General features: G+C 45.5%; 2 protein-coding genes across 5 annotated transcripts in view; one reads left to right on the top strand and one right to left on the bottom strand.

Annotated features, from left to right (window-relative positions):
* Window positions 1–18,301: 18,301 nt before the first annotated feature.
* Map3k8 (mitogen-activated protein kinase kinase kinase 8) lies at window positions 18,302–40,890 on the bottom strand. Of its 4 annotated transcripts, none has more exons than XM_016009040.3 (8): window positions 40,861–40,890; window positions 35,169–35,527; window positions 30,255–30,422; window positions 27,680–27,941; window positions 26,369–26,475; window positions 21,619–21,771; window positions 20,762–21,008; window positions 18,302–19,427 (listed from the first exon to the last, which is right to left on the bottom strand). In XM_016009040.3, the coding sequence occupies exons 2-8, from the start codon at window positions 35,502–35,504 to the stop codon at window positions 19,297–19,299; spliced, it is 1,404 nt and encodes a 467-aa protein (XP_015864526.2). In that variant the 5' UTR covers window positions 35,505–35,527; window positions 40,861–40,890; the 3' UTR covers window positions 18,302–19,296. The 4 variants fall into 4 exon arrangements, with proteins under 4 accessions (XP_015864526.2, XP_076428633.1, XP_015864525.2 ...); XM_076572518.1 differs by lacking the exon at window positions 40,861–40,890 and adding an exon at window positions 40,198–40,605; XM_016009039.3 differs by lacking the exon at window positions 40,861–40,890 and adding an exon at window positions 39,279–39,633.
* A 25,489-nt stretch (window positions 40,891–66,379) lies between these two features.
* The window catches only part of Mtpap (mitochondrial poly(A) polymerase), a 20,813-nt gene continuing 15,683 nt past the window's right edge, over window positions 66,380–71,509 (top strand). Inside the window, exons 1-3 of the mRNA XM_042277964.2 lie at window positions 66,380–66,571; window positions 70,139–70,311; window positions 71,070–71,303. Coding sequence (XP_042133898.2) covers window positions 66,415–66,571; window positions 70,139–70,311; window positions 71,070–71,303 — 564 coding nt within the window. The 5' untranslated portion in view covers window positions 66,380–66,414. The remainder of the gene's footprint in view (window positions 66,572–70,138; window positions 70,312–71,069; window positions 71,304–71,509) is intronic.

Raw genomic sequence — 71,509 nt, 5'->3', positions numbered from 1 at the left:
AGCACAATCAAAACAGCAATAATAACAAGAAAAGTGTCTCTAACATGGAAAAAGAACATTGGAGGGAACCTGGGCCTGTGTCACCTCCACCCCAGGAAAAGAACCAAAAACAAGTCCCAACTAAAGTGACCCATCTCTGGCCTCTGTTTCATGATTATCTATGAATTTGAAGACGGCCACCTCATTCCCTTTACTAAGTTTTGTTTCCTGATTTCTTTTGGAATACAGGGAAACTAAGGCTGCAAGTGAGGACCAAAGTCACACACACTGTGTGTGTATGACTCATAATTCATCATTGCTTATGTGCGAACTTGGAACATGAAACCCCAGTGGCCCTGAGGTCACCCTTGGCTGGGAGGACCCAGGGCTCTTGGCAACATCTTTGTCTGGATCTGTGAGACACCCTGCTTGGACCAATGTCTCCCAAGTATTGCTGTTATCACTGCATCTGCCAGAAACAGGGCTTGGGGTGAGAATAGGAGCCCCAGGCCCTGCCACGGACTCTGCTGAGGTTTTCAGTCAGCAATGGGAGCCCTGCCTAAAGGAGGATGCTCATTTTGTTCCACCGAGGCATGTGATTATTGTCTGGCACAATAATGCATTTGATGGAGATAACTGATTTCAGCATAGTGGGTCTTAAAAAACATGAGGTCCGCCAGCCTGGGCTACCAAGTGAGTTCCAGGAAAGGTGCAAAGCTACACAGAGAAACCCTGTCTCGAAAAAACAAAAACAAAAACAAAAACAAAACAAAACAAACAAACAAACAAACAAAAACCATGAAGTCCAAAACTCTCGGCAGAAACAGGCTTGGTCTGTCTCCTGATACCTGCTGAAGCTGATTGGTCAAAACCAGGAGGAGGAGGAGGGAATAGTTTAGAGGGGAATGAAGTAGCAGGTCTGTGAGCTCCTCGAGCCTGGCACTGCCCATCCACGTTAGGGGAACCCACCCAGGGCTCCCTGTGCTTCAGGCCAGCCACCCTCATGTTCCTGCCCGCCTGCCTGTAGCATTCTAAGGGAACAGCTCCCTTTAGCTCCCTTGCTGCTGTTACTGTTCCTTTGAGAAGGTCCTGATAACTTGTCCCTCCCTTATTGTCCCAGCCTCCTAGACAAGGCAGCTGTCCCTCACATGCACCCCCGCCCAGCTTCTTCTAGCACAACAAACAACTTCTCGCTTCCGCCTGCTCACTGCCCGTTTCTCCAGTTCTTCCCGGGGTCAGGCTGTTGTGTCTCTTGCTCACTGGGTTAGTCACGGGCATGTCAACTTTCAGCTGAGTTTCACCACGTGAGTCCGTTTCCTCATCTTCCCTCTGCCCCCGCACGTCCTTCACCTCTGACACCATTCCTTCTGAAGCCCTCAGCTCTCTGTCACACAAACTGGCATTCCCTCTGGCATCCTTCTCTGAGCTTCCCTGGAATCTTCCTCCAGGACCTTGTCCCCTGCACACCCTGGGAGCCATACGTGTCCCCATGCAAACAGCACAATTGCTGCCATCTGATTTCCGCAGAATCTCTGACCTGCTCCCATGCTCACCACATCCAGCTAAGCCTAGGTGTAAATACTCTGACCCGCCCCTTGGCTCCGCCCTGTGTCCTCACGCAAAAGCCTCATTTTAAGGAAAAACTCTTCCCCTCACTCTCTCTCTTCCACTTTTCCTCCCACGAGGTGTGCATCCCCCCTCTTCCTTTCTCTTCTCTCCCTCTTTCTTATCTTTCTCTTCGTCTCTCTATTATAATAAAACATTTCCGCACGGATGCCGCGTCTGGGTCACGAATAACTGTCCACTGCGGCCCTGCTGCCGCCATGCCCTCATGGCGTGGGTCGCCTGCCGCTGCATTTGCCCAGCATGCTAGCATGGTTCCCTGCATGCATGGGATACCCTGGCCCGGCCAGCTGGGGATCCCCCACACGTGCAAATTCATAACACTAGGAAGCCCATCCTCCTCTCCCCCCCCACCCCCCACCGCATGTTACCTGCTGCAAGCTAACCGTTGCTCCCACCTCCACCCACACTCGGGTTATCCTTGGCTGCTTTCTCAGCCTCCTAGGCCTTTCCTCCAGTTCTTCCTTATGCAAAGATCCCGCTTCTCTCCCTGTAACCTCCTTACCGACAACATTTCCTGCAAGCTTTGCTTTCTTTCCCAGGGTGGCCCCTGCCTGCCATTGACAGCATTAGCAACCTGTTTCATTTCCCCACTCAGTGTGAAAGCCTGTCTTGTCATTGCTTTGCCTGCAGCACGATAGTTTATAGAACTAACTTCCCTTCCCCCAAAACTTCTCTAGCCTTTTTTTTTTTTTTTTTTTTTTTTCTCAAAGCATGCTTACAGGCACTATGCTTGAAGCAGTTCCTAACTGCAAAGCTGAATTCAGATCCTTCCTCTTTTGGTCACACATTAAAAAAAAAAAAAGAAAGAAAGAAAAAAAAAGAAAAGAAAAGAAAAAAGACTTAGCCACAATAGAAGTGTTGCAATGAAAATACTAACATTTTTGTCTTATCTGTCTGTTGTTCAAAGTGTGCTCTTATTTTTAAAATGTAATAAAAAATGTAATCATGTGGTGGTTGTTGATCTTGCATTTTCATTCCAGATTAAAAGTCATTAATTAAGTACTTAACCAGGCATTTGCATGTGTGAAGGACCCAGTCAGGCCCTGGAAATACAACACTCCTGACCAGTGTCTCCTCCTGTCCCATCATAGAAAAGGGGGAGTTGTGACACTGTGAAGAAGCCAGAGCTCTTACTCCCCAAATTGGTCTTGTGAGGGTGTTAAGAGAAGGTCCATGCAAAATCTGAAGATTTCCAGGGTTCTCTTGTGCAGTAGGGAAGGACATTCAAGGCAGAGAGCTGAATAAAGTCTCAAGGGGAGGGGGAGGGGGGTGAAGGGAGGGAAGGAGGGAGGGAGGGAGGGAGGGAGGGAGGGAGGGAGGGAGGGAGGGAGGGAGGGAGGCTTCAAAGGTTGCATCAAAGGGGCTGCAAAGGGCAGAAAGCCAGGCACTGAGCTTATGTTCTGTCAGAACAGCAAGGGAGATTTCCCTTTAAGCACTCTCAGATTGGCTAGTTAGGCAGCTCTAACAGAGCATGAACAAGCCCATTTTATGATTATCCTTCCTGACAGAATTTTTATGTTGATAACATAAGTGTGTGTTTTGTAAGCGACACCAGTATTTTTCTGTTGTTACCAACCCCTCACAACAGCGGGCAATACCGCAGATAACATGGTGCGGTTCTCTCCACACCAACTAAAACATCAAGACACTATGAGTAGCCTGGCCTCTTCTGTGTATTCACTCTATCATCCCTTTGTTCCAACCCTAGTTCATATTTCATGTCAGTAATAAAAGTCACAAACTAAGCCAGGCGGTGGTGGCGCACACCTTTAATCCCAGCACTTGGGAGGCAGAGCCAGGCGGATCTCTGCGAGTTTGAGGCCAGCCTGGGCTACCAAGTGAGTCCCAGGAAAGGCACAAAGCTACACAGAGAAACCCTGTCTCGAAAAACCAAAAAAAAAAAAAAAAAAAAAAAAAGTCACAAACTGGTATCTTTGGTAGGATTTATTAAGGGAGGCATAAAAAAGAAAACCTATGCAACAATATGGGTGAACCTAAAAGACACTGTGTGAAGTGAAACAAGCTATAAAAAGACAGTTAGGCATGACCTCACTCAGATGCGGAATCTCTAAACACTGGTTTCATGGAAGGAGAATCTAGAGCAGTGCTTATCTGAGATTGGATTGGGCTTGAGAGTGTTGAGGAGAGGTTGGCCATGGGCTACAAAGTTAAAGTTAGATGGGAGGGGGAAAAGAATGAGAAGAGAGATTCTAAATGCTCTCACCACAAAGAAATGAGGAGTTTGAGGTAATGGATTCAGTAATTACCCAGGTTTGATCATTATGCAATGTAGGCATGGACGAAATCGGCAGAAGCGACGCTTAAGTATGCATTGAGTCATACATATGGTCACTATGTATCAAAAATTAAACGAGACATCTTTTCAAAGGAAAAGCTAATATCCGAATATCTGCACATGACCATTGGTGTTTATTCCACCTAGATCTACTACAGAACTTCCAGGGGAGCCCTCCAGAAACTGTGAGGAATATCCAAGCACTGCATTTCACACCACAGAGAGACCCACTAAGTACACCCACAGCCTTCTGCAGTCAGGAGCAAGCACAGGGAGAGGGAGACATCCATAAGCCCTTGGTCTCCTGAGAGCTCACGCCACTCTTTTTTAAGCACTTCCTCTTTCTCTGGGGCCTTTTCAAAGTTATTCCTGCTCAGTTCTTAATTACCATCAGTGAGAGTACAAGAAGAGGAAGGAAGCAAACAGTCCTCCTTCTTGAGTGGCCCAGCTGTTTTTGGTCAGATGTGCTGCTGGATCTGCAAAAGAAACTTGGCACTGAGGATCCATGGAGCTGGCCAATGTTGTAATCACCAAAACTCACCTCTTAGCTTTGGCTTCAAAGAGCCAATGTGTGGGATTCTCAGTGATGTCTGGGGAAAGTAGTACCCTCCATTTTTCTGTCATCTTTCCTGACCATATGCTTCCTCTTACATTAAATGTGTTTTGTTCGTTGAGGAAACAGCCCGTTTTCACGGTTTATAATTTCTTAAGAACCAGGCTGTGTACAACCAAAACACCAAAAACCCCATGCCAAATGTTACAACTCTTCCAGAAATATGACACTAATAAGCAAACTCGTCTTCAGTCTCTTTTTAGTGTGTCTTCAAACCCTCTAAGTACTATTAGGAATCTCATGCTCCTTTATGTACACGGAGGACTTTCATGGAATAGAGTTCTTTGTACACTTGCTTATTTGAGGCATGTGGACCTTAGACTCTAATACTTGACAGTTTTGTGAGTCAGGCTCCAATCTACCTGAGTCTGGGTAAAATTAAATAGGAGCAGAGTTCCAGTCCAAGACTCAAACTTTGATCTACAATTAAGAAGTCACCCAATGACTTGAGTACCTCTCCAAACAAGGCCTCCCTGCACAGAGGCATGCCTCACATAATTCATCCACAGGGCAAATGATTTTAATACCTCTTTGCTTTCTTTGACAAAATTATCTGTGGTCATAGTCACAGAATGAAGTAGGTTACAATTACAGCCAAGAAATGAAGAACAGACAGTGAAAGCTTTCTTCTATTGACTTTAAAATAAATGCTAAGGCCAGTAAAAACCAAAATAAATTAAATATTGCAGTACAAACAAGCAAAGACATGTGATTAATTTCAATTGCATGAATATATTTTTGAGAGGAAAAACTGTCTACATATATTTGTTTGTAAAGTAAAGAGCCATAAATTCATCTCTGTTTCCTAACTCTGATTCTACAAATTTGTCAATGGCTTTGAGAAATCAGTCTTATCATATTCATCTATGATAGCTTTATCCATCTTTACTAGCAGTTGGCTGAGGCTATTCCATATTAATTTTAATTTTCATTACATTTTTTCTTTTGTTTGAAAAGTTGATTTATTTTTAATATTTTGTGTTCCATTTATTTATTTGTATGTGCATGCTTGAGCATGTGCATGCCACAGCACATGTGTGGAAGTCAGAAGACACTTGTAGGAGTTGCTACTCTCCATCATTATGGGTCCTGGAGATCGAACTCAGATCGCTAAGGCTTAGTGGCAATCAACTTTACCTGCTGCGCCTACTTACTGGACTGCGTACCACAGCCAATAGCTGTAAACGCCGTAAAGATGCAGGTAGTCATGTGCAGAAGGCTCTGATGATGCCTTCAGTTTCCTTGGTCTCTGCTAAATTACACTTTACATTAATGGGGTCTTCCCATCTGACGGACACACAAAGGCTCATGCTCAGCTGACCCACATTCAGTGGCTCCAGTGGACAGTGTGTACATTAGATATTTACCTCCTACAAATAGGAAAAGTGCCTCAAAATGAACTTGAACATCTGTGTGGACACAGTGACAGAAATGACATCATCACCCACTCAAGGATTTAACAACCATTGAACTGTTTGCTGTCCATCAAAAGAATGTCAGTGTGCCTTTTTTTTTTACTACTATTTATAACTTGATTCAATTTCTCTGAATTCTGATTTTAATAATTTCAATGATTAGCACTAGATTGAGATGTAGGGACCCAGGGTCCAATCCCCCATAGCAGTAAAACAAAACAAGCAAGAAGTGAACAAAATCCAGCTTGCAATTTGACACACTTCCACCAGAACCAAAAGGGAGTAGCGAGGTTCAGTCTAGCTAAAAATACAAGTAGGTACCAAAGATGCCATAAACATTCTCAGCATTGGTCATGATTTTACTTGATGGATTTTATCAGCAGCTTTTAGGACCTTTTGTCCCACTGCCAGATGTTTACATCTTCCTTCCTTCCTTCCTTCCTTCCTTCCTTCCTTCCTTCCTTCCTTCCTTCCTTCCTTCCTTCCTTCCTTCCTTTCTTTTCTTTCCCCCTTTCTTTCTCTCTCTCTCTTTCTGCTTTTGTTTTTGTTTTTTCAAGACAAGGTTTCTCTGTGTAGCTGTGGAGTCTGTCCTGGATCTCGCTCTGTAGACTAAGCTGGCCTTGAACTCACAGAGATCTTCCTGCCTCTGCCTCCTGAGTGCTGGGATTAAAGTCGTGTGCCAACACCGCCCCGAAGTGTTTCCATTTTCTTTTCAGGGAAGATTTAATTTGGCAATCTCATGTTTGTGAAATTGAAGCCTTAGTTGTTACCAGATTCTCAAACTGATTATAAAGTTGCCCATTTTCCCACCCTCCCTCTCCCTTCCTTCCTGACTTTTTAATTTTTTTGGGCCTGCAAATTAAACCTAGGGCTTTGTACATGCTAAGCATACTTAAAAAAAAAAGTACAAATGTGCACTCCCTTCTGACCTGCTCTTTGAAAGCCCACTCCCACTGACTACACTTGGTACAAGACTGCTCTGACCTTTTACAGATAACACGGAGCACACGGCAAGAGTGGAGAAGTTTGAACAGTGGCTCTCCTCCCTCTCAGAATGTTCCCACTGAAACCTTCATCACCTGCACCCACAGCACTGCTGGGGATGACCTGCACCTCTCTCTCTGCCAGTCATTGCTGTTGGCTCAGGCAACGAAAACCCTGTATTGGGCACCCTGCATCTCTTCCCACTTTTTCCCTCCGGAAAACAGGACTGGTGGCTCCACGCTGTCAGCACCTGGGCTGCCACCAGTGCCCAGATGCATTTCTGCATTTCCTTAGCAAGTTCTCAGGTAGACTCCTTGAAGGGTTCACAACACGCCCCCCATGGTTGCATATACCAGGCAGACACTTCCGCCTAGCCAATTCCAAGTCAAGATAGCCATTTCCAGGTCAAGGCATCTCGCGTGACCAGGATCCGTGACGTTACATGGCCACGTAAGCGCGCAACGTGACCATGTGATCTACGCACACGCGTGGAGTAGTGACGTGACCTGGCCACGCCCCCAGCCGGTTTTTAAAGTGGAGCGCCATATTCCCGGTTCTCTCTCTCTCTTCTCCACGCACGTGTCTCTCCCACAGGCCTGTGCACTCTCTATCCCTTTATCTCTAATAAAACTCTTATAAGCGGATTCTGTCGTGTTTTGTGACATTTCCTTGCAGGGTAAGAACACAATGCAGCTAAATAACTAACATTTTGGTGCTGAAACCGAGCAGGCGCTTCTGGGCGCCCTGCGCCTGGAAACCCGCGAACCGGGGAATCTGCTCCGTATTCGACAGACCCTTCTCCATTCGCCTGAATCGCATCCAAATTGCATCCAACACCGCTTTCTTCAATTGGTGAGTCCCCCCATTTTTCGGCCAGCGTAAACGGTTTCCTGAATCTGTGAGAACGACCGTTGATCGTCCAGCGCCTCACACGTATTCTTGAGACCGGGGGACCCCCGACCACGGTCTTCATTGGCTACGGTCGGCCCCTATCGCAGGCCTAATTTTTCTAGCCGTCTCCCACGTCTGCAGCCTGAGATATTTCTCGCGTTAGGGCCACCGCCGTTGGTGCGTCCTGGGAGCCACGTGAGGCCGGCACGTCCATCTCCTTGACGAAGGGGCAAATGCTGTCTGGATTCCCGGGGAATCCTTTCCTCACCGTGGAGGGGGCCACTGCTTCTGGCTGACGAGTCGAGGAGCAGCCTGCGCCCGGGATCCGCCCTTGACCCAGGGGACGCCTGGGGCCCTGGCTCCGGATCACGTTTATTTTTTTATTTTTTTTTTATTTTATTATTTTTCTGCCTCCGCTGCAGACATGGGAAACAAGCCTTCCAACCCTGTTAGTCCTTCCTCTCTGTTAGGCTATCTTGTTGAAGCTTTAAAACCTCTCAGTTTAATGCCTTACATAAAGATTTCTAAGCTAATTCGTCTATGTTCAAAAAATGGCCAAAGTATGCTTTAGAAAATAAGAAAAAACAGCCGCCTAGTGGCTCCTTGGATCCCGACATTTTACGGGAGCTCTCTAATCACTGTCAGCGTTCAAGCAAATGGAAAGAGTTGCTTTCTTCTTTCTCAATGCTAAACTGTCTCTTCTCGTTTCCTTCTCTATATGCTCCTAGCTGTACGTAAACCAGAGGATTCTCTGACTCCGGAATCTCTGACTCTAGATCTTGCCAAGGAACCAATAATTAAAATTCATGTTCCATCCTCTCTCTCTAACAGAACTCTCTCAGATAGAAAGTAAGCTGGGTTCTTATACGTCTAATTCTGCTACCTTTATTAAACAGTTTCAATATATAACTCAATCTTATAGTCTCACCGTTCATGACTTCCTGAGGAGCTCAGGTGAGTATGGGAGCAGGCTAGGACTCATACAGACGAAATTCATCAAACTAACCTTTCACACCCCCAGGAGCTGAAGCAGTTCCTGACCGAGAACCACACTGGAACTATAACACCCAGGGTGGCTGTCTAGCCATAAATAGGTTTATTACCTGTCTCCTGAAAGGTCTCCATAAGGCTGCCCTAAAACCAGTAAATAGTTCAGGATAAGGATGAAAATCTATCTCTTGTTCCCCAGACCTCCCCGACTAAAACTTAAGCATCTGGAGAGCAAGGCTCCTGACCCCACAGGCAAAAGAGTCATCTGTGGCATTTAAGGTGTGCCAGGAAAGAGATAAAAGCCCGAAAACAAAATTGCTAAGTGCTGGCACTCGCTGACTTCCAAAAGCGGTTGGGTCCCTGTTTTAAATGAGGAAAAGGCCACGGGCTACCGAATGCCCTGCCAGGCCATCAACAGCCTTGTTAAAAGTGCCGCCTAGAAAGACAAAGAGTCAGCTGACTGCCCCCAGGCACCAAGATGCATGGGTACATCAAGCTAAGACCTCCAACAGACCTAGGCTTGGCTACAGACATGGCAGGGAAGCGATCCATTTCTTTCCTTCTGGACACCAGAGCCACTGACTCAGCAGTCCTGGGAGTTTTGGAATGCTACCTCCTTTATTGTCGGGTACAGAGGACAGCCTTACCTGCCTCATCAGACACCACCAATCAATTGTATTTTCAGAGGCATCCCTCTAACACACACATTCTTAGTGGTGCCAAGTTGCCCTGTACCTTTAATGCGGAGGGATCTCCTAGCTAAGGTGGAGCATACCAATCGGTCTTTAAAAACTATTCTTACCAAGATGTCACAGGAACTTTATCTCGACTGGGTAAGATTATTGCCTCTAGCTCTCCTCAGGCTCAGGGCTCTTCCTAAAAAGCCTCTTTCAATCTCTCCGTTTGAACTAATGTATGGAAGGCCAGTTCTAACACCAGGTCTTTTTTCCAAGCCTCCAACTGTTCCAGATAGCCTGTTAACTCCTCTTTTATGTCACCTAAGGTCTATTCTATGGAGCTATGCGGACTGTTCACTGCCTCAGCCGTGTGACAATCCTTGCCCATCTCCAATACATATTTGGGATCAGGTTCTTCTCTTTCCTCCAGGCCAGCGCCCTTTACCCCTTTCCCCTAAGTGGCAGGGACCCTTCAAAGTAATTCTTGTAACCCCCACAGCTGCTAAACTCGAGGGCTTTCCTCACTGGGTCCACCTGTCTCACCTAAAACCTTTTATCTCACCTCCATCCCAGAAAAATCTCTATTCATATACAGTGAAACAAACAGGGCCTCTCACTCTCAAGCTCCAGAGGACATCAGGATCCACTGCCTTATCACCAATTCCGAGGAATAAGGTATCACCTCTTCCTTTCCCAACCAGGGCTACACAGAGCCGGAGGCAAAAAGGACCATCAAAAATATCCAGGCAGTAAGGAATAATGTAATACAACAATTTATCATTGTTCAATACTCAGCAACTGATCACCTGTGTTTCCTAAGTGCTAGCCTAATAAGGAAAACAGGTGCCTTAAATAAACTACCTCCAGCAAGGCTTGCCTAAGGAAAACAGGTACCTTAAATGAACTACCCCTAATGAGGCTTGTCTCAGATAGAAATTAAGCAGAGTACTAAGGCCAGATCTACCTCAGGTAAATGTCACATGCCTCTATCTGGGCAGGCCAGATCTACCTCAGACAAAATAAAATAATAATGATTCTTTCTCTCTAAGCTCTTTCTATGTCAACAGTATCTTGTTAAACATAAGGTCCCCAGCAGCAGCACGGGAGGTCCCCAACCACAGCACGGATGGACAGCTGCAGAACGAGGAGATGGCAGAACGTCATTCCAAGACCTCCACCATCATCCCAGGACTTCACAAGATACCCCTCATCCCCCCAAGAGCCAACCAACGCCCACTATTCAGCTGGAAGCAGTCTTTGAGAGAAACGTTGCCCCCATACCCAGTCAACCACAATTTTTTTTTCTTTTTTAAAATGGAAAGAGTCGGGGATGAAGGGTTCACAACACGCCCCCACGGTCGCATATACCAGGCGGACACTTCTGCCTAGCCAATTCCGGGTCAGGGCGTCTCGTAACCAGGATACCCGGCGGACCTGGACACCTCCGCCTAGCCAGTACCAGGTCAAGATAGCCATTTCCGGGGCAAGGCGTCTCGCGTAACCAGGATCTGTGACGTTTCATGGCCACGTAAGCGCGCAACGTGACCATGTGATCTACGCATACGCGTGGAGTAGTGACGTGACCTGGCCACGCCCCCAGCCGGTTTTAAAGCGGAGCGCCATGTTCCCCATTCTCTCTTCTCTTCCTCTTCTCCACGCATGTGTTTCTCCCACAGGCCTGCACACTCTCTATCCCTTTATCTCTAATAAACTCTTATAAGCGGATTCTGTCATGTTTTGTGACACTTCCTTGCAGGGTAAGAACACAACGCAGCTAAATAACTAACACTCCTAGGACATGGCGTCCCTCTTTCCTAAAGGACTGGTTCAGCCCAAAACACATGTTATTGTATGTTGCTTTCATCTCTAAGTTTAATAGCAACCAAAGGGTATGTAGCCGACTATTTTCAAAGCTTTCAAAATACAGCCCCAAATGCCAGTATTTCCCACAGTCTTTCTCTTCTGTTAAAAGGCAGCCCCTTTTAGTGTTCCATAAACTCTGCTCTTTCCTGTTGCTGGTCATTTCTCCACCCTTCTCTGGCCAGCCAGCCACAATGTGCTCACACTTCCCGTTAGTTCTGTTGCTGGAACAAAACACCCGAGAGAGTCAGCTTTTAGGGATTAAAGGTTTATTTCCACTGGTGGTTTCAGGGTCCATGGTTACCCAGCCCTGGTGTCCTGAGTCTGTGGTGGTGAAGGGCTTAGTGTTTTAACTCCTCCTAAAAGGTCCTACCTCCTGAAGGGTCCACTACCTCATCAAGCACCACAGGCAGGCAGGTCTCAACACACTGACCATTACCACCATAATTTAGATGAAGTGATAAACAACGGTCATGGAAACTGGTTTTTCAAGAAACTTCCCAAAGGTATTTAGAGAAAAAAAACCCAAAGTGTAAGAGAATTAATGCTCCTGGGAAAGACTTGACCTCTGAGAGAGTAGACAGGGCCAAAGAACAAACTCTTTCTCCTTTCCCTTCCATGGAGTGTTCAGTGCTCATGGATCTCTCCTACAGCTGGTGTCTATCTGCCTTGTCTTGGCCTATGATTCCCTAGTCCCTGGAACTGAACCTCCTAGGAAATGCATGCACTTAAGCTCCACTTCATGCTCTGTCTTCCGGGAAGGCCAGCCTAGAATAACACTGATGGAGGGGGTTCTTTCCTGCCCTGTGAGTTTCTACAGCCCATAGCACGTCCACTTCACATTCCACATAGACGCACACACAGCCCACACCACTCATGTCCATGCTTAACTGTGTCACATGCCCTGCTCTTGTGGTTCTCGATTTCACTGCCTCATGAAATGATACATGCTTTATGAATGAAAAGCACATTCCACAGTTATTTTGTTTTAATATGTTACAGCAATGTAGTAACATCACTTCTAAAAACTGAATTAACATGTCACCATACTTGGATTCCTATCTTGTTTGTTTATTTATTTATTTTTATTGGATTGCTTTGGAGGCAGTCTCACTAGGTAGCCCAGGCTGGTCTCGAATTCATAATCTTCCTGCTTTAACCTCACAAGTGCTGGGATTATGGGCCAAGTCACCTTTGCTCAGCTTGGATTCCTACTTTAATAAGCTTTGGCAAAGAATTTCTTTCTCCCTTTTCCTCCAGCAATTTCACAAAGCAGTACAATTTAGTACACACCTGCTAACTTGAGTGCTAGGCAAGTTGGGAAAAGCTTTCTTTTGAGAATATTAGGACCTCAGATTGCCAAATTCATAGAGTTCTGAGATCCTTTTTCTCCTAAGTAGAACAAGAACAACACCCCAGTATGGCTAACACAAAAAGATCTGTCTGTGCTGGCTAGTCTTATGTCAACTTGACACACCAACTAGAGTTACCTAAAAGGAGGGACCCTTAATTGAGAAAATGCCTTCATAAGGTCGAGCTGCAGGCAAGCCTGTAGGGCATTTTCTTCATTAGTGGGTGATGGGGGAGGGCCCTGCCCATTGTGGGTGGGGCCAACCCTGGGCTGGTGGTCCAGGTTTGTAAGAAAGCAGGCTGAGCAAGCCATGAAGAACAAGCCAGTAAGCAGCACCCCTCCATGGCTTCTGCATCAGCTCCTGCCTCCAGGTTCCTGCCCTGTTTGAATTCCTGTCCTGACTTCCTTCAGTGATGAACAGTGACGCTGGAGAGTAAGCCAAATAAACCCTTTCCTCCCCAAGTTGCTTTAGTCATGCTGTTTCATCACAGCAATGGTGACCCTGACTAAGACAAGGTCCTTGAGTACCACCGAGTCAGTTCATGGAGTGTGACCATGGAGCTGCACACACAGCATCCAAGAGCCCTGGGTGTACACGGTTTAACATCCTCTCCCACTAACATCAACGAGGAGACCATGACTCAGTTTTCTGTCCCTAACACTATCACTTCTCTAATATCATTTGTATTTGGCCTCTCTTCCCACCTCCACCCTTTGGCCAATTCTGAATCACTACTGGTGGCACCAAGTGCAGCAGGTCTGGCCCGTCATTGTCATTACAAGAGAACCTTGGTCAGTCTAGCCAGATAGCTCCTGTCAACTCCCCACACCCCAAAGTTAACACAAGTACAGTGTGGTGGTGCCTTACTTGCTTCTGCTCTGGGATTTCCCAGGCAAAGGACACCAGAAGAAGCAGTAAGCAGAAATCAACAGTATATTCTGCTAGTCAAATCCTGAGGTTAGAACTCAACAGCTCTGGTCCCCAACCCTGCTCTCTGAACAAGTAAGACTGGACTGGAGGCAGATTGATAAGTTGTTTGCCATTCAATTCTGTTTCCTGAGAAACGAGTCATTGGCCAGATACAACTCTACCCCTCAATTTTCTGAAGAAATACAAAATGCACAAGGGCAGTCAGACCAGAGCCTCCGACTGTATGCAAGGAACGATTGGGGATAGCTTTGCCTCCAAAGGTAGACTCATGCCAAGGGCTGCTCTCAGTGAAATGCTTCCTTCTGTAATAGTTGAGGGCTGTTCTATCAAAGGGACACATAAATGTGTATAAATGATGCTACTGTGTATGTGTTTGCTGTTGTAGAATCACCGGTTTGTATATTCATAGAAAAACCTGCAGTTACTTCCAGGGGAACGTACTAGTGGATAAGGTTTGGAGATATAACAATAGTGGGTAGAAGCTGGATAGGCAAGTGCCAAACATTCTGCTCTCTCCTGCTTGCTGGCCAGACCTAACGAAGGTCTTCTTGGGTGTCAGTAAGAAAATTGGAATGATTTGGTTTCTTATTATTCTCCCTCTTTCTGCCTTTCCCAGGCAAGCAATCACAGCTAAGTCTATATAGAGAAGTTGAAAGATGCCTTAAGCCTCTCTAGGACCCTATATCACTCTTTGGACTGTCCTATTGGCATAAAAACTTTGGCAAGACCAAAGGAGAAACACCTAATCAGAGAGAGGAGGGGACATGTGAATACACACATACCCGTGTGCATGTGTGAGTGTGTTTGGGGGGCAGGACGTGTGTTGTGTGCCTTTTCCTTTTCATTCAAACCCAAACCGTCCAGAAGAAACTCCTGTTGCTATTTGAAGGTCACCTTCGCTGCCCTCACTCTTAAGGGCTCAGAGAAGGTTTTAGGAAGCAGATGGACCACAAGTGCCCTCTACTCCTAGCTTTAAGGCTTCAGTGCTGCCCATTAACCTTCCTTGTGCTGAAAATACTCTTCCTTTTCATCTCCCTTGTTGTCTCAGAAGTATGTTAATTAGGAAAAAAAATGCCAGGAGTATTTGAGTTTATACATGACCCGATACAAAGACAGGTTCAAATAAAATGCTCTGTGAAATTTTACCTTCATGGGATTGAGGCGGTGACTCGGTCCATAAAGTGCTTACTGTGCTAAGTGTGAGGACCTAAGTTCAGATTGCCAGCACTCACACTGAGAGCCAGAGGCATGCCTACAACCGCAGTACTGAGGGTGTAAAGACAAGCAGATTACTAGATCTCACCGGCCAGCCAGTGTAGCCAAATCAGTGAGTGCCAGGTTCGGGGAGAGACTCTGCCTCAAAAATAAGGTGGAGTACGATAGAGGAAGACATCCATTGTCTACCTCTAGCCTTCATGTGCATGAAACTCACATATGCATATGTGCCAATATTCACTGTTCATATGCATAAGCATGCATATATATATATATATATATCACACTTACATATCACACACACACACACACACACACACACACACACACACACACACACACACACACGCCACACCACACCACACCAAAAAGAAATTTTGCATTCATATGGGAAGATGAAGTTTCATTGAATGGTTAGAATTAATGAATTAAAGATGATAATATCAATTCTTTACTCTCATAATCTTGTTTTTTTCCCCAGAATGATCCAATTACAGAGTCAACCCAGGACATCTCTGTGCACAGTTGTACTAAGAGATTTCTCTGCTCACGGCCAATTGAACATCAGTTTACATTTCCAGACAGCCATCTACTAAAGTCAGTCCCTGCTTTCTGGGTAACCAGGTCACCCGCTGTGTACACCTCTGGTTCTCCAGCTGTGGTGGAGCAGATGTCTCTACTTTGGCCAAGGCATCAGAGATGATCCTATCCTGGAAAATAAGCAAAGGACATGCTTTCTTCTTCCAGGAAATGCCAACGGGTGGCCCTTATTCCAGGAAATAAGTCACACAGCTTACTTCCTACCTAGAAAGTAGGAATCTGTAGCTCACTAGCCAGCTGGTGAAGAGGCAGCTGTTGCTCTGGGCAGTGCCCTATAGAGTAGGAGCACCATACTCCCTTCTCATTGTGATCTACCCAGCCTTCCCTTTCCAATGGCAGGCACAAGCCCTGCTTGTCAGATGGATGCACTGACAAATGCCTGTCAGATGGATGGACTTCATGTTGGTCCTCTCTGGCCCAAAGAGAGCTGTGAGAGGCTGACATAGGTGCCTGATTATGTTACTGCTAATGGTCATGTTCTTGAGTGTCACAGATGAAACCCGCTTTTAAAAGCTGCTTTGTAGACTTGAGAGTGTGGCTCAGTGTTGAGCACTTGCTTAGGGCATAGGAGAGCCTGGATTCCGTCCCTCGCGCCAAAATAAATAATAAAAATTAGCTGTTAGGCAAAAGTTAAAATGTCAGTTAAATACTTGAGCAGAAACATCTTTTTTGAGATAGAGGATTCTCTGCTGCAATTTATATTATCTAACAATTCCAAAATGGAATGTGCTTCCTTTCTACTGGGTTTAGACAATTGAGAGTGCCAGGATCTTTTTTATTCCTTGTGTGCCCTGCAGGACCTAGCACAGTACTTTCTTTGCTCATAGTGACTCCATCAGACTTCAATTCTCCATTAACCAACCTGACCGCTAACTGGGCACATCCTACCCAGCTGCCAGTGGAACTTGGCAGGCAGCAATCTCTTTCTCTCTCTCTCTCTCTCTCTCTCTCTCTCTCTCTCTCTCTCTCTCTCTCTCTCTCTTTCAAGACAGGGTTTCTTTGTGTAGCCCTGCCCTGGAACTAGCTCTGTAGACCAGGCTGGCCTCGAACTCACAGAGATCCGCCTGCCTCTACCTCCCCAGTGCTGGGATTAAAGGCCACCACCGCCTGGCTTCAGCCCTCCAGCAGACACAGGCTTTTGCCTTGAAGAGTTATAGCACAGAACTGTGTCATCAACTGAAGATCAAGTTACTGTGTTTTTCAGGCAGAGGACAATGCCAGGAGGTCCCAGGGGACCTCCCAGTTCAGATGCCCTTAATAGAATCCTCCAAATCAAGGGCAGATCCAAGTCTTTTCAGGCCTCATGTGGGGTCACGGAGGGGTCATGCAAGTAGAGAGTTCTGAGGCTGAAGTTCTATCATGTCCTTGGTATCCACACCCCTGCCCTCACTTAGGGCACTGCATCCCACAGTGTGTGCCGGGTCTCCCTAGAGACAGTCCCTTGCTTGCAGGCGATCACTCCCTGAGCATCAGACTGGAAATGGGCCTGAGTCTGGATTCAGAAAGGTCTGGTCTCAAACACCATTCTCACCTCTTAGTTGCTCTGTGCTCTTGAGAAAAACAACCAACCAACCTCAAAATGCTTCGGGTTCCCCAAGAAGAGTGTGTGTCACAAGACACCACGGTATGCCTCTGGCATATTCCCAGGTCGTGGTGCCAGAGGGAGGAAGCAGCCTAGGGAAACAGTCAGATGTCTGGGCCAGTATTCTTGAAGGGAATATTGGGCTCGAGTTTCTCTCTTCTCTCTCTCTCTCCATCTCTCTCCTGGAAGCCTTCTCCACTGCACACTCCCTCTGTGAAATACTGCCTCACCATAGGCCCAAAGGCAACAGAGTCAAGCAGCCATGGAGAGAAACTTCTGAAACCTTGAACCATAAGTCCCTTCCTGAAAGCCGGGCATCTCTTGTCTGGCACTGTTTCACAGTGCTGGGGTGCCGACTAATGCACCCTGACAAGGTGCACTGTCTCCAACACATGTGGGAAGCTGCAGCTGTGGTATTGTATTCCCCCAATATTGTGTATGCTAATAAACTTATCTGGGGTCAGAGACAGAGCAGCCACAATATTAAACATAGAGGATAGGCAGTGGTAGCACACGCCTTTAATCCTAGCATTCCAGAGGCAGAAATCCTTGTGTTCAAGGATACAGACAGGCATGGTGACTCATCACGCCTTTAATCCCAGAAAGAGATCCTTTAATTCCAGGGAGTGGTGGTAGAAAGCAGAAAGGTATATAAGGCGTGAGGACCAGAAACTAAAAGCATTTGGCTGGTTAAGCATTCAGGCTCTTGAGCAGCACAGTTCAGCTGAGACCCATTCTGGATGAGGACTCAGAGGCCTCCAGTCTGAGGAGACAAGACCAGCTGAGAAGTTGGCCAGGTGAGGTTAGCTGTGGCTGGTTCTGTCTCTCTGATCTTCCAGAATTCACCCCAATACCTGGTCTGGGTTTGATCTTATTAATAAGAACTTTTTGAGGTTCATGCTACATGCAGCCTCTCCACTTAGGGAATGAAGTCTCAGGTATTTGGTGAATGTGATTGGCTTTATACAAAAGCAAGTTAGGGATTAGCGTTAGCATTCACGAGTAAATAGCTCGCAAGCCTGCATTCAAGGTGGTCTAACTGTATAAACACAAGACACAAGACGGAGTGGAATCCCTCTTGTCCCACATCAGTGGCTCACACTTGCCTGTCTGCCTCAGTGTACCCAAGGAAAGAGCGCTTACCAAGTCCCCAGGAAGGCGGTCCATAGCAGCAGCAGAGGAGCCAGCAAATGACAAAGCCCTCAGTGCCTGAGACATATCATTCCAACATCTACCCCAACCCCGTGACTCAGCCGAGAGGCACACGTTCTTCAAAAATGAAGACAAAATACTCAGTTCATCCAATTTATTCGACCAGTCGCATTGGACTCAACTGTTGAGCTTCATTTGCATAATGTAAAAATATATTTTAAATAAGAATGCTCATACTTTACAATGTTAAAATATATATATATATACATATATGTATACGAAAGATTCATGAAGGAATTTGGAATAAAACATACACAGTATGCTATTTTAACACAGAAACACTCTAAAGAAAATAGTCTCGTTAATTACAAATGTAGCATCACCAAGAATTTACAAAAGCTTTCACTTTCTTGAAGGTCACACTTCTCATCCTTTGGGATGTACAGAAATTATGTGGTTTGCATAGTTCTATCCACATTTAAAAACATTGTGTTTTAAATGTTTTAAGCATAGCATGTACAGTACACAGTGTTTCCATAGGAACATAACAGAAACTGTCACTAGTGACTGACAGTCAGGTGGCTCTGAGTGAACCCGCCATTCGTAAGACACTAGTCCAGTATATTGCTGTAATATTAAAGTTGTTCTATTCACCCAAAATACAATGAATTAAACTTATCCTGGAGCCTACCCACCACGGCTCAAAGAATTACCATATAATACACACCAATATATACACAGAACAGGTCTTCTGAGTCGAATGAAGATCCCGTGCTTAAATAAGAACCAAGAATAGGAATTTTAGGTTAATATCTTATGAGGGCTATTTTTTTTTAACACATCCAGCCGAGTATACAGTGGATGGAGCTGTCATCAGAAATGATCCTTCCCTGAGCTCTCTCCTCCCTCCTGTCCAGTCCCACCACCTGAGAAACGAGAACCTTGGGCCCTAGGACATGCCAGAGTAGCTTCACAAAGGGGGTCACTGGGGTGACATTCATGTGCATTAGAGGCCTCACTGCCCCCCTAAAAAAATGAATAAAATTCCCCCTCCAGAGCCACTGTGCAGGGTTTGCAAAGCCAACATCCAGGAGAGAAATGCCCATCCTAGTTTGCGGCCGACAAAGGCACCCATCAGCCATATTCCAGGGTTGGTGGCCCCCGAACAATATTGAAGTAGCCGGCCAGAGCTCCGAGGTCTATGTAGAGGGAGCGCTGTCTCCGGAGCATCTCAGACTCCTCGGTGCTGCCTGTGCATGAAGAGTCTGCAGAGGGAACGGGGAAACAATGAGAAAAACCAATGCCAAAAAAAGAGGGGACCCACAAGTAACAGCTACATGTCCCTTCTGCTAAGAAACAACCCCGTGGGGCTCAAGAGACCGTGGCCCAGCTCTGGCTCTGTCACTGGTAGCCTTAAGAACACCATGAGCTACTTTTAGAATAGCACATAGGTCACGGGGTTCCAATGGCCAACGAAGACTAGGAACTAGGTAGAAACTCTGACATGATTTTCAGTACCTCGTCTTTCCCCACTAGACACAGAGAAATGAGACAAGAATGAAGTAAAACAGGCACTCCAGGCTTGATCTCTGAGTTTGGGTCTACATGAGTGAATTAAAAGGTGCCTTGCCGGGCGGTGGTGGCGCACGCCTTTAATCCCAGCACTTGGGAGGCAGAGGCAGGCGGATCTCTGTGAGTTCGAGGCCAACCTGGGCTACCAAGTGAGTTCCAGGAAAAGGCGCAAAGCTACACAGAGAAACCCTGTCTCGAAAAAACCAAAAAAAAAAAAAAAAAAAAAAAAAAAAGGTGCCTCCTCCAGGTGCTTTCTCTGCACTTCCAGCCAAAACTGAATTATCCAGAAACCCACACATTCTGAACTGCGAGGCCGTCACTCTCCATTGGTTTCCAAAGTCAAATGAGAGCCTCTTTTCCAAATAAAGTGAGTCAGAGATGACATCCAACGACTGTGTTATCTCCGTTCACACTGAAACCCGCTAGAATTTTGGTGATGGGTGAGCTCATTAAAAGTGTTTTCCTAAGGCTTCCACTTGGGTTCTCAAATACCGACACTCCAAGTCCCCTCTCTGTTTCAGTCTGAGGGAAGGTGTCACTATGTTGTGTCTTAACCTCCCAAGGCGTGCCTGGTGTGTGTGTGTGTGCGCGCTGCAGGTCATGGAACTCAGGCCTTGTGCATGCCAGGCAAGTGTTCTGCCTCTAAGTTACAACCCCAATATCTGTTTTACATTTTCTCTCAAGACAGTCTCACTAAGCTGAATAGGGTAGCCTCGAACTCACTCTGTAGCCCCGGCAGGCCTTGACCTTGTGGTCTTCCTGCCTGTGCCATCACGCCCATCTTTTTCTTTGGAGACAGGGTCTCAAGGAGCCGAGGCTGACCTTGAACTTCTAACTGCCCTATCCAAGTGCTGGGATTACAGGCCTGTGCCACCATGCCTGGCCTTCATCCCCCACTCCAGTCCCCACCCCACACCCACGTGCTTTCGTGACCCATATCTGAGGTTTCTGTGGACAGGAGGAGGGTGGTCAGTGGCTCCACGGGCACACAGGCATACACCCACATGCACACAGCAGGGCGACCTACCAGCAATGTTCTCAGGAAGTTCCAGCTCCTTCCTACTCAGCAGCCTTTTCCGTTCAAAGAGGGCAGAGTCCAGACTCTGACATCGTGGCTGGTCCTCTGGCGGGGGATTCAGGGCTTCGTGTTTCAGTAGGTCTGCCGCTCTAGGACGGTGGTTGGGGTTCCTCTCCAGGGCGGCTTCTATCAGCTCCCTCATACCCGGACTGCAGTCGCCCGCAATGTCTTCCAGGGGAGGTGCCTGCTTGTGGATCTGCCAACAAAGCAGCTCTGTCAGCACGGATGGCGTAGAGACAGACGTTCAAACAGTGAGGAGCGACCTACATCCCACTGCATGACCCCTAGCAAAGACCTCTCAACTTCCTAGCAGCAGTTAAACCAGCTTTGGTTGAATGCGGCACAAAGTACATGCTGGGCTTGAATTAGCAATGACAGCTTCTCATGGGGGGTCCAGGGGTGGTTGCCGCTAATGGGGAAATGCCTGCCTCTGCCTCCTTCCCACGCCCTACTCTAGGACACGCTGTCAGCTGAAGGATGGAGTTTGAGGGAGCAGAAAGCAATAACATTGCACTTTCTTTTTAAAAAAGACATTTTAAAGAACACGTACACCCTTCCTTGGCTGACGGAGTTGTAGGACCCTGGTGCTTCTAAGTGTGTTTTATCACACATAAAGTATAATGGGATAGCATACAAATTACGTCAACTTCTCATTTTAGTCAGTTTCCATTAAAAATAGACTTCCTTTTTAATAATGGAATTGCAACCACATCTTGCGGGTCACAATTCTACCATCACCTCATCTCTTTGGTGTGCTATGAGATGGTGGGGCTCACTGCACCCCAGCCCAGCTGACTCTCACTTACTATGTACAGGTAAGAGGGATAGGCCGATCGAGGGTAGCGCTTCACCCAGGGTGGGGTGCCTGTCTGCATGTGGATGAGTGTGGCTCCAAGGCTGTAGATGTCGGCTTTGGTGGAATGGCCCCTGCACAGAATCACCTCGGGGCTCATGTATATCTGAAAGAGACAAGGAAAGCATCATTCATCTGGCTTCCTTCTGCCTGCCCAGTTCTAGAAGCTGGCTCCTCTGCTTCTGTGATATTTGCTGCATGCTCTGTCTTTCAGATGGAACTCTACTTCTGTGTCCCTCAAGCCAAGGAGGATCTTGAGATGTCCTCTAGAACATCTTTCCCACGCAGCAGATCTGACTTCAAAGAGCCTAGATTTTTGAACCTACTAACTTTCACTGATGTTCTGTAGACATTCATCAGTTATATACAACTGTCCACTAAAACACCAGTTCTTCTCAGACTTAAATGAAACTACACATTTACTTTTCCTGTTTATCATTTAATTGCCAAAATGTGGCAGAATCCTGCAGAGCATTTGTATCAATGGCTTAGAAGGGAAGAGCCTGCAAAAATAAAGTGTAAAGCTGGGAAAATGACCCTAATGAGTCATTTATACCTGACAGGTTTCCCAGTGACTAAGCAACAAATGCCCGCTGAAGCAACAGTGTGTAAGTTCTGAGGCTGAAGCAAGAGGATTACCATAACCTCAAGGATAGCCTGGGCTACAGACTGAGACCTTATCTTTAAAAACAAGCAAACAACAACAAAAAAATTAATAAACAAAATACATCATAATTTGCATTTGATTTCACAAGTCAATGTTGAGTAACTGGGGCAATTCTCTAAATTTTATTTTTCTAAATATAAGATGGAAGAGGAAAAAAAGAAAACCTTAGCCACCAAGAATCTGTAGTTAGGGCTGGCACTGACACACAGTGTTAGCATCCTAATTAACAACGCAGGGTGAACAGCTCTAATTTAAAGGTACAAAGGGCTTTCAAACTGGAAGCTTTGGAGCAGGACGATGCCACCAGTGGAAAAATCCACATATGACCTCATGTGACGGGCCACAGCTAAAGAGAACACCCTGCTAGCTGTCTTTCAGGCTAATGAACCCTCTGTTTCTACTTGGGTCCCATCTGCAGGATTATCTCCTAGCAACAACAACACACAAATGTTCCAAGAGCAAATGGAAGAAAAAAAGAATAAGTGAAGGAACAGGAGAGGGGAGAAAGAAAAGAAAACAGGAAATAAAGAAGGAAGGGAAAAGAAAGGAAGAGGAGGGGGGAGGGGAGGAAGAGGGGAGTATGAAACACTCCTGACCCCCAGCTCTTCAGGCACGGTATTTATCCTGCTTCAGTGTTTAAAAGTTTTCATGCTGTCATGTGACCATGAGGAAAGGGTTAACATTCTCAGAATTCATTTCTGAGTAAATAAGTAGAAAATTCGCTTACAAGAACTGGGGAAATTGCCCAGTTTCCCCATCTTAGCCTGCTGAGGTCCTTCCTAAAACACACTTCCTGGCCGGCTTCCTTTTGCACTCAGCAAGTCGGCACCACTGAGCTCTGTGTCCACCCACTTGCCCTGCAATGAACGGCATGTGTCTCTCGACTTTAAAAAAAAATCCAATCTCAATCACAGGGTTAAAAAATTAAATATTCAACTTTAAAGCCCCTGGTCAACAAGGAGTGAGTTACACATCTACAGCTTGCCAAGAGAATGGACTTCCTGTTGAAACTTCTTACCATAATCAAACACAGTTAGGAAAGAAATGATACGTGCTCGCTGTCAGTAGCAGTACTCAGTTTGTCTCTCTCTCTCTCATACAGACTAGGGACAAAGCAGCCCGTATGCTTGGGTGGTGTCACAGTTCTCTATGCCTGCGCACCCAGCCTACGTTTGGAGCTGGCAGTATCAGTCTGGCAAGGTGGCCTGGGTGCAGGCCCTCTGGCACACAGCCAGGAGCTTCCAGCTCAATGTTTCTTCCTCCTCAAGCTCCCGGAAGAACCAGAGCAGACAGCTCAGAATGGTCTGTCTTTGGACAGGCTGCCTGGAAGGTTTGGGTCAGACAAACTGACAGTACTTGCTCCAGAGACGTCTGCCCCATCCCCCGGAATGAGTACAGTGCAGGCGAACCTGAAGCCGGAGTCCAGGTCTTAGTGTTTTATAGCCACGAAAAGAGACTATCATGGATATGTCTGCATGAACCCATGTGCACGGCTTCATTCTATGTTAAGTTATAGAAGTTAATACCAGAGTCAGAACAAAGTAAGAACTGTAAAAATATAGAACAAAAACCACAGCAAAATAATTCTAGTATGTTCTCTGTATTTTCTATTTTTTCCCTCTGAACCATGTAACTAAAAACAAATAAATATATGCCAGATTAAACTTGAGTATATATGACATGATACGGTATAACACTCTGAATATGGAGAGAGAGAGAGAGAGAGAGAGAAAACCAGAGGTGAAGTTTGTATCTGTGAGCTATACTGCAGAGTTCTGAAATAGTCATTGTCTTCCCAACAGCTGAGTAATTGCATTCTAATGGAAAGCAAATTTGCCTGCTTGCCTGGCTAGTGATATCTAATTTGCTCTTTAGTATGGGGAGTAAAAGCAGGCTTGCAGAAAATTTGCATCAGGACTTCATAATCATTTTCACACTGGTCACAATCAAACTTCAGTTTGTGAGCGCACAGTAGAAGAGAGACAATGGGCGGGGTGGGGTTTGTGAGAACAGACACCAAGACCCATTTTATACCGAGTACACAGAAATTAGCACTAGCTGAAAAAACTTCATCTAAATACTACTTGGGAACTAGATGGGTGCTATACGCCCCATAATTCTAGTACACAGGAGGCAGCAAGAGAACACTGAGTACAAGCCAGCCTAGGCTATCCTCAGCCTGAGGCCAGCCTGAGCTACCGCAAACTCAAATGAAAAGAAACCCTCTTGAGGGCTGAGCTATGTGACTCCACCCAGCCATCCTGGTAGAGAATCCCAGAAATACAAGCTTTCCTCCAACATTGCATAATTTTCAACTTGACTGCACTGCCAGGAAGCAAAAGGTATTTTTTTTTCCCTCTAATACCATTAATAGTTTGTTTCTCAAACTGGTTCCAGGGAAAAGGGTGGAATGTCCCGGATCTGAACTCCTGACTAATGCCAAAAAGTGCTAAAATGCCTTCCAAAGACAATGGCCTAAGCACGAAGGTTGATCAGACTTTCTGCTGTGGCAAAGCACTCTTAAGAAGTGGGGAATAATCACTCTTTAATTAAAAAAAAAAAAGTCTACAGAGACAGTATGACCTCAGCACTGGGGAGGCTGAGGCAGGAGGACGATGCATTTCAGGTCAGCCTGGGCAGCAGAATGAGGCCCTGTCTCACAGAAATCAAAATAAAGTAATTCCAGAAGCTCACTTAGACCCAGGAAGAGCTTTCCAGGTTGAGTTTTGTTTTTAATTCACAGATTAGTTGAATTTTATCACTATACCTTCAAACAAGGTGTGTTGTGCTCATGATTCTAGGCTTAAAACTATCCCTGGATGAAAGACAGACAGGCCTTGGTGGTCAGTCCTCAGTAAACTGTAACAGCCAGGACACTGAAGACAAACTGAACCAAGAGATGGAGTAGGCATCATAGTACTTTGATATCTAACAACATGTTAGTTATGTTAAAAAGTTACGCAGAATTTAGAGCTTAAATCCTTAGAAAATAAGAACTAAGAAAATAAGAAACTAAATCTTTATTCTCTAAGAATTCAAGCTCAGGATCTGTGTAACTGTGTAACTTCAGGCATTGTCTTATAATCTCTCCATGTTTATTACTTTATTATAAAATAGAATAATAGCAATCACCTCTCTGCTATAATAACAGTATTCATCAACAATGAAGTCATTTCAAGGAAGAAATAATTCATTTAAAGTACTAAGAGAACTATTTTGACTGCCATTCTGTAACAGTTTTAAAAGATGAATTCTGAATCGACAAGTTGAGTTTCCCATGTCTGAGAAGCTTGGAACCAAAAACCTCTCAGATTTGGGAGTTCATATTTTGGGGTATTTGCATATATATGTGGGTTTTTAATCTTTTGTATGTCTGTCATCTGTCTGATGTGTGCATTCCTGTGTGTGTATGTGTGTGTGTGTGTGTGTGTGTGTGTGTGTGTGTGTGTGTGTGTGTGAGAGAGAGAGAGAGAGAGAGAGAGAGAGAGAGAGAGAGAGAGAGAGAGACTGCTGCATATTGGACACTTTCTACCTTGGGCCAGGATCTCTTTTTTATGGCCGTGTATTCCAGGTTACTTTCGAGCTTTGGGAAAAACTCTTGTCTGCCTCTCACCTAACCGCAGTTGCACGGAATTACCACACTTGGCTCCATGTGGGTCCTCAGGATATAAACTCAGGTCCTCAGGCATGTGCAGCAAGCATCTTAGAACTCTCTCCAGCTCCTGCATCGTTCTCTAGACTTTTGGATTAGGGATGCTCAACTGGTCCTCTATTTCATCACTGGACTGTTTGTAAGTGCTTTGTGTTGTATATATAAACATAGTAATAGATAATGTCTATAAATATGATCATGCATATTTAAAGTCTTCTATAAATAGCAGAACAAAGGTGAGAAGTAAAATGAATTTGTTCTGGCGACAATGATGACTTAATGTCATCATTTTATCCCTTCTTTGTCCCTTGCCACAGCATTTCCAGAATATCGTTTCTATTCTTAACGAGATAGTAACAATTTCACACCAATACAATTACCTACCTCTGTTCCTCGGAGATCCTTGGGCAGATAGACATCTTCAGTCATTTGAACACTTAGGCCAAAATCGACCAAAACAGCTTTTGTAGACATGAAGACAATATTGCTAGCTGCAACGAGAAGGATTTGTAATGTGAGTCAATGCATCCTCACACAACATGAAGACATCGTCTAGAACAATGCGTCCCAGTCAGAGCAGAATGAAATGCTTCTGGTGATGACACAGGTGGATCACACCCAGGAGAGAGTGTTGATGAGAGGTCAGGAGAAAACCACGTGAGGCCTGTCAAGAGCCCACCCAGTGTGACATATGTGAGCGCAGCCATCAGTATAGCTCAGGGCGTGGACTTCAAATTCTGAGACATAAGCGTCCACTACCAAGCCACTGTGGTTAAAAAAGAAAAACGTAAAGTTGTTTTTTTCTGGTTAAAGTTGTGCTTGTCACTAGGTATTAAAGATTTATAGTGAGTCTGTTCTATTTCTATATCATAGCTGAGTTCTAGCAATTTGTTTTTTTTAAGAGATTGTTTAATGAATTCTTGCCAAATTATGGCTCAAAATTAAGAAGATATTTGTTCCTCAAAAATAAATGCCTGTGTGTTTGCATTAAGTAATCTCCCTCCCATCCTCCCCCCCCCCCCAGTGTGGTGCATGTGTATGTGTGTGGTATGTATGTGTGTGTAAGTGTGTGGTATGTGTGGTGTGTATGTGTGTGTAAGTGTGTGGTGTGTGTGTGGTGTGTATGTGGTATGTGAGTGTGTGTGTCTGGTGTGTATGTGGTGTGTGTATGTGGTATGTATGTGTGTGGTGTGTGTGAAGTGTGTGTATGTGGTATGTATGTGTGTGGTGTGTGTGAAGTGTGTATGTGTGTGGTGTGTGTGGTGTGCTTGTGTGTGGTGTGGTGTGGTGTGTGTGTATGTGTGGTGTGTGTGTGTGTGTGTGTGTGTGTGTGTGTGTGTGATGCGGATCAAACCCAGGGCCTTGTTTGGGCCAAGCAGGAATTCTACCACTGAGCCACACCCTCAGTGTTGCATTATTGTTTTTAAAGCACTATACAAGGACAGAGGCAGCACGCCCAACAGACATGTGGTCCTGGTCCCCGAGCCATTATTCAGTCCTTGCCCTCCCTTCTGACTGCTACCATTCTTAGAGACTGGGCTTCGTTCTACGAGTTCTTTCGGGGGCACAGAAAAGGAAGATGAGCTGTGTCTACAGGGAGCTGTACTGCCTGCCCCTGATTGTGTTAAAACATCTCATTTGTCTCCAATCTAGTGAGTCCCACTACACCACAACAAGGCAGACCCCACTACTCACGTTTAATATCATGGTGGATCACTTTCTTGGAGTGCAGGAAATCAAGTCCCTTGAGAACATGCTTCGTCACCCAAATAATTTCAAATTCTCTCATGGGCCCACAGCTCTCCAGCTTCTCCAGAACAGACCCTCCCTCGCCTGCTTCCATGAAGAGATGGACAGTATCACCCCATAGGATGGCACCATATAATTCAGCAATGTTCTCATGCCGGAAGCAGGCCTGGATCTCCACATCCGATGGCTTAAACTGATCCACAGGAATCTACAAAACATGGGTAAGAATCTAAACAACCTCAAGATGATAAAGCAAACAAAATCCAGACAGTACAGATCAACCCACAAACCAGAAGCCAAATTAACACAAGAACACTTAGAGGTGTATGACAGAGCCCTGTGGTATCAAATGTTTACCACAGACCCGCTCCCACATTACGTCATCTTTAAATATAAATTTTTTTTAAAACATAAAATACAAGGTATGGGGAAACACTCATTTTATTTAGAATTTAGAAATCCAAACGAAGTTTAAAATGAATGAGCTAAGAGAATTTCTTATGACCAATAGGCATCCTCTCCATGACCCCAGAACACTGTGTTTTTTCAATATTTCACCTTATTGTGTGATAATATGAAGCCATTAGTTCCTTAGTTCATACTCAAGCTATGGCTTGAGAATGATAAGTGCTCACCCATCCCTACATCCCAGGAAAACTCAGTCCTCCAATCAATAAGAACTGTGATAAGAGGTAGTGTTCATACAGCAGAGACTCTTAAAATGTCTCCAAACATTGTGCCAGGGGAAAAAGGCAAATTGTAGGAGTTCAGATATTATTCTAAAATGATGATATGCACACATCTGGAAAGATAAGACGTTCCCAGCACTGGTTGTATTAAGGAAAGGGGACCTCACCCACAAACCTCCATCCTTTTAAGCCTGTCTGAGATTTTTAATTGTATAATTGATTTTCTTAAGAAAAATACTCTCCTCAAATATTTAAATATTACAAACACCAAAAGGACAACTAACCCACAAAGCCATTTTCCCATGCTTTTGTATTAAAATTAAAAAATAGGAATTTGAAATTTAAAAATTAAAAAAAAACTTTTATAAAAGTTTATAAAAATTTTTTATAAAAGATATCTAGATAGTTTACAGTTTGGAAGGGTCACTCTAGATAGAAGCTTCAAAAAGCTTACTATAAGTCTTATTTTCCCTTTAATATAGATTATCCAGTCGATCTTTTTTTTAGATGGGGGGGGGGTGGGGGGTTGTCTCACTATGTAGCCTTGGCTGGCAGGGAACTCACTATATAGACCAGATTGTCCTAGAACTTATAGAGATCCACCTGCCTCTGCCTCCCAAGTGCTGGGATTAAAGACTTATCTAGTGAATCATAATGAAAAAACCAATTAAAGATACTGTTGGTCTTGAGGCCAGCACGAGAGACGGACACACGGGATCTGGCAACTGTTTTTTAGTTTACTTCTTTGCTAAATTAGGAGTAAACACTACACTAGGGCTAGGTGAGGTTCTGGGTGTGTTTCCAAGCGCCGCAAAAGAGGAGAAAATGGTACTTAACTTCTTCACACTTTAAAATGGTGTCAAACCCAAGGAATTATCCACTGGGCTTACAACTGTGTTTCCCAACTGAAACAAAAGTGCCAGGTCCCACCAGGAGTCCCCCTGACTCTTTTCAGTCACTATGTTGCAAGGGTGCCCCGTGATCACGGCATCTAGCAGAGGGATTTGGGGTCCTGTTTTTGTACTTACTATGAATGGGATCTCATGCAACAGATCTTACTTTGTGTCTAGCTGTCTGAACTTAAGGGTTCTGAGATGCATCCACACTGCTTTAGCTGTTTGCCATTCATTCTCTTTGTGGTCTAGTGTTCCAGAGCATACTATCTACCTATTGGTACCTGGGAAGTTCCCAGAATGCTTTAGCAAACAATGCTGAAATGAACAGCCCAAAATAGTCACGCATATGGACACACCTTTCTGCTGGGCGTAACTAAGCAATGGAGTTATTGGGTCACTCCAGATGTGTACATTCTCAGCTGCCAGAGTCTGCCCAGCAGTCTTCTGAAGTAGCAATACATTAATTTTAAGCAGTCATTGCTTAGTAAGAGATGGGATCCTTTCAGCAATTGGTACCCTTGAATTCAACCCTATGAATCTGCAGTCCTGAGGAACATCCTGTTTTCCTAATCTCTGTTGCCTGCCATGGACCTCTCCCCAGTGGACAGGAGCTACACATAAATCTGCTCTTCTATCTCAGGCAAGCTCCCCCACTCCCATCTAAGGGAGATGGTATTATCCAAGCTAAACACACCCAACCATTCTTTTAATTAGATTACAAGCTCCAAGACACCTAAGTAGAGATATAGGGGCTGAATGGTCCTAGGTCACAACTGAGATGTAGGAACTGAATTGATCCAGATCACCAGCCACTCTAGAAATGACAGACACTTTGGGGCAGGAATCTTTAGTAAAACCCAGAGTAAGGACAGAACCTTGGGTCATGGTAAATAACCTAAAGCCAGGAAGTCAGACACACAGTGTGGATGAACACACCAGTTTGCATGCCATTCTTTTCTTGGTCTTCATGTCTTGGGCTAAGTACACTTTTCCAAAGGCCCCCCGAGGCACGAAACCAGAGCCGATGTTCCTGTAAGTCAGCTTCCAAGGGACGAGGAGAACATCCGAGTCGATTTGGTAGCGTCCATTCTGGGGACTGATTACCTGTGAGGAGATACAGATGCCGAGGTGAAGCCCAGTCCACAGAGGCTATTTTCGAAGCATTCAATGCAGTGGTACCGCGAGTCATTCTGACATTACAGGCTATATTTAGACCTTGAGCAAGACAGAGAAAGCTTGTAACAGACACAACTTCCTGGTCCAACCTGCTCATATTTCCAAATGCTTGTGAGTAGTTAGCTGCCAAAGAGAAGCTGAAACATTATTTATCTAGGGAGTCTGACAACTGTGACCCAAAGACTGAAAATAAAGGATGCATTCGTGCCTGGAGATTGACTTGTTTCTATTAAAACGCACTAACCTGTTCGTCTGCATAGCTATTACTCACACATGATGCACACAGAGAGCGAGCGCGCGAGCGTGGAAATTAACTGAGGCTCGGGGAGGACGGTGGAACTAGTGTGTGATGCCAGAGTCATGAGTTGACAATGCTTCATAAATAAGGAAGGGCAGAGTTGTTTCTCTTTGGCTTCCTCGCTGAATTTTACAGTGTGCCTATTATGTGCCCTGGAATGGGTTTGGTGCTGAGGAGGAGGTAGCCATAAGCAGAGATGGGTGGGTCCAGACTGCTAAGGGCTCATGGGCAAGAAAACCTTTAGAATCAGGTCTTTCAGAACGAGTGCGAAAGCCCTGAGTGTGATGACCCAGCTCCACCCCCTTATTCTATGCAAGCAGACAGAGGGAAGAAACAGCCCCCACACACCGAGAGCTAATTAGGGACCAGGTGTAGCGCTGCTGTTTTGCATTATCTCATTAAAGTCTGCAGCCATCCTGAGCTAGGTTCTATTTTTATTTCCATTTCATGGCTGAGGCTGGCTTCCAGAGGTGAAGCAACTCTCTAATCAGTGCCAGAATTAGGATTTGCACTCAGGTCTGCCCAACCCCAAAGCCAGAGCTCCCCACTCTTTGTGTAAGAGCCTTTGGGGTTCCAGAAGGCTGTAATTAAAGCCATGCTAGGGTACAGACTCAGTCCTTCAAAGCCTCCCAAACTTAACCCTGTGAGGCCCAAGTCCCAGCCAGCGTGCAATTCAGAGTCCTAGCTCTTTCCCTAACACCAGGCCTTCCCTTCTTGAGTCTGACGTGCATTTCTATCTTGAATCTCCTCCTTTCTAGGGTCCCCTCTAAACAATCTTGCAGAAGCCTGTGCTGTTCATTTCTGCCAATTCTCCAACTCACCGAAGTCACTTTCAAGGGCAGACACTAGACATAAGCGTTCTAGTCCCTCATCCAAATTGCTGTTATCTATACTGAACGACACAGGAGGCAGTGTCTGGGAAGTTTCTTAGGTGTTTTATGGAGTGAGCTGTGTGACCTGGTTCCTACGAAGTAGACGTGGTCTTCAGCTACATCCATGGAAACAGATTATCTAAAAACAAAGGCAAAGCTATGTCTCTCCTACCTTCCTGGTGACATGAGTGGACCCCCATGTTCAGTTCCGGTTGGTAAGGCAGGTAGAAAGGGTTTCCATTCCAAAGGCAAAGGACATCCCAGGTTCTTAACTCTCAGCTATCACCACTACCCATCATATATACTTACTGGGGATGGGAGCAGGGCAGAGGGCAGACTCTAAGGTAAGGGCCAGTCAGAGATGGATTTGGTTGAATATAAGAGGAAACTTTCTTATGGTCAGGACTTGACAAATGAGGCACTGGATGCCGTGTGTGATGGCTCTGCCTAATGGGTCTGGAGGGACAAACCAGAACATTCTACCCAGAATTATGGGCTGCCTGGTTCAAACATCAGGTAAAAGGCTGGACTCTTCAATCTGAGAAGCTCTGACTCCTTGACTAAGCCCTGAGGATCATCACTCCAAATGCCACTATTTATAGTAAACAAATCCAGGGTGTGGGCGGGGGTGTTCAGATCCACATACAACCCCCAGAGTCGAGTACTTGGGGACTCTTTTAAAATTCTCTCCAGATCACGTATGAACTGGTTATAAATAAATAACTGTGCACTGACATGGAGCAGTTCCTAGGTTGGTCTCTTGGTGTTCTTTCCTTGGATTTTGTTGGACACCGGTGCAACCTTGACCATATATTATTTTAAGGGAAATGGCACACATAAATCCACACCCGGGGAGGACTCATCCAACATGCCCATGCTTTGGGGTATTGTTTTAATCTGCAGTCCTCCACCCTGTCTAATTAACTGGGCAGCACTGTGGGTGTTGGCTGCCTGAGCACACCAGGTCTCTCTGCCTCTGACTTTTGCACATGCTGTCTCTTCCCCTGAAACAATCTTCACTTCATTTAGCTGACTGCAGCTTGATGTTTACACCCCGGCATGGGTACCAATTCCTCCTGGAAGCCTGTGCCGACATCCTCCTTTCCCCTTCCCTTCCTCACACTCATGGGTGTGAGACTCTTGTCTACGCATCCCCAAGGCTTTCAGGGTGTACAGAGATTGTGGCTGTGCACACAGGGCTGTGTTACCTGTTCACGTGCCTCCTGCACACAGCAGGCACACAGCTCCCTGTGACACAAACTACTCAGAACTCTATCCAGCACCCGGAACAGCCTGATACACTATGGCTGTCCCAGCTGTCTAGCGAATGAACAAATAGGTATTTAAATAAAGACCTCTATCCCTGTGTAGGAAGCTTTTATGGATATATCTTACTAAGGACCCAGTCTAGGTGGCAGCTAATTCTCTAAGCAAAGCTAGCCCAAAGTACACAGCTTTGCCAAGTAGATGAAGGATGAGAAAAGAAATATCTTGACTACGGGATGGACGGCTCCACAAAAGGCACCATGCCAGAATCAGTGATGTTAAAAGCCAGCCGTGTGTCATGCAGGCTCTGACCGAAGACCAATGCACAGGCAATCAGTTAAAAGCACAGAGCTGTGACAGATTACCACTAGCCTTAGAGAGCATTTTCATTTTGAATGCCAGCGACAGGAAAGTCAAACACAGGCCCCAGAGGCCCAGTCCCCAGGCCTAATGGGGCCCGATCCACAGGCCTGTGGGCTATAATTCCATTCTGCTCCCCGTCATTTCATTCATTTTGGTCTCTTGCTTTATATTTTATATTCATCAGCATTAAAAAAAAATACAAGTGCTTTTTAAGATTCTTAAGACCCATGTCTTGATGGTATCTTTGATTCTTACGTTTTCTTTTTAGTTGGAGTTGCTCATTTATCGAGCCTGGGCTCTCTGGCAAGGAATGAAAGACAGAGCCTTGAGCCTTTGCTGGCCAAGTTCTTACTTCCTTCTAATGGCTGGGGTTTCCGGCCCTTTCTGCATGAGCTCTCTTCTGGTTCTACTCCTAAAGAGAAGCAAGAAGCAAGAAGCTGCTTTTTGGTGTCCTTTAAAAATTTCCTAGCATTCCCTTGTGTACACGGACCATGATCCATCTCTCCTCGGCGAGGGCAAACACAAGAAACGGCGAAGGGAAAAGCACAGAGAAAGCTCCGTTTCCCTACGTTTACAAGCAAGGACCGCTAGTTTGTTCTGCTTGTCTTTATTCGTCAAGCATGTGGGAAAGGAAGGAACTCCATCAGCACCGCATTTGCCACCGACCACATGTGTATTATCTTGAAGCATCCTCCCCTAGTTTTACTCTGGCTGAGGAAACCAGGCGTGGCTCCTGCTTCAAATGATGAATTCCCGTTGATAAAATGAAGTCGTACTCTAAAGACAGAGCCTTTTTCGTTCACTGTTAAATGCAGCGTGGTAGATCCACACCAAAGGAAGTCACGCCCTGATGCCGAATGTGAGCCTGTTTCTTTCCGAGCCAAACACAACTGACTCGCAACAAAACAACTCACTACATAGCTGACCTAAATTACTGTGCTGTTTTTCATTAAATGAATGTGGGACAATTAAAAAATTATTATTATTATTATTATTATTATTATTATTATTATTATTTCCTTTGTCCCAATTCAGGCTTTTCAGCAACAGCTGCTCCAGCACGGGTCGTGCTGCCATTTGTACACACCAAGGGAAAGAGAGCTGCCTCTATCAACAGGCATGTTTGTGACTTACCACCTACTCTTTTGCAAGCTGTCCTTTTTACAAAATTAAGTCACCTTTTAATCACCGCCCACGTGTTCACCTCTAACACACCAAGGACCTGACAGAATGCCAGGCACACCTAAACACTCCACCTGACCAACTATTGTGGCAACAAAGAGTTGCCACAATATTTTGGGGACTATCTACATACTTGGGATGACTCCGCAACTCCATCACTGTGGGTCATCGCCACTTAAAGAGAGTGAATCTGTGGATAGCTATTTGCCATCTACAAGCTGCATTTCTGCAGGAACCAAATTTAGCCAAATGTGATAGGAGAAAAATAATACAGTTTTCAACACTATTAAGACATTTATTCATCTCTTGGCTGGTGGACTCCCATTAAGACCCTCTCTTTTGTGTATATAGTGAATGCGCCTTTAAGGGATGTGTTAAAAATACATCTGTAAGGGCTGGGGGTGTAGTTCAGGGGTGCAGTGCTTACCTAGCATGCCCTATCCCTGAAAACACAGAGTATATTCATAATCGCTTCTTCACAGAATTACTACTAAATTACAGGCCTCTGCAACAGAGCTTGTGTGAAGATTTCCTTCTCATGGTTAACACAGAGGTGATCCTTACCAATAACTACATTCTTTAAAACTCATATCTGGCAGCCATCCTAAGCCACGTTCAATGCCACTCTGCATTCCATGAAGCCATACCAGTAAAGCTGTACACACAGCACTCAACTGATGAGAAGAAACATACCATGTTTAATAAAATTCCAGATTCTTGCGGCCGACGTCCATAAAAATGCTTTGCGGTATTAGATATATGGTTTGCAAATGCAAGTAGATCCTCCACGGTCCCGTATCTGACAGACGAGAGCCAGGGCACCTCCTGGCCACTCCGAAGCAGTGACTCCGAGCGGTCCTTGTTTTGATTACTGTCTGGACACATGGTCATCAGACTGGGCTCGTATACTGCATGCTCTTCACTTGTGTAAAGGTTTTCCATTATGTCTATGACTTCCGACACGTTTAAATGCTTGATTAATAAATCAATTTCTTCTTTCTCGTCACTTCCCGTGCTCATGAACTCCATCACTGTGGTGCCTGCTGGGGAGTCTATAAAGAAACACAAACACTTCCTTCACTACAATGTGTTGGAATCGGAGACCAAAGGGCCTCCGTGCCTCTGTTCATAACAAGGATTCTTCTCTACTCACACGTGTGAATTCATGTGGGCACTGCCACATTCAAAGGGACCTTAGATAATCTTTAGCCCAGCTCACTTGGCAGGGGGAAACCTGAGCTGCAGAGTGCTCGGGACTTACTCACTGTGGCATGGGCTCTCGCTACTGAAAACAAACTTTCACTAAATACAAACACAGGAAAGAGCAGTCCGGGGTTCGCTGAAGACGAAGGCTCCTGTTTCTTAAAGCCACGGACCTTGCACAACGTCATTGTTCCCCCAGAAAGATCGCCCGTGGCTTGAAAGAAAAAGAACTACTTGACTAAAATTCAGGAACCAACCTGGCAAATAAGCTAAGTCCCCAGAGAGAAGAAGGAATGCAAAGCAGAGTTTATTGGAGCAAGTGGGGTGGTGAGAAGTTAAGTTTGTGGGGGGAAATCGAGTGTGAATAAATCAAACGGCTCTTTAGAAGGGAACAGGGGCCTGGGATCTTAGCTGTGCCCAAGATAAACAAGATGAGAAAGGTGACGACTGACTCACTGACCTGTGAGCCACAGTTCCCTCTGGACACCTGAAATTTTTTTATAGCACAAAGCACACACATCTCGAGGGTCCCAGAAAGCGAAGTTAGTACTTAGACCAATTGGCCTGGAGACGCTTCAGTAGTAGAAAGAGGCCAGGGAAGCCAAATCTGTCATAAGCAAGGCTCAGGTGAAGATCAACTGACTTCACTAGCCAAGGTGACATTCAGTCCCACACAATCAGGTGCCACACTCAGGAAATGTAGGTGACAAAAGAAGGCACACACAGTAATAAAAAGTGACACTCTTTCCCCGGGTCTTCTTCAGATAACTCGGCTCCGCTACAAAGGAGGAAAGATAAGAGCGGCTGGGAGATCTAAGAGAATTTCAAAGCCTGTCTGACTTGAACCACCTTGCTCTAGAAAGCACAGCCTCTCGGGAAGGTACCTCGGGTTCTTAAAAGCACAGGTGCTTGGCACGTATCACAGTGCTGGGGGATGCAGACAGGCGGGTCCCTAGAGCTCACTAGCTAGCAATTCCAGCAGAACCCACAAGCTCTAGGTTTAGTCAAAGAGCTGCCTCAGAAAGTAAGGTGAGGAAGACACCCAATTTTGACTTCTAACCTTCACATGCACCAGCACATACGTGCACCATGCATGTACACCTGCATGAAATGTATACACAAACATGTACATGTACATGTATTACACCAATATACATACACAAAGGAACAAGCTATTATCCCGCCAAGCCATGCACCTGTATCAACTTGGAGCTTCAGTTCAAAGATCCTGGAAACTTCCACCTGGGGCCACCTGCCCACATGACCAAGTCATGTGCCTCTGATGTACAAACTACTCTGAGGAAAGCATCTAGCATCCAGGCCACATTAAATATTCCTCTCCTTATGGCCAAATTTCACCACCAACCTCAGTGCCCATGAGATGTTGGGCAAGTACCACGAGTTCTCTGTACCTTGATTTCCCCCAGGTGGAGATAATAACAGCAGCTACCATCCAATTAAAGAAGTTCCTGTGCACATGGTACCCTTGTCTGGGATGTAGTAGGTAAAGCTATGCCCAGTACTGAGATGTGGATCTCGCTCAGCAGACGCCACGCCAGCCTCCTTTCTCATCTGGAAGTGGGATTTGCTGCCTCGTCCCCAGACTACTCCTTGGTTTTAAAGACTGTGTCCATGCTGAAACAAAGGTGGGAGGGGGGCCCGAACCCGTGAAGCGTGCTGATGTCTGTTATCACCACACTTAAATCTAGACAATAGTCCAGACAGTGCCTTCTCAGACATCTTACACATCTTTGAGGAAGATCGTGATTCAAGCCCCCAGCTTGTCAAGTGACACAGGGAGCTTTGTGAACCGATAGGAGAACTTTTGGCCTCAGCTTCACAGAGCTACTGCTTGCAGTTTCTACAATTGTCGAATTTACTAGGAAAACAGAAGTTAAAAGTGGTTGACTTTAGGGCCCCCTTGAGTAAAGGAAGGACCCACGGCTCCCAAACTGAATTTTCAAAATAAGTGACCTAACAGAAAATAAAGTTCATGACTCAAGAAAGGGGGGAAATCCAAATAGTTCTAAGTCACTGTACTGTTCAGAAACGAAGACCAGTTTGAAGTTTTAATCCTGCAGAAAATCTCAAGCAAGCTGTGTGCTCCTCTCATAGGCTTCACTTAAAGCCTAAGAAATCAGACACGCATACACTACACATATATGTACACCAAATGGGCAGGGACACACACACACACACACACACACACACACACACACACACACACACACACCGAGGGGAGAGGGCAGGGAGATGGAGCAGTGTTTAACTCTGAGACTTTTTGTGGTGCTTGCTCAATTCCTGAGAGGCTCCTGTCTCAGAGATCTGCCGCCCAGCAACCCAGATGCCCCAACAGCCTCTAGAACATGAAAAGGTTCTGCACCCTCCTGCCTCAACTGAACAGACCACATACTAAAGTTGTCTGAGCTACACAAGGCCAGAGCCCCTTTCTGTGCATGGATGGTGAAGGCATTCCAGTTTAGTGAGAACCATGCTCAGCTTAAAACGACTGCGCCGGGACTCGGGATAAAAATCTTCATCATAAACTCCATCCCTCCTAGCAGAATGGAGTCAGGCCAGTTTTACAGACAGTTGCTGCAAGTGCAGTCGGGGACTGGTTTTTGCAATTAAACTTCAACACATTAGCTAGAAATTAACAGAATCATTTCAGAAAGCACCTATAAAAATCAAACACAGGAGTAAAAGGCTCTCAGCTGCTTCCATCCACACAAACAACCCTTCCCAGCAAGTGAATGCAGACTACACAGTCTTGATATTCTGCCCGGCAATGGGGGAATGATACCTTGTGTTACTTCCCATTTTTAAAAGGATTTCCCCCCACTGAAACAACCCATTACTCCTCGGGACACATTTCTTAACATAGTTTTCTTTTTAAAAAGTCCCAGAAAGATGCTTTTCAGCCCTGCAGAACCAAATCCACTTCAAAAATTCCAAACACCTCAACTATTCTGTCCCTATTCTCTTAATAGGATACTCTTTAAGAACCAGAGTACACTAGCCTCAATCCATCAGAGTTGGGCGCCTCAGCAGGAAGCCTTATAATGTTAAGCAAGTATACTGGCTTCCCCCCCCTCAGTTTTTATCAAAAAACGATGCCCCCCCCCCTTCTAGATCCAAATATGTTTTTCCACACTCCCTCCTGGTCCACCTGGCCCCTTAAGATAACCGAGCCTAAAGGAGCTTGCATATTGTAAAAGTGCCCAGGGACAGAGCGAAGGTAGTGGGGTCTTACAGCCTCCAAGTTGCACTCACCCAGGCTCAGCAACCAGGGCGCAGCTGTCCAAGCAGCAGCGTCTCCCGCGGGAGACGCGGAGAGCGAGGGTCCTCACTTCCCCAGCCACAGCCCAAGCCGACACTGACTGGTCACCCGGAATCCGGGAAGAAGGAGGAAGGGGGAGGAGCCGCCGTGAGTCCACACCTCCCGCCTCCTTGCGCAAGGTGCTTTCCAGCTATACCTGCCTGCAGCAGGCCACCCGAGGCTCCCGTGGTGGGAGGCACGCTCCGTTTCAGAGTGGGAACTCCCGGACACTTAGGAGGGGCGCCCCGGAAACACACCCAAGGCACCCCAAACTCTGTTACCTGAGTGTTCCAAGTGCCCGCCCAGAGCTCGGGCTCAGTAGGCAGTGGGTGGCTTGCCTGCGGGAGCCAGGAGTGCTGGTTTCCCGAGGGCGGGTGGCGGACGCCGGAGAGCGGGCAATCGGCCGCGGGAGGACCCGTGCGCTGCAGGAGCACCGTGCGCTGCTGGCCCCTGACTCTCGGCGTCTGAACCGGCCCCGGGGCGGCGTAGCAAACGCCAGCCTCCTCCCCGCCTTTTCCATTTCCCCTTTCTCTCGGTAAACAGAAAGGGGCCTGCTGGCTGGCCGGGGACACGGGAGCCCCCGCGCTGGGAAATTCCGTCCTCCCACCCTTGGGCCCCGGGGCGCGGGGTGGAGATGGAGGCGGGACCGGGCGGAGCGCCCCTGAGGACCCACCCCTCTCGGGACTTCTGCGCCCAACCCGCGGCCAGATCCCGTCTTCCCCGCCTGAGCCTGCGGTTCCAGACCCTCCCCCAGACCGGCCGGGAGGTGCTCTCACAGTCGCTAGGGGAGGCTTACGGGCTATCAATCTGATTGCAAGTAGACCGAACAGGTCTCGCCCAGATTCGGTTCAGTTGCACTGTACGAGGCGCAGAGTCCAAGTCCGCAAACTCTGACTCCCCGCAGCGCTTTAAAGTTTCGGCGAAAGTCGCCTGCGCTGTTCCCTGCCAGCACAACTAGTTTTGATCTTTTAGTCTAATGGAACCAATTGTTCGGCGACGACACCGCTCCACTGTGAGAATTGCCTGCTAGGATCCCTCTGGCCCTTAGCTCCGGCTAATAATCTAGGGGTTTGCTCCTTAGAAAATTTACTGAAGGTGAGGTCCAAAGACAGTTCTAGGAGAAGAGCTCCACCAGTAACTCCAGTCCACCACCGCTTATCCTGCTCCTCCCTCCAAATGCCCCGAGCATCAACAACCTACCAGGAGCTGAGTAATTTGCAAGATCCCAGAGAACAAGAGGAAAGGCCATGTTGACATCATCTCCATTCCACGGATGGGACTTGGGGGTCCCAGGCTGAGCTACGAAGTCAGAGCCCCTATGACTGAGTTGCACGTTCTGTTCTTTAAGGTCCCCAGGCACATCCGCCCTCACCAACTTCAAAACACCCCTTAAATTGATCTCTCCACAATCCGTCTGTGGACAGTGAACTGCGCTTTCAAGGACGTCCTAAGAAACAGAAAACTGGGGTGAGGAATAGCGCCTGCGTTATAGAGCCTTAAAGTTCATACACGCAAGACTAAATTCACATGGAGAGGAAAGCCGACTGGCTACCTGCAGTTTCTTCAAATGTGAGAGCGCTAAGTGAATGCTGTGATTTGAGTGAGGCTGGGCATCACTTCGGTTACAGGAACCTTTCTATAGCTAGGCTTCTGGATGACGGCCTTTCTGTTCTCACAGAGAGGGAGCGAGCGAGCATAGTCCGCACCAGCCAATCAGCCTGCACTCGGCTGTCCTGCGGCCTTACTCTGTGGTTTTTATCACTGGTGAGAGAGCCGATCATGCAGGTCCCGGTTGAAACAGAAGTACTGCTACCCTTTAGTTTTTTCTGCTGAAACCCAGTTTAGTACAGAGGTTGCCTCTACCTGCTGCGTGAGAGTCGTCTCTCCCTGGCCTGCTGTCTTTGGCAATAAAGGATGGGCTTATAAACACTTTAAAAATAGAACCGTGGAACCACGCCTCGCCCCGCCCCCTTAAGTGAGCTCATTACACCACGTGTAGTCTGGAAACTAAGCCCCGGATTTCCCTACAGAAGTCTCCCCAATACAGCTGTACTTTAATGCCTTAAGTTGTGGGGTGATTTAGAAAACTTATTTCCCAACATTTTATTTTTTGTTTTCTTCGGGACAGGATTTCTCTGTGTAGCCCTGGCTGTCTGGGAACTCACTTTGTAGTTTAAGATAGCCTCGAACTCAGAGACCTACCCGTCTCTGGCTTCTGAGTGCTACCGTTAAAGGCATACATCTCTACGCCCCGGTTACTTTCAGACATTTTTTAAAGTCTAACACAGCATTGAACTTAGTGTTCCCCGAACAGACTGAAAAGAGAATGCAACCGCAAAGAAAGAAGTTTGCTCGCTCTTAGATTTCTTTTTAGGTGTATGCTAGCAAAGCGCGCGTGCGTGCGTGCGTGCGTGCGTGCGTGCGTGTGTGCGTGTGTGTGTGTGTGTGTGTGTGTGTGTGTACTTGTGGTTGTATAGCTGGGCCCACAAGTATCTGGGACTATAGGTGTGTACCACCATACAGGGCTAAACTTTTGAGATGAGAAGACAGTATGGAGAACCACTGGCTGCGGCTTGAAGGAATCTGTCTTATTTTATGCACGTATGTGCATATGCATGTATGTATTGTAGCCCAGGCTAGCCTGTAATTCACTATTGCAGCTCAGGCTGGCACTGAATTCCCATGGGATATGTCGTCTGTCTTCACCTCCTGAATACTGGGAATCCAGCTCTTGCAAGGGTTTCTACAGTAACCGAATGCACTTATAAATTGAATTGCAACCAGTTGCAGTTTACCTAGAGCTTTTTTCCCCCAGTTGGATCAACAATGAGTTTAGAATCTGTAGCTAGGAAATCTGAATTTGTTTTTGCCTACTTACTCATTTGGGAAAGAAAATTATTAACAAATAACCTGACAGTCCACTAGCCTATGCAATTGGAAATATGCCTGTGTCTTAGTATATTCATTATGAGGCACCGCTTTCCAAACTTTACCATCTGTATAAAATATAGCCAGGCATGGTGTGCTGGCACGTATCTGTATCCTAGTCCTGGGGAAGTTGAGGCAGGGAGATCAAAACTTCAATGCCAAGGGCTGGAGGCACAGCTTAGCAGTTGAGAATGCTTACTGCTCTTGCAGAGGACCCAAATTTGATTCCTAGCACCCACATCAAGTAGCTCAGAACCATTGGCAGGATATCCAATGCCCTCTCCTGGCCTCTGCAGGCATTGCAACTGTACACATTCACACACACACACACACACACACACACACACACACACACACACTCAGAGAGAGAGACCAACACACAAACATATAATTAAAATTAAAAAATAATTTTTAAACGCACAATATCATCCTGGGTTATATAGCAAGATCCTGTCTCAAGAGGGAAAAAATAACCAGGCAGCATTGGCACACACCTTTAATCCCAGCACTAGGGAGGCAGAGTTAGGCAGATGTCTGTGAGTTCGAGGCCAGCCTGGTCTACAGAGTGAGATCCAGGACAGGTACCAAAACTACAGAGAGAAACCCTGTCTTGAAAAAAACAAACAAACAAAAAAAAAAGAGGGCAAAAATAAAATAAAATACAGACTTTTGTGAACAAAATAAACTAGAATAAATTGAAAGATGATTATATTCAATCTAGTCAAAGTAATGGCTCAGTATTCTCTTTAAGACTACAACAAAAACACAAGGCATTGAGGAAGAAAACTAAATGTTCCATTTTAAGAAAGCTTTAAATATGATATATTTTAGATTAGGAGGAAGCTGATTTTAATTTGTGAGTATAACTTTTTTTCCCATGTTGTTCTATGTTGAAGCAGTTACATTTGTTACTAGGGTGTTCCAGTAATGATGTTCACACTCACACTTCTGACAGGAACCATCAGTAACTATGCACACTTGCAGGTAATAAACATAAAACCGCTATCTTGTTAAAATGGTTTAAACAGTTGGAACTGGATTTTAAAAGTCTATTGGTCTTTCTTTTTCTTTCATTAACATTAAATTTCTTGTAACCATGTGTGGATTTAGCTATGATTGAACTTTTTCATCCTTAGTGTTTCAACATAATAAAACTCTTTCAAGCAGAACACATATGTTTTGTCAGAGCAGTTAGCTAGGATACCCCTAAAAGGCACAGCAACCCCAAGGGTGGAATATCCTCTAGATACCAGCTAAGAGTCAAGGCTTTCCACTCTGTACCCCACCTCTCGCTTTTAGCCATTTTCCTCTGGCACCCAAAATATTAACTTCTTTCTCTAGCACGCACTGTCTCCCTGTCCATCACCATAAAAAGCACAGCTTCTGGTTCATGAAACATCTCTTCAGTCACACTCTGCACCTTAGGGTGGATCAAGGATGCTCATCAGACTCATGGGGACCACAGAGTACATCATTAGATTCTGCTCTGCCCCTGAAGTTCACTAAGACTTTTCAGATGCTACTAGAAAGGGGACAGACCCTGGAGCTCAGCCCTCACCTGCCTACCTTGGGGATGAAAGAGGGAGTCTACATGGTAACAGTCATAGTTCATAAGCCTGTGAGGCATTGGCCTAATCTCCTTCAGATCTGCCCTGGGACTGGCTGTAGCAGAGGAGAGCAGACAAGGATGGAAAGGACAGCCCCCTCCTGTAGACGAATTTCTAAACGGTCTTATTAATAGAAAACATGGAGCCAGATATAGGGGTGAAAACCTGAGAGAGATCAGAGAAATAGGAGCAGCCACAAGCTAACCTCACCTCACCAACTCCGCAACTTCCAAAAGTGAGCTACTTCCTGTCTATATTACTACCATGCCTATATGCCTTGCTGTTCTGCCATCTGATTTGCACTCTCTGTCCAGCTACATTACTTCCTCTTCCTGCCCAGCTCTGTCACTTCCTGTCTGTCTGTACAGACCTCCAGACCTCCGTGGTTAACTAGTGTTGGAATTTAAGGCGTGTGCCACCACACCTGGCTCTGTTCCCAGTGTGGCTTTGAACTCACATAGATCCAGACAGATCCCTGCCTCCCAAGTGATAGGATTAAAAGGCATGTGCTAACATTGCATGACTTTGGTGTTTACTTATAATGGCTGGCTTTTCCCTCTGATCTCCAAGCAAGCTTTATTTATTAAAGCACAAATAAAATCTCACCCTCCTTCTTTTGCCTTTCCCTCTGTGAACTCATCAGCTCTTGACATCAGTGTGCAGAGTTGGAAGAGCCACTGGAAAGGAGACTTGGGCTTCATCAGAGATGGATTCCTGAGGTTAGGGGGAGTCCTGAAGGGTAGCCATAGGAAAGGAAGGGGGTTCCCTGAATGTGCTTAGTGGCTGTTGTCTGGCTATGAAGGCTGCATGTGAACTAGGCCTGTGTGTGAGCAGAGACCACCTGTTAGCTGCAGAAAGCTGACACGTAGGCTTTCATTTTAATTTTCCTTGTTGCATATTGTGACTTCCCCAAATCTGGGCTCCTCAAGCCACACTTGGAAAACAAACTATTGCTTTGGGCTTCCTCACTCAGCCTCCCAAATGGAAAGCTCTTGTGCAGTGGTTCTTAGTCAAGACCTTCTAAAATGACCACAGAGCACAGGGTGCTCCCCAAAACTGTGGATGGCTCTGCCCTCGGACTCCACATCAGCTTTCTTTAGTCACATTTTGAGAGGGGAGGAAAACATCGGCGGTGATCCTCCTAATGTCCATCGCCCCACGCTGCCTGGGGCCAGGTTATACAGTGGTCCCCTTTTGGATTTACCTGACTCCTCCCTCTCCTTTTCCTACTGACCACACAACCTTCTCTGCTCCTAGTGTATACAGTACCTGCAACGGATACACACATAGAGCAGTGTCTGCAATGCAAGGGACCTGTTGTCCATGCACTGTTTGGGTACGGGAGGAACTGGTTCAAAGACTGTGTGCAACTTGATCCTTTTCCCATACATGCAAGTATAAATGATCAAGGAAGAAAAAATTATTCTGTCCTTCAAAAAAAAATGACATATTAAGACGTTCTTTTGTGCAGCATGAGAAGAAACCTTTGTGATTATTTCAACAGATTCAGAGTTTGATGTACTTAGCCTTTTGGAGTTTTGGCTTTTCTTTTTCAAGACTTTTTAAAAAAAATTGTGGGGGGGGGATAGGGAATGTTCTGCCTACACCTGTATCTGCACATCATGTGTGTAGTACCTGAGGGCATTGGTCCTGGAACTGGAGTTGCACGTGGTTGTGAATCGCCCTGTGGGTCCTCGGAATCAAACCCAGGTCCTCTAGAAGGACGGCCAGTGATCTTTACCTCTGAGCCATCTCTCCATCCCTAAGTGCTTTGCTTTCAACCAAGTGACTGTGATTTAAAAAAAAAAAAAAAAGTCCTGTCTTTTCCTTTCCTGTTCCATTTTACGTCACTCCCTCACAGTTCCAGAGAGTGGGAGGTTTGCAAAACTTTCCGTTCTCACAGTTGTGGAGGTTGAGTGGCTCAAGATCTAGGTATCATGGCTGTTAAGGGCCTGCCATCTGCTTCCAAATAGCACTTTGGAAGGCAGGTAAGTTGGGTCACTAGATAAAAGTGCCTGCCACCCAGCCTGCCAACCTGACTCAAATCTCTGGGACTCACGAGGTGGAAAGAGAAAACCAGTCCCCAGAAGCTGCCCTCTAACCCCCATGGGTGCATCGTGGCCCACACGCATACACAAAATAAACCAAATGTAACAGAACTTGGTGCCTGCTTACGGCTGGAGGGAGCTAAGGCTGTCTACACACGGTGAAGAATGAGGGGCAAGCAGGCCAAACACCACGTGACACCCTTTTATAAGGACCAGAATCCCACCTGTATGGCCTTGTGAGGAATCTCATGGCTATTCGCTTCTCAAAGGCCCCATTATGGCGCTGGCAAACGCCTGCATTTAAAGGGGATTCATGCAAACATAGGCAGGTAGATGACTAGGATAAAGCAAGACTAAAACTGGCGTGCGAAAGAAATTAGATGAGGTCCAGCAAGATGGCTCTGTGAGTAAAGGCACTTGACATGCTGCTAAAGATGAAGGGCGCCGGGCGGTGGTGGCGCACGCCTTTAATTCCAGCACTCAGGAGGCAGAGCCAGGCGGATCTCTGTGAGTTCGAGGTCAGCCTGGGCTACCAAGTGAGCTCCAGGAAAGGCGCAAAACTACGCAGAGAAACCCTGTCTCAAAAAACCAAAAAAAAAAAAAAAAAAAAAAAAAAAAAAAAAAAAAAAAAAAAAAAAAAAAGATGAAGGGCTAAATTCAATCCCCGGGCCATACATGACAGAAAGAGAGAACCAGCTCCTTCAAGTGTGCTCCGACCTCTAAACCTCAGCCATGACACACATGTACACACAATAATGATAATATTTAAATTAAGAAACAGCTGGCCAGATAGTGAAGAGGAAGACTGGAAATCCAGTCCCCCAATGCCCCCGTGTAGCAGAGCATGGGAGAAAAGGAACAGTGCTGTGCCAGAGCCAAAGCCTGCAATACTGGGAAAGGAACGCCCCAAATCCCTGGTGCTTGGAGATGGTTTAGTGGGTAGGAGCATTTGCTGAATGTGTTAATTACTGTTCTATTCCTGTAACAGAATATCGTGATCAAGGTAACTTTTAAAAGAAAGTGTTTAATTTGGGGCTCACGGTGTTAGAGTGTCAGAGTCCATGACAGAGAGCATGGCCCCAGGCCAGCAGACCTGGCACTGGAGCAGTACCTGAGACCCCTCATAATGAGGCACAACCGAGAGGCAGAGAGCGACACAGACACTGGGAATGGCAGGAACGTTTTACAACCTCAAAGCCCTCCCCTAGTGATGCACCTTCTCCAACAAGGCCACACCTCCTAATCCTTCTCAAACAGTCCTACCAACAGGGATCAAGTCTTCAAACAAATGAGCTTATGGGGGGCCATTCTCATTCAAACCAGCACACTGTACACACCTGAAGACACCCATGTAAAAACCCAGGCATGACCACAGAGCTGTGAGGGATAGTGTGAGCATAGGGTGGGGCTGGTGATGGAGCAAAACACCCGACATCCTCTTCTGGCCTCTACAGTTATGCATATTCCTCTGTCTATCCATCTAGCTCTCACACACTTGCCAATCTCAGTGCTTTGCACAGCATTTGCGAGTGAGTTTCTAGCCTTTCCCAGCTCTGGCACACATCCTTTCCTGATAAACTGTTTCTGCCCAGCTACTTTCCACTTCTCTGATGTTTTGTTGTCCTGAGAACCTGGAAACCCTGGCAAGCACCAGCCCAATTCCGGCGTCTGCAGCTAACAGTAGGGAGATACTTCTAGTCTTCTACCTCCATGTCCCAGCACATGTGCGCATGTGGTGTGTGCATGTTTGTGTGCATATTTTTTGCATGGGTATGTACACGCATGCGTGTGTGGTGTGTTTGCCTGGTTGTGGAGCAGTGCCGAGGTTGATGCACTTTTGGGAATCTTTCTTTGATGACTCTTTCGCCCTATTCATGGAGGCAGGGTCTCTCAATCGAACCCAGAGTTTACTAGTCCTGCTAGCCAGTTTGCTTTGGGGATCTCAGAAGCTGGAGTTAGAGACCACCGTCTCCACGTGGCATTTAAGTGTGTTTGGGGGATCCAAACTTGGATCCTCACACTTGGGTGGCAAAGCCCTTTAACCAGTGAGTGCCATCTACCCAGTTTCTTTTTCAAATTAAGTTTATGTTTCAATGTCCAGCAGAACATTTTTTTTTCTTAGACTAGAGACGCTTGTTTCTCTGTTTCGTAGTCATGAGGTGTCTTTACAGACGCCAACCAGATTCAAATATAATCCCAGCATGCTGGAGGTGAAAATAGGATTGTAAGGGGCTAGCCTGAGCAAATGCTAACTCCCCTGGGCTGCAAATCAAGACCCTTTCTTGACCAACAAGAAAGTAAAATTGCATTTTGGATACTTGACCAGCCCAGGCACTCTCCCCAGGGTGCTTTATGGGGTCTGTCTGTCTGTCTCCTCTGCCCCTTTCAGTCATCCTGGGGTGTGAACTGTCCTCTCCACTTTGCTGTGGGATGTAAGTGAGTTTCAAGAAGACGCCAAAGGAGCCCGTGTGCATCTGACCTGAAAATCAAACAAACAACTCCCTGTGTCCACAGGCAGGCACGTGACACAAAGCACTTCTGTGCACAGCTGGTGTTTATCTGCAGCAGCTGTAGAAGGGAAACAGGGCTGCCCTGGGTAGCTTGAGGAACTCGCCAAAGTCAGATGTGTCCTCCTCCTCCTCCTGCTCCTCCTCCTCCTCCTCTTCCTCCTCATGCTGCTCTGAGCCTCTTTTCTACTAAGGCCCGTCTAATTCTTGCCTCTACCTCTCAAGTGCTGGGAATTCAGGCATGCGTCCTAACTCCACTCTTTTTGCTCTTCTGAGATACTCTAAAGGAACACTGGTTCTGTTTGTCTTTGAGGAGAAGACCTCCTTTACTTTCGAAAGGCGTGTATGAAGCCCAAGGGACTGTCTGAGGTACTGTGGACCCTTTAGGGTGGGAGGCACAGCTGGATCATGGATTATAGCCTAGCCCCACTCCCAGCATGCTCTCTGCTCCTGATCCGCCAAGATGTGAAGGAGTCATACCACAAGTGCCTGCCATCGTGAACCAAGCTGCTCCAGTCTCCGTGGCTGTGATAGACTCTACCTGGTGAACTTCAAGCCAAAATAAACCTCCTCGCTCTTAATTTGCTCTGCAGATATTCTGTTACAACAGGAAAGTGATGAATCCAAACACATTCACTCGGGACTCCACCCCATGCTTATGGTTTGCCTCCTAATGGAATCGCCTTGAGTTTGGGGCAGCAACGGGGAGGCACACTGAGGCAGATTGTCCTTTGGGGTAAGATGTCTATTAGAAGGACTATAAAGAGCATAGACAGACAGACAGACAGACAGACAGACAGACAGAAGAAGCACATGGGGGACTCTGATGAGAGTTCAGGCCCAGGAGTCAGAGTCTCGTGTTCTTTTCTTATAGGTCTCAGAGGAAAGAGGTGGGCTTCATCTCAGGACCCCGGCCATGGTGTCTCTGATTCCCAGGCTTCTAGGCAAGTGAAGAATCCCGGGGAAGGAGTGTGTGATTTTGAGGCTGTGAGAGGGTGGGACACATCTACTTGAGGTGTACCCATGATATGACTGGGGAGATATGTGGGGTGAGGGGACATGTCACAACCAACAGCCTTCAGAGTCTGGGGAGTCTGTTGATGGACTCATGGACAGACTCCGGGGGTGTCTGTCTATCCCGAGCATCCGGGATCCCAGAATTAACGACTGAGAACGGAGACAGAGAGCCTGCACATGGACCAAACTTGAGCAGTGTCTGGTCTGGGAATTTGACAGTAATTATCGCCTGGGACATTTCATTCAGCAAGGTGTAGGCATGCCATCGTGAAACAGGAATTTCACAGAGTGTGAGGGGCCTGGAACTAGACACTTTTAGCCATGAGAAAAGAACTCTTTCAAGTTCACACATCACTGCTCCCCTGTTCCTGACCATATGATCTGGGCAAATCATTCAGTCTCACCAAACCTTGGTTTCTTTGTTTCCATAAAGTGGGAAAACATGATTTTGTTTTCTTTTTTCTTTTTCTACTATCTACAGCTCTAACGGCAGGAAGGAAGTGAAATTTGCTCTGTGCATGTTCCTATGGAGCTTTTGAAAAGTACAATACTTTCATTTACTTGTTAGTTATCACAATAATATGCTAACCTTGTTTTATCTTTGAGTGGTGTGAATTTAGAAGTGTCTCAGGATGCTCAGATAACACACAAAGCCAAAATTCTAACCCACATTTATTGACCTCAAAACTATGTAGCCACTAGCACCTCGTAGGTACGAGTCCCTAGGACTCTACATCATTGCAAAGGAACACCATATCATCCATGCTTGCTTCAGAGGGAGCACCACACCACCCATGCCTGCAGCGGAGGGAGCACCACATCACCTATGCCTGCTGGGAGGGAGCACCACACCACCCATGCCTGCAGCAGAGGGAGCACCACATCACCCATGCCTGCAGCAGAGGAAGTACCACATCACCCATGCCTACTATGGAGGGAGCACCACACCACCCATGCCTGCTGTGGAGGGAGCACCACATCACCCATGCCTGCTGGGAGGGAGCACCACATCACCCATGCCTGCTGGGAGGGAGCACCACATCACCCATGCCTGCTGGGAGGGAGCACCACATCACCCATGCCTGCAGCAGAGGGAGCACCACATCACCCATGCCTGCTGTGGAGGGAGCACCACATCACCCATGCCTGCTGCAGAGGGAGCACCACATCACCCATGCCTGCAGCAGAGGGAGCACCACATCACCCATGCCTGCTGTGGAGGGAGCACCACATCACCCATGCCTGCTGGGAGGGAGCACCACATCACCCACGCCTGCTGCAGAGGGAGCACCACATCACCCATGCCTGCTGTGGAGGGAGCACCACATCACCTATGCCTGCTGCAGAGGGAGCACCACATCACCCATGCCTGCTGCAGACCATGAAGCAGCCCTTGCTCTTCCTTCCCACTTCTGTCCAAAGCCTTGCTGTCAGTTAGACCAGGCCATCCTCCCTCCCCTCCCCTGGTTAAACCACACTGGTTAAAATAGCTGTTGGTCTGAGCCTCCCAGCATCACCCTCTTAGCCAAGATTTCCTGATCATAGTCATGGGGTACAGACGTCTGGACAGGGCTCCAGCCAATTAAAAGTGGGGAAGTTTCTAAGGTCCCTTCCCAGATGCGACTCATCATTTCTATCCAAAGTTCAGTTTTGTTATTAGTTGATGTGGATAGGTCTTCAGCATAAGCAAAGATCTTCAGGGTGTTTAGCACACTCACTTTATAAATGCTGAAAAGCGGGGGAGGGTGCATCAAGTTAGGCAGCTCATTGCAAGTTCATGCTCTTTTTTCTTGGAAATGTAAATCTGATTACAAAACAGTTTGTGGTTATAAAGATGTTCTGGAAAACCAAAATGATGATGCTAACTTACTCTTAGCCATTACCCTGTGGCCAGCAAAAAAAAATAAAAAATAAAAATAAAAAAAAAATAAAAAATGCTCTTAATGTTTTAAGCAATTTTATTCTGATTTTTTTTTACTATGCACAAACATAAGCACTTTATTATCTACAATACAGGCTATAGCTTCTAAAATGAACTTTGCTGGGCTGGCAAGAAGGCTCAGCAGGTAAAGGCATTTGCCACCATGCCTGAAGACCCCCGTTCAATCGCTGGGACCCACACGGCAGAAGGAAAAAACACACTTCTCTAAGTTTTTCTTGAGAAGGGTTCTGTAACACACACACACACACACACACACACACACACACACACACACACTAAAAGTATTAAAATAAATAAAATCAACTTTGCAAGTAAGAATTACCACTGTGCTATTTTATTTTTTTTCTTTTTGTCTTACTTTTCAGACGTTGTCTTGAGCTGGAGAGATGACTCAGTGGTTAAGAGCACTGGCTGCTCCTCCAGATGACTTGAGTTCAATTCCTGAAACCACATGGTTGCTCATAACTGGCCATGACTCTAGTCCCAGAGGAACCGACACCCTCTTCTAGCCTCTGTGGGTACCAGGCACAAATGGGGTGCACAAATACACACAAAAGCAAAGTACCTGCACACATTTAAAAAAGAGAGACAGACAGACAGAGAGGTAGGTTCGCAGCATGTAGCTCTGGCTTGTCTAGAGTTCAATATGGAGATCAGACTGGCCTCAAACCCCTGATCCTGTCTCTCTCTTTCTCTCAAACGCAAAAACTCCAGGTGTGACCCCCCCCCTCCCCAGCCCAGCTCCCAAGGTGCCATTTTAAAGCAGCTTGCTCAGTTATTTGTGCATGAGATGAAGAGCTGAGAATGAACCATGAGCTTGTCACCACGCCCAGTGCTGGGGAGAGCAGTGTACAAACTACAGCCGGGTCAGGGATAGAGACTGACAGACAGACAGCTGTGCATAAGACCGTAGCTTGAGACAAGTGCCCTGGAGGACGTGGACAAAGAGAAGAAAGTAAAGGGCTGGAGACCGATTCTCTCCACCTTCCTGAGGTCACAGGGGTCTTCTGAGAAGATGCCCTTACTCGGAGACAATGTTTGGAGATGACAAAAGCCCGGTCAAGTCACTGGGTGACAAGGCCTGTGCCTGCTCTATTACTGGTTGATGTGGTGAGAACCCACAGTCATCAAAGGTCCCAGAGGTGATTTAATTCACTAACTTTACTTTACACATGATTAACCTGAGGCCAAGCGGGAAAGAGCTAGACTCCCAGTACCAGCAAACAACAGAACTGGGGGCTGGGGTCATGGCCCACTGGGCCGTGTGCTTGCTGTGCATGAGAGCCTGAGTTCGAATTCCCAGAACACAAAATCTGCGGGAGGTGGTGGGTGCCTGTAACCCTAGGGCTAGGAGAGCGTGGATGGGTCATGGGGGCTTGCTGACCAGCCAATCTTGACAAAATGGCAAACTCCAGGTTCACTGTTGAACCCTGTCTCATAGAGTACAGTGGAGAGCCATAAAAAAAAGATGCCTGATGTCAGCTGTTGGCCAGTACGTGCGTGTGATAATGGAGTGGTGGGACGAGATGTTACTCTGTGGAATTCCCAATAACATGCTGGGATAGAGTGCAGTCAACCTCCTAGTTTCACGCACACACACACACACACACACACACACACACACACACACACACGCCATCCCTGTGCCATGGAAAGTCTGGAAAACACAGTTTCCAGTGTGAATCCCACAGGGATACAGATGTCTGCTTGCCTTTCACAAGCTGTGTGCTTTGGGAAAGCAATTTTCTCCTTCTGGGCTCTAGATTCCTTATGTAGGACATAGGACACTGTGGAGGCAGGTTTGCTGCTTCAAGGTTCAATATAAAAAAATGGAAGATTATAGTTTTAAAATATCACATTGAGAAGACATTTAACCTCTCCCATGCAGGAACACAGCAGTTGATGGTGGGTGGTTTTCCTTTCAACACATCAGGGCTGCCGTTACTAACAGAAACCCCAGCTCTGTGCGTGGAGAAACCTGGTCAGCAATTCAGCAGGCCAAAGCTGTATCAGTGTGGTTTTTCTCTTTAAGATACCCGATCTTCCGGTTCCCTTCAGAGCCTCTTTTACTACATTCTCTTTATTACATCACAAGGTCTGTGGGGGTTTCATTTTTAGCATGTGAACTGGATTATCCCACTGCAAATCTCCCTTGAGTTCTTGGGAAAATATGTGAGATTGATAAGCAGCAGGACATTTTAAAGGAAATACCCAACTAAGAAAGCGTTCAGGGTTTGACATAGTTCGCAGGGGCGTTGGGAACGTCGTAAAAGGTCAGTTTGAAGATCACGTTTTTCTGTGGCTCAGGGACCTCCAGTGAGAGATTGCTGTTTTAATATCTTTGGGCCTTTCCATGAGGCTTCTTAAGCAGACTTCTCTTGTCCTAACCCTGCTAGGACACCATACAGCAATTGGAAGTAGCTGAACTTAAAATAGCTCTACTTAAAATAGCCGGGTCAAAACTGTGGCTAGGGGGTTGGGGATTTAGCTCAGTGGTAGAGCACTTGCCTAGCAAGCACAAGGCCCTGGGTTCGGTCCTCAGCTCTGGAAAAAAAAAAAAAAAAGGGGAAAAAAAAAACTGTGGCTAGGGGATGGGGAGGTGGCTCAGGCAGTCAAGTGCTTGTGCTACAAGTATGAGGACCAGAGTTTGACCCCCAGTACCCACATAAAAGGCTGAGCACTAAACACCCCATGCTAGGAACAGAGAGACAAGAGGGTCCCTGGCACTTGCTGGCCAGCCAGGCTAGCCAATCCCTGAGAATCAGCTTCAGTGAAAGACTCTGTGGAGATAGCTTAGCAGATAAAGGGACTTGATTTACTAGTCAGGTGACCTGAGCCTTATCCCAGAATGCATGGAAAGATGGAAGGAAAGACCTGATTCCACCAAGTTGTCCTCTGACAGCCACGTGCACGCTGTGGCTGGAGCCTCTCCCTTTATAAATAGATAAATAAGGTGGGGAATGATCAGGAAGACAACCAACATTTGATCTCTGACCTCTGTGTACACATACGCATACACACAAACATGCACAAATGTACACACACACAGAGTCGCGGACTCCAACCCTAGAAGTGGACTGACTGCTCCCAGATGGCTGTCACCACTGAGAGGCCTACATTCGCTGCAGCTTGCTGGCCATAGCATTTCCGAAGGGAGCCAGTCCCATTGCCAGGGGCTCAGAGCTGCAGAGGAGAGGGCTTAGCACTGGGATTCCAGCCCTCAATTCTGTCCTCCAAGGCTCTTTTCTCTTGGCCAGGTGTGGTGTTGCACACCTACAATCCTAGTACTTGGCAGGATGAGACATCAGTTCGAAGCCAGCCTGGGCTACATAGTAAAACCTAGTTCCCCAGGTCAATTAAAATTGTGTGTGTTTGTGTTTACGTGTGTGTGTGTGTAAAGGTCACAAACCTGGAAAGGGGATTGTGGTTGGAGAAGAGGAGAACTTAAGGGAAGAGAGAAATAGGAGGTGAAATGGAATGTCTGTGATGAGAGAGCAGGAGACGGGACTAACTGGGCAAGGAAAGGGAGCAGACAGACTGTGGGGGAGGGGACGAAGGGGAGAGCAGTGGGGGAGGGGAAGGAAGGAGACTGAAGTATGACGAAAATGCCGTGACGCAACTCAGCGCTCTGCACTCAAACTTCAAGTAATACCTTTTATAAGAGAAAAGACACAACAAAATATCCATGTGGCAAGAACGTGGTGAGTAATTCCTTACTGCTGGCTGGGCGTCCAAGTTCATGGACGCGGTCCAAGTCCAAGCACTCGTTATTATAAGCTGGCTTCCCTTTGAAAGTGAGCACTTGCCTAGCGTGGACCTGGGGTTCATCCCCAGTGCCTCCAACAGTAAAACCCTGCTTGTCAGCACGAAGCCTGATCCTCAGAGGATCGAAGAAGGTGCAGGAGAGACAGGGAGCCAGCCTCTTCTGCCAGTGCCCTGGTCTCGGACCAGAGGTTTCTCCTGGTCGGTGGAGAAGAGTTCTCGGGATCTGAGATCTGTTCAAAAGTTCCTTTCAACAGCTTTTCCTTTGGAGTTGTTTACTCTTCCCGTACTTCAATTCTTCTTGTCCGGAGAATGAATGATAATGTGACCATTTTTATAATTTCAGACATTTACATTTTTATAACAACAATTACCAAGCTACGGAGATAGCTCGGTGGTAAGAGCACTTGCTGAGCAACTATCAAGACCTGAGTTTGAATTCCCAACACCCAGGTAAAAGTGAGGCCATGTGTGCCTGTAACGCCAGAGCTGGGGGGTGAATGGCAGAGACAGGCAGATCCCTGGAGCTTAGCAGCCTAGTTGAAACATAAACCTCAGAGTCAGTGAGACAACCAACTCCATTTCAAGGGAATAAGGGGAGAATTTCGTCCTCTGGCTTCCATATGCAGACGCTCATCAGTGTATACAACACACACACACACACACACACACACACACACACACACACACACAGAGAGAGAGAGAGAGAGACAGACAGAGAGAGAGAGAGAGACAGAGACAGAGACAGAGACAGAGAGACACAGAGAGAGACACACAGAGAGAGACAGAGAGAGAGAGAGAGACAGAGAGAGAGACAGAGAGAGAGACAGAGAGAAATATCCATTCTAAGGCATGGGCTTTTTTCATATTTTAATGTCTCTAAATCTCTTACTATCAAAAAAAATTTTAAAGCAATTTATTTTAAAGCTTTTATGTGTATCTGTCTGTGCCTGTGTGGTGGTTTGAATGAGAAATGTCTCCCACAGGTTCATGTATTTAAATGTTTGGTCTCCAGTTAGTGCTCCTGTTGGGGAGGCTAATGGGACTTCTCTGATGACAGCCTTCTGAAGGAAGTCCATCACTGGGGATGGCTTTCAGGGTACAGCCTCACCTCACTTCCAGTTTGCTCACTCTGTTTCCTGTGTGTGGCTGAAATGTGATCTCTCAGCTTCCTGTTCCTGCCACCATGCTTACCCACCATGATGACTATCTAGCCTCTTAACTGTCAGTCAAAATAAACTTTCCTCAAGTTGCTTTTGCTTGGAGTGTTGTATCACAGTAACAAAAAGTAACTAATATAGCCTGCTTGTTGGTGTGTGCACCACCTGCGTGCAGGTGCCCTTGAAGGCCAGAAGATGGCTTCGGGACCCCTATAACTGGGGTTTTACATGGTTGTAAGCACTTTTGTGGGTGATAGGAACCAAATGCCCATCCTCTACAAGAGCATCAAGTTTTGTTTGTTTGTTTGTTTGTTTTGAGACAGGGTTTCTTGGCATAGTTTTGGTGCCTCTGTCTCACTCTGTAGACCAGCTAACAGAGATCCTCCTGGCTCTGCCTCCCAAGTGCTGGGATTAAAGGTGTGCGCCACCACTGCCTGGCTGCATCAAGTATTCTTTATCACTGAGCCATCACTCCAGCCCCACAGTTTTTTGTTTGTGTGTTTCGTTATGTTTTGTTTTTTATGAGACAGGGTTTCTTTGTGTAGCCTTGGCTGTCCTGGAACTCACTCTATAGGCTAGCCTGGCCTCGAACTCACAGAGATCCACCTGCCTCTGCCTCCAAAGTGCTGGGATTAAAGTGGTGCGCCACCACTGCCCGGCTCCCACACTGTTTCTAATCAGCAACACATTTTGTTTTCTTAGATACCTACCATACTAGGAATTGAACCTGGCACCTTGTGCATGCTGAACAAGTGATCCATCTGAACTACGCTCCAGCATTTCCTTAGTGGTTCAGAAAAAGAAAGAGTGTCAAATACTATTGATATCCTAGATAGATGGACTGTGATTCTGTTTGGGGGACTGCTAAGTGAACGATGATCTATGATCAACTAGTATTATTAGTTACTTACTAAGTGTGATCTATATTCTGATTTGTGGATAAATTGCTTTCTACTGTTATGGATACCATTTAAAATCCTTGAGTGCATGCATCTCTATTCGGGTAGGTTTTCAAAGGTGGAATTACTGTATTGTAAACATTCTTTAGGCATAGTTCTAAGAAATTCAGTCAAACCTGGTTTAGAACCCTTCCTTTAACCTTGGTCATTTTACCTAATCTTTTTCCATCTTTGCTTCCATAAATTGGGGTGCATAATAAAATCTGCAGGCAGTTAGACACAATACAGTACTGGTGACAATCAGTTCAAGGTAAAGGTAAGTAATCTTTATCAGGACAGCCCGGCTGAGCTCCCTCCCAGCTTTGGATGGGAGCATGTGGACCAAATAAAACCACCATGTCAACAGCGACCCCGTGTGGCCCTACCAGACACAGGCATGTGTTAGTCAAAGTGATCAAACTTTTCATCTTGTTGGTTTAAGAGATTGTCCATTAGGTGGCAGAAGCTGTGCCTGAGATCCATAAATAATCTGACATACCCAAACCTCAAGAAATGGAAAACTGGCCTCAAAACTTGCATAAGAAGGTCCAAGCCACTGCTTTGAATGGTAAGGGTGGTAATTGTATTAGGACATGTTTATAAACAAACTCATCAACAAACAGACACACAGATAGGTAGGTAGCTAAATAGACAGACAGACACATAGTAGTTCCTCTTGACTCATAATTTCACTTTCTTCTGTTCCAATGACCCATGGTTGTAGCATGAATCTTAAAAAGGTCTTATTAATAAAAACAAACCTGGAGCCAGGTATTGGGGTGAACACTGAAAGATCAGAGAAACAGAACCAGCCACAGCTAACCTCACCTTGCCAACTTGTTATTTCTTCAAACTGGAAGCCTCTGAGTCCTCATCCAGAATGAATCTCAGCTGAACTGCTGCTAAAAGCTTAAAAGCTTAACCAGGCTCTAGTTAGTTCCTGGTCCTCACACCTTATATACCTTTCTGCTTCCTGCCATCACTTCCTGGGATTAAAGGTGTGTGTCACCATGCCTGGCTGTTTCCAGTGTGGCTTTGAACTCACAGAGATCCAGATGGATCTCTGCCTCCGGAATGCTAGGATTAAAGGTGTGTGTGCCACCATTTTCTGGCCTCTATATCTAGTAGCTGTTCTGTTCTCTGACCCCAGATAAGTTTATTAGGGTGCACAATATATTGGGGAACACAATATTACCACACATGGTCAATCTCAATCTGAAAATATCAAATGGAAAGTTCTAGAAGCAAACAATTTATCAATTTAAAGTCATGTGATATTCTGAAATCTCATACCATTCTGCACCATGCACCACCATCTTCTCTGGATATGAACCAGCTGTCTGTCTGCAGTCTTCAGGCTGTGGACTCCACCCCATCAGTCACTTAGTACTCTCTCAATATTGGATTTTTAAATTTTGAGATTATAATTATACATTTCCCCCTTCCCTTTCCTCCCCCAAACCTTCTCATACACCCCACCTTGGCCTCTTTCAAATTTATGCTCTCTTTTTTCATTAATTGTTATTGCATTCGTGTGTGTGTGTGTGTGTGTGTGTGTGTGTGTGTGTGTGTGTATTTGAATTTGATATTGAACAACTAATTGGCGTGCTCTTCCCCTGGTAAGACGATTTCTCCTACTCTCAGCATCCCTTAGCTGCCTGTAGTTCTTCGTGTCGGGTTGAGACTTTACGGTCTCACTGCCGTGCTTGTGTTCAAGCGATCTCTGTTGACTTAAAAATGGCCCCAAAGTGCAGGAATACTGAGTCTGTCGACTTGGATATGCCTCAAAAGCAAACCTGGAAAACTTGATCGCAGTGGAGTGTGTACCGAAAGAGCACAGAGGACACAGTGGATGGAAAGATGCTCTCTTGCAGGTTTCTACTGAGGGCTCTTGGACTGTACCCCTGCCATGGACGGAGAGGTGACTTCTGTACCAACAAGACCCTTCTTGGTGGGAGAGTAGAGACTCGGTGCAACGCCAAATACCTCTTTGTCGTTCTATGTGAAGACCATGCTCCCCCTGCAGGTCTGCATGCGACTGGAAAGCTGATAGGGCAGCTCCGTCTTCCTAAGACGATGACCCAGAGTCCGGTATTTGCAAACACAGCCACGGAAAGTCACTTGGGCAGTTTGCTTTTTACCTGCTATTTCCCCTCAATCTCCCTCGCTGAATTTTAGTGTGTGGTTGGAACTGACATAGCAAAACCCAAGATGTCATTCCAGGAAGGTCTTGTGGCGTGAGCTGCTGCCGGAGTTAGGAGGCCCTGGGCTGTACCGGTGCAATGGGCAGTACCACAGATGGTGCACACTTCGAACATGCAACCAGCAGTACCACAGATGGTGCACACTTCGAACATGCAACCGGCAGTACCACAGACAGTGCACACTTCAAACATGCAACTGGCAGTACCAGAAACGGTGCACACTTCAAACATGCAACCGGCAGTACCACAGACAGTGCACACTTTGAACATGTATCCGGCAGTACCAGAAATGGTGCACACTTCGAACATGTAACCGGCAGTACCAGAGACAGTGCACACTTCGAACACACGAAGGAAGTGGCTTGCCGGCTGAGAAACAGACATAGTTTGTAAATTTTATTTCGTAGCACACCATATCCATCTTAAACAATTTCAGTTTCTCTAATACACCCAATAAGAGCAAGAAAATTTGATTTTTAAAAATTTTATGCTTTTAAAGTACAGTTTGGGTATCTGTTACCTAAAATGAAAGACCATTACTGGTTTGAATTTTTAAATTTTTTTTCATATTTGGAGAATATGCATATATGAGATATTTGAGGAGGAGACCCAAACCTAACATAAAATTCATTTCCGTTTCATGGACATTTCAGGCAAACAGTCTGAAAGTTAATTTATACAATATTTTCAGTGTCCCTGCGTCTGGACTGTGACTCATTCCATGAGGTCAGATGTGGAACTCCACACTTGTGGTGTCACACTGGAGGTCAGAAAAGTTTCATATACAGAATATTTCATAATTCAGATGTTTGCGTTTGGGTGCTCAGCCTGTACCTGGATATCTAGAGCTAATGGGTTCATGTGGCGGTTAGAATAATGATACCACTTAAATACATAATTATAGGCTTTCATGATTTTAAAATGTAAGTTGAGCACATTATTGATTCATTTGTTCATTTGCTTACTTAGTGTGAGACTGAACCCAGCGTTGTCACACATGATAAGCATGTGATCTATCACAGAGTTACACCCCAAGCCTGATGACACGGGTCCCCAGGCCTAGAACTATGTAACGGCTGAAAAGTGCACACGTGTATAATCTCTGTGCTTCTGTGGGAAGATGGAGAGCAAAGGCTGAAGAATTTTCTGACCCTCACGGAGCAGATAGCTTAGTGTGTGTAGTGATGAATGATGAGAAAGCCCATCTCAAACCAGGTGGAAGATGAGGCCAACACCCCAAATTGTCCTCTGACTTCCACATGGGTGCTGTGGCACACATAAGCCTACACAAACCTACTACAACACACAGAGAAAGCTATGTGGAAAATATACAGTGTTTAAAGACACGCGCGTGCATGCGCGCTCACGTTTGTGTGTGCATTAGAACACCATCTTTTGCCGGGCGGTGGTGGCGCACGCCTTTAATCCCAGCACTCGGGAGGCAGAGGCAGGCGGATCTCTGTGAGTTCGAGGCCAGCCTGGTCTACCAAGCGAGTTCCAGGAGAGGCGCAAAGCTACACAAGAGAAACCCTGTCTCGAAAAACCAAAAAAAAAAAAAAAAAAAAAAAAGAACACCATCTTTTAAGCTGATCATCTCATCAGATCAGCTGGGACTTTTCACAAGAGACCCCAAGATTGGGGTTGTTGACATCCCTCACAGAGGCCCGGGTTTGGAAGTATTACTAGAACTCACCTGAGAGTCCAGCCACTCCTCCCTACACCTAGAAGTCTGCCTGTGTTGCATGTGGCCTTGGGTCTTAGGAGGTACTAGAGAGTATACTGTGTAGAGATTGGCTATGGAGAAGTCATCATCCATGCTAGCATGGGGCTCTTGGGTGATGTGACTGCTTTGGGGTCACCTATGCTCCTGTAGTGACCCCCCCATCTCTGTAAGTCATAATAAACTCCTTGGTTCACTAAGCCAGACTTTGGTCTGTTGTTGGTTCCCTGTCTGACAGGAATAGATGTCTCTTCACATGTCCCCTGGAAAAGCCCATGATATTGAATCTGTCTGCCTGTGTCTGTCTGTCTATCTATCTATCTATCTGGTTCCCTGTCTGAATAGATGTCTCTTCTGATGTCCCCTGGAAAAGCCCATAATATTGAGTCTGTCTGCCTGTCTGTCTATCTATCTATCTCTATCTATCTAACATATGTATGTATGTATGTATGTATGTATGTATCTATCTATCTATCTATCTATCGATCTATCTCTATCTATGTAACATATGTATGTATGTATGTATCTATCTATCTCTATCTATGTAACATATGTATGTATGTATGTATCTATCTATCTCTATCTATGTAACATATGTATGTATGTATGTATGTATGTATCTATCTCTATCTATGTAACATATGTATGTATGTATGTATGTATGTATGTATGTATGTATGTATGTATCTATCTATCTATCTATCTTCCAGAAAATCATCATCCATGATGGGTGAGACTTTGTGATGATGCAGCTGTTTGGAGGTCTCCCATGCCTCTGGTTCCCTGATATTCAGGGATGCGATTGTAGACTTTCTCCCAGGAAGAGTGGAAATGTCTGAATCCCTCTCAGAGGTTTTTTATGGGGATGTGATGTTGTAGTGTTATAGCTATCTGGTCATTAAGACAGCAAAAAGAGAAGCTAGGTGTGGTGGCACACGCCTTTAATGCCAGTACCTGGGAAGCAGAGGCAGGCAGATGGATCTCTGTGAGTTCGAGGCCAGCCTGGTCTACATTCTTCCAAGATAGTCAGCTGCATAATGTGGCATAGTGAGACAGGCTGCAAAACAACAACAACAACAAACAAACAAACAAATAAACAAAAGAAAATGATAACAGGAGGCAGGCAGGAGTCCTTTGTGGGTAAAGGCATTGCTGCCCAGCCTGATGCCCTGAGTTCAATCCTGGTACCCACATGGTAGAAGAAGGGAATCAACTCTTGTAAACTGTCTTCTCATCTCCACACGTGCCCCCCCTCCCCCACATATGATGACTTGTTTTTAAAGTGAAGAACAACCACAGACCGGAATTAAATATTTACAAATCAAATACAAAAGTCTCGTATCCAAACTAAGTCTTTTCTCAGGAATACATAGAGAATGCCTCAGGAGCTGGAAGTGCAGTTCGGTGTAGAGCACTTGCAGAAAGGTACAAAATCCCGACCTTCACAGGAAAATATTACAACTCTTAAATACACAGGGCCCACCAACCCTACTCCCCCACGAAAACCCTCTTCCAGATCTGTAATGAAAGACAGTTCAAGCTTTTTGTTTGTGTATTTTGTTTTTATTTTTAAAGCAAAGCATGGAAATAGGCTTTTCTCCAGAGAGAATACACAAAGACCAAGAATTACATTAAAAGATGCTCAGCCTCCATCAGGGAAATAAATGCAAATCAAAAATCTAAGCATCACCTCAAATCCACTAGGATGCTTGATAAAAAAAAAAAATGCAGTGGTTTGATTGGTAATGTTACCCATAGGCTCAGATGTTTGAATACATGGTCCCAGTTGGTAGTAGGTTTAGGGGGTGTGGCCTTGCAGGAGGAAGTGTGTCACTGAGGGTGGGCTTTGAGGTTTCTAAAGACTTGAGTTATTTCCAGTGCTTTTTCTCTGCTTTGTGCTTGAAGTTCAAGATGTGTGCTCTCAGCATCCTGCTCCAGTCATCATGCCTATCTGCTCCACCCTGCCATTACGGGCTCTAACTATCTGGAGCTGTAAGCCAAAATAACTTTTCTATAAGTTACTTTGGTCATGGTGTTTTATCACAGCAACAGAAAAGTCACTAATATCACAAACCAAAAATTAACAAATATTGTCAAGAATGTGTAAAACTTCAAAACCTTGTGTATTGCTGGTGGCAATGGAAAGGGTACAGTCCCTTTGGGATAAACCCTACTGTTGCAGAATATTTGTTTGCACTGTAAAGATGTGTCTCTGCCTAAGGTGCCTTCTGATTGGTTTAATAAGGAGCTAAATGGCCAATAGCTAGGCAGGAGAGAATAGGCGGGACTTCCAGGGAAAGAGAGGAACTGAGAGAGAAGAAGAATCTAGGCATGCAGGAGATGCCAGGGCGACACTGAAGAGGTCAGACATACAGCACAGAGTAGAGATAACCGAGCCAGGTGATAGAATGTAGATTAAGAAAAGCAGGTTAATTTAAGTTATAAGAGCTAGTGGAACAAGCCTAAGCTAATGGCCAAGCTTTCATAATTAATAAGAAGTCTTCGTGTCATTATTTGTGAGCTGGTGGCCAACAAAAAAGCTTACTGCAGCCTCGGAGTTCCTTAAAAGGTTAAGACAGGAGCTGGAGAGATTTGCTGTTCTTTCAGAGGACCCTAGTTCAGTTTCCAGCATCCACATTGAGTGGCTCACAATTGCTTGTAATTTCAGCTCCAGGAGATCCTATCCCCTCTCTGGCCTCTGTGGGCATCCATATATGTGTGCATATATATTATCTGTCACACATATATGCATAAATCATAGCAAAATAAATATTACATTTTTAGTGTTAAAACAGGGGCTGGGTTGATGGCTAAACAGTTAAGAATACATATTGTTTTTGCAGAGGATCCAAGTCTAGTTCAGTTGCTCCAGGTGAAGGAAAACAGAGATAGGAGGATCTCAGACACTCCAGACAAAACTATGAGCTCCAGATCCATGAGGGACACTATCAAAAAATAAGATAGAGAGCAATAGAGGAAGACACCTGGTGTTGACCTCTGACCTTCAGGTTCACACACTCACACATACAAATCATATCTGAATATTCTTAGCTTCATTAATTATAACAGTCAAAAGGTAGGAACAATCCCCCCCAGCTCCACAAACTGATAAATGGAGTACATTTGGTACATCAACATTGTATTGGCCGAGTTTGTGTGTCAATTTGACACAAGCGAGTGTCCTTAAGACCAGCTGTAAGGCATTTTCTCAATTAGTGATCAAGGGGGTGTGGAGGCAGCACATTGTGGGTAGTGCCATCCCTGGTTGATGATCCTGGGTTCCTGAGCAAACCAGGGGAAGCAAGCCAGTAAGTAGCACCCCTCCATGGCCTCTGCATCAGCTCCTGCCTCCAGGATCTTTGAGAACCTGTCTTGACTTCCTTCAGTGATGAAGCAATGTGGAAGTCTAAGCCAAATAAACCCTTCCCTCCCCAACTTGCTTTTTGGTCATGGTGTTTTGTTGCAGCAATAGAAACCCTGACTAAGACAGACGCTAGGGGATGTCATTTGTCTATGAAGAGGACTGATGTTGCAGCAAGGGAGAAGACTGCAAACATCGTCTATATGAAGGAATCTCTTTGTGAGAGTTTGCATGTTATATGGTTTAAGTTAAACAAAATAGTCCAAATTGGCCATTCTGCAGAGAAAGAAAGTCAGTGCATAAGGTTGTGGTGGGACAGAATGGGTAAGAGAGCCAAAGGGCTTAGATAAAATGATTTAAAATGTTATAAACACGATCAGGGAGATTGTTACAAAACTGTGACTCTACATAATAAAAATGAAGAAACAATTCTGTGGGTCACTCAGATTTAGCTCCTGTCTGGGTGATATTATGAACAAATAAAATTTCCATGAAGATCAGAGAACAGAACAAGCCGCTAGATTAAACATAGGGGCCAGGCAGTGGTGGCACACACCTTTAATCCCAGCACTAGGAAGATTGAGACAGGAAGTGATATGGCTGGATGGAGAAAGGAATATAAGGCAGGAGGAGTCAGGAGCTCACTCACACCCTCTCAGGCTGAGGAGTTGATGAGGTAAGAGGTGGTGGCTGTGGCTTACTTTGCCTCTCTGATCTTTCAACTGATATCTGGCTCCAGTTTTTATTATAAGACCATTTAGAATTCGTGCAACATGTGACTTCGGGAGTGTTACTTCCTCCATAGGCAATGGATGGAGGTAATAGTTTTCACCTCACGGGGTTGTAAAGACTGAAAGAGTAAATACAGATTAGAACAATGTCTGAAAATAAAAATGAAAAGTGCTTTGTTGTTTATCCCAGTACAAATATCTTACTACAATATGTATTGGAGTGTCAAAGGTAAGGTACTTGCACAGAATATATACACATACATATGATAAAACCTTTGAAGTTATCTTTTCCTTGGGATAATCTTTTATTTATTTGAGACATGGTTTGATGTAGCCTACCCTGCCTCGAATTGTCTATGAACCTAGACCTTCAATTTCTGATCCTCCTAACTCCATCTCCAAGTGCTGTAAGATTACAGGGCTGACTTGTATCCAGCTTTTCTTGTAGTAATTTTAAGTATACCATATTCGATACATTTTAAATATTAGTCATTATATTTATTTTGATAATTCACATTTTTTTATTTTTCCAACTAATTGACATTAGTTAAATTTATTGAGGGTCTGGGAAGATAGGAGTTAAGAGCACACATTGCTTTTGCAGAGGACCAATTTGGTACCTCGCTCCCACGTAAAGTGGATCACAGTTCAGGGTAACTCCAGCCCCAGGAGATCTAATGTCCTCTTGTGGCCTCTTTGGGCATTGCACTCACATGCACAAACCTATATACAGACACATACACATAATTTACAAATAAAGAAAAACTGAAAATTTCCTCTGTTGTGAGGTGGAATGCAGGAATATGGGTCAATTAGTAAAACCTGCTTAGGAACAAATGGAGAAAGTTAGGGGGAATACAATTAAAATCTGAGTCAGTTATAGAAGTAACTTACTATTCATACAAACCTAGTAAGATTAGTAGCACTTAACACTTTAAGAAAAGATACTGTAGTGCTTATTTTGGGTCAAAACAATAGCATTGGAAGTCTGACCTGAGTCTGACTCCCGAGGCTCATTCACTTTCCTCCTCAACAAAATGTGAATAAAGCACAAGTTTAACTCTGTATAATGTACACCTTACCAGAGTACAGTGAGGCAGGCAGACAGTTAAATTCAGACCATGTAAGAATATGCAAACTTGCCGGGCAGTGGGAGTCAGCACTCCTAGCACTCGGGAGTCAGAAGCAGGTGGATCTCTGTGAGTTCGAGGCCAGCCTGGTCTGCAGAGCGAGTTCCAGGATAGGCTCCAAAAGCTACACAGAGAAACCCTGTCTCGAAAAACCACCACTCCCAAACAAAAACAAACAATAACAACAACAACAACAAAAAAAAAAATCAGAGCTTTCCATTTTGGCATCCATGTTTTTGCTTTCAAAGAGAAACTTTTTTCCCCCCCAGTTTGACCCAATGGGCTTCCCGTCGTCCCTGTCTCTAGGCGCGCATGCTCAGAAGCCCGCTAACCTTCGCCGTTTACTTCCTGCTGCTTTGACCATGGCGGCTCGCGGCGTGGGGCTTTTGACCCGTTTGCCCCTGCGTTCCCAGCGAAGGAGCCGAGTCCAGCGTTCTGTTTCCAGGCCCCTCAGTTGTCCCGGGACTGTGGCCGCGAACTTCGGGAGCGAAGAGCAGCCTTCGGGGGGCGCGGAGACAGGTGACGGAGGCGGCCGAGGCGGGCGGAGGGCGAGCGGCCCGGGCCCCGGGGCCGGATCTCCGACCCGGTGGAAACCCAGGTGGAAGTCCGTCCCTGTAGAGGACGAGTCCCGCGCACAGCAGTGGAGTTGTTTAGACCAGGAACACAGCTGGCGAGTGCTGTATAGTTCAGCGCAAAAAGCCGTGTGCCGTGGTAGTAATAGCAGTCAACATTGCTTCATCCCTGACCCCAGTGTATCTGATTCTGATAATCAGTCTTAGGGTTACTCATGTTGTGAGGAAAGACCATGACCAAAAGCATCTTGGGAAGGGAAGGGTTTATTCGACTTAGAAATTTCCCCTCCCAGTTCGCTGAGGGAAGCCAAGGCGGAAACTCAGACTGGTCGGGAATGGAGCATGAGCTGATGCAGAGGCCATGGAGGAATTGCGCTTACTGGCTTGCTCAGCCCACTCTCTAATAGCACCTAGGACCACCAGCCCAGGGTGGTACCGCCCACTACGGACTGGTCCCTTTGACAGCAATCACTAATTAAGAAAATGCTCCACGGACTTGCCTGTAGCCCAGTCCTGTTAGAGACATTTTCTCAACTGAGGTTTCCTCGGCTCAGATGACTCTAGTTTGTGTCAAGTTGACGTAAAACTAGCCAGTGCGATGCCCTTAAGATGTCGCTGAAGGCTGAGTACACCAAAGCCTTCTGAGCAGCCAGTTCTCCTGACTCCCGGCACCTTTTGCCTATGAAAATATCTGTTTGTTCTTTTGGCGTTTCAGTACAACCTGTTTGGTAACAGATTTTCGACCGCTGTTTTAACAGGAACCTTCTAAATGTATACACCTTGTCTATTGAGATCCCAGTCTCATTGAACCTTTCTTGTGTCCCAAGAACTTGTTTTCAGAATTCTTAGAACAGCCTTGCAAGAAGTTTGCTGCGTGTTGAAATAGTGATTGGATTGGGTTTAAGAGAAGCCGCTTCTGTTGAAAGTTTTTAAGTAACCCTGAAAATTCAAAGAAGGGTTCTGCCCAAGTCTCCTGTATGGTGGCTTGAGTTTGAGAGCACTTTTATATGTTCTTTGGGACACAAAGCAAGCCTGTAGAGTAGAACAAAGGGAATTAGTAAAACTTCAGTTTTTTCTGTTTTCATTTTCTGTGTGTGGGGTGCATGTGTGTGTTCATGGTAGCCTGTGTGTGGGCACGTGTGTGAGTAGAAGCACACGTGGGTCCAAGTGTGTGGTTGATGTGGAGAGCCATCAGTACTGCCCTTCTGCCTTGTTCATTGAGGCAGGATCTCTCAATCAAACCCCAGAGCCTGAAGAAGCGACTTGAGTCAGTAGTTGCTCTGGGAACCCGCTGTCTCTTACAGGTGGGCCTGCACACCTGCCTGGCATTTACTTGGGTTCTGGGGATCTGAATTATGGTCTTCAAACTTCTGTGGCAATCACACCACTGAGCCATCTCCTCAGTCCTGTGACTCCATTTTATAGATGAGAAGAAAAACAAAAGCAAGTCTGACTTTCAAGTTCAAGCTTTCCCATCCATACAGTGGCAGAAACAGCAATCAAACTCTCCTGACTTTGAGGCCATCCTCTTCCTTTACTACAGATTGTGTTGTACATTTGCATCATTAGGATAAGGCAACTGAATAAGTATGCAGGGACTCTTGAGGGGCATAGCAAGTAACCAGATGGCTCAAAAGAGAAGTAAGTGTGTCTTAGCTATTATTAAAGTAAGAGGTCAAGAAGAGATTGATGCTTCCAATTTGTACAGTCTTACACTGTTGACCTTGCCTTTATAGCAGCAGTTGAACACCAATTTAGACTCAGAGTGAAGATGAGAAGCAAGAATGTCTAAGGTAATTACAACCAAAAAAGCGATGAGAATGAGGACTAAAGAAGAACAGGAAGCTCAAATTGACACGAAGTAGAGTAGTCTCCGGCCTTACCATGGAAGAAGATGGTCTTGCAGACTGTTACATAAATATCACGTAACGATCCTATGAATTGCACTCCTTCATAGATACGAAGTGGGGGAATCAGAGGTGGAAGACAGTCTGCTGTGGAGTGTCAGAAGTCTTCACACACCTGAGCAAAATTTGAAGGCCGAATGGAGGTTGGCCAGAGAGAAAGTGAGCAGGTGGGCATTCCAGCAGGGCACGAAAGGCAGAAAGTTGTTAGCATGTGATGGTATTGTGTGTCCAGTGCCATGTGTGAGAGCAGAGGTGGAAGATACTGACATTGAGGAGAGGAGGCACCTTGGGCTGTGGTGTTGAGACTTCAGTTTACAGGTAGAAGAGGTCCTGTTGGCAAGAGTGTGGAACATTGATCAAGGGACAAAACAGGAGTGCCTGAGACCAGTTTTGGTGTCAGGCTGTTGTGAGGGCACAGGCCTGAGATGAGTGTTAGAATGATGTGGAGTGGAGAGGAGGGCACGTATGAGAGAATGTGTCTTCGGCATCTAGTACAGGAGGAGAAGAATAAGTTCTACTTGTTTGGTCCCTCACTAAAAATGATGAGCAGGTCAAGGCCAGCATTCTCTATGCCTTAAGAGACTTGGCTTTGATGAGGACAGTTTTGGATCCAGCAGCTTGTACTGTCAATAACCCAAATCTCCCTCTTTTCTATGGAAATATGAAAATGCACTTTTCAGACCCAGTTTATGTTGTAGTAAGGATTGGACCCAGGGCCTTGTGCATGCTAGGCAAGTACTGTACTAACTGAAGTAACATCTCCAGCCTTAGATTTTAATGTTTTAATTTCCCTGTGATAGAGTGCCTAATCAATGGAAACTAGGTATTAACTGTTTTGAGTCAGATTAAGATTTTAGACGGAGAAAAATCTTTATAGTAACTTATTACAGTATGTTAAATGCCTTAAGATCATTATTTGATTACACTTAGACTTGTATTAATTTTCTTTAGGCTTTTCAGTATTATAGATTATACAGGTTTTTTATGTATGTGTTTGTGGAAATGTTAAATGAATGGTTTGCTTTCTTATTTTTGCTTTTAGGGTCTTGAAGAACTGTTTTCAGCAATATATCTCAAGTATTCCAAATCACAATTTTAGTGATATCACAGAGAACAGTAAAATAAGCCAAATGTAGTGACACACACCTTTAATCCCAGCACTTGGAAGGCAGAGGCAGGAGGATCTTTGAGCTTAAGGCCAGTCTTGTTTACATAGTGAGTTGCAGGCCAATCAGGGCTACAGAGTGTCTTAAAAAAAATCATTAGATAAATATTGAAAGCAATCTGTCATAATAAACCTTAAAAAGAAGAGAGGATAAAACATGCAGCTAGGCTAAAAAGGGGCTCATGGCCAAGTTTGATCACCTGGGTTTGGGCCCTAGAAGCCACATAGTGGAAGAAGAGAACTTACTCTAAAAGTTGTCCTCAGACCTCCACATGTATGCCAATGCATAGGCACATATGTGCACACAAAATAAATAAATACATTTTAGATATATGATTAGGATAAAATGGTTTTAATCACATGTATAATCTTCTTATACTTAAATCAATATATGCTTTAAATTTTATGTGTATTAGTAGAAATGTTTTTGTCTCATTTGTAGGCTCTGAAGACCAGACCCTCAAAAAGCGATTCTCTGAGGTGCAGAAGGAGAGAAGAGAACAGGCTCAGCGGACTGTTTTGATACATTGCCCAAATAATATCAATGAGAAAAAGTTTCTCAAGTATTTATCCCAGCATGGACCAATTAATAATCATTTCTTCTATGAGAGCTTTGTATGTATCTAATACCTGTCTAACTTGGTGGTTATGCTTTTGAAATTAGTTTTTGTTGCTGTTTGAAGTGTGTGGACAAAGATCTCTTGATATTCTACCTGTTCCTTGATTTCTTTAATGAGGCTTTTCCTTTTTGTGTATGAGAAAAGAAACCCTATTGCAGTGTTTTAGAATTGTTCCTAGGATGTAGCTCAGTAATTAAGCATTTGTTTGGCATCCTGGAGACCCTGGGTTCAGTCCCCAGCATTTCAAAAACAAAAACAACAGCAGCAAAGCAAGCCTGAGTTGTTAGTAACTTTTAATGGAGTGATTCCATAATCTGAAGACCTTCCTAATGCTTCGGTCCTTTAGTACAGTTCCTCATGTTGTAGTGACCCCCCAACCTTAGAATTATTTTGCTGCTATTTCATAACTAGTTTTTGCTGCTATTATGAATCATAATGTAAATATCTGATATACAGGATATCTGATTGACCCATGACTTGCGAGCAGCTGCCCTAGAGTCTAGTGCTGTAGATATTGACAAAGGGATCTAAGCTTTTGCTCTGTGCTGTCCTGTTACAATGTTCTTTTCAGGGTATTATAATGTTCCTTTTCCTAATTTACTTGTAATGAGTTGTCTTAGAAGTATATCATTTATAAAATTTGAAATGTAGTATTTTGTAACAATATAATTGTTTGGGAAATGCTGTATTAATGTGTTGAATATAACATTGTGAAACATGTTCTTTTTTCTTTTTCTTATGCCTTTCATACAGGGTCTCTATGCTGTTGTAGAATTTTGCCAAAAAGACAGTGTAAACTCATTGCAGAATGGAACGCATACTCCAAACCAGAGAACAGAGCCTGCAATTCCATTTAAGTCACGTTTCTTGAACTTAAAGCTCAAGAATCCATCTAACCAGATACCTGAACAGTCATATGCACAGACAAACAACCAGTCACCTCCTTCAAGCAAGAAACTCTTTGAATTACTGAATTATGCAGAAAGTGTAAGTTTACATGTATACTTGAGACTTATTAAGTGTATATTCGTGCATTAGAAAAGTTCTGATACTCAGCTCCATTATGGTTTAGTAGGTACAGGGTTTAGTTTCAGGAGGTGAAAGGAGATAGAGGTGAATGATGAGGATCGATGCATAGCTCTATCAAGGACAGCTTTCTGCTAGGAGTTGTAGATGCAGCCTATTGAATAGCT

The sequence above is a fragment of the Peromyscus maniculatus genome, chromosome 5, assembly GCF_049852395.1.
Source record: "Peromyscus maniculatus bairdii isolate BWxNUB_F1_BW_parent chromosome 5, HU_Pman_BW_mat_3.1, whole genome shotgun sequence".
Classification (NCBI taxonomy): domain Eukaryota; kingdom Metazoa; phylum Chordata; class Mammalia; order Rodentia; family Cricetidae; genus Peromyscus; species Peromyscus maniculatus.
Note: the sequence above shows the minus strand (reverse complement) of the source record. Positions and strands in the feature narration are given on the sequence as shown.

What these genes read in the sequence shown, in the direction of transcription:
- Map3k8 (XM_076572518.1), bottom strand. Translation starts at nt 40,246, where the DNA reads ATGGCCTTTCCTCTTGTTCTCTGGGATCTTGCAAATTACTCAGCTCCT. An exon ending in AAAGAATGGCATGCAAACTG is followed by an intron (nt 27,942 to 30,254) that starts GTGTGTTCATCC and finishes CATGTTTTGTAG; the next exon opens with ATTCCTGTGGATCAGTTTAA. An exon ending in GATCCACCATGATATTAAAC is followed by an intron (nt 26,476 to 27,679) that starts GTGAGTAGTGGG and finishes TTCTCGTTGCAG; the next exon opens with CTAGCAATATTGTCTTCATG.